Here is a 69,956-nt window from a genome sequence, read left to right as displayed (position 1 = left end):
GGTGAAAGGATGCAGCCAGTTCAGTGTTCATCGTGACAGGGATAATACACGCGAGGTGTTGGCTGGTGCTGGGCCTGCCCTCGGACAGCCTCTGTAAGCACTTACCTTTCGTACCGCACAGTGTACGTCACGTCGGGTGGAGAGCCCTCTCCCGGCGCCCAGGTTAAGATCATGTCAAAATCCTTTGACAGCAGCGTGACGTTTTGAGGAGGGGGGAGTTGACCAAGACCTGATCCAAAGGGAAAATTACGTGAAGGATTTAAAACATCCTTGGGGATGGGAAGTATCAGCTGGGTTTGACCAAGGGGGTTTCACAGTTTGGGGCAGAGCAGCTCAGTTCATTCATGACTGGAAGTTGTGGAAACAGGTATGTGTGTCATGCAGTCCTGTCTTCCTCATCTCTTCTCAAACATCTTCATCTCAACAGCTTTTAGAACCAGCATCCATGTTTGTGTGACCTATCCTGCTCTGTCATTTGGATTGGCTTCCCCAATGTCAACCTGCCTCCCAGCCCCAGGTAAGGCGGACACAGGGGCTCTGCTCCTTCAATCCCAGTTCCTTGAAGGCAGATCCTACCCTAAAAGCCCAGGATGCAGCATTGCACGCTTCTCACTTGGGCTTCCCTGGCACCTTTTGTTGCCAGTAGATCATGGAATCATAGAATGGTTTGGGTTGGAAAGAACCTTAAGTTCATCCAGTTCCAACCCCCTGCCATGAACAGGGACACCTCACACTAGACCATGTTGCTCAAGGCTCTGTCCAGCCTGGCTTCTCTGGGCAGCCTGTGCCAGTGCCTCAGCACCCTCACAGTAAAGATCAGTACATACATCCCTCACTTCAAAAGACACGTTCCATAGACAGATTTTAAATTGCTGTTTCTTTACAGTGGAATATTTCACTTTATGTGAATCATTCCCATTTGAACTGCTTAAAGTTTACCTGTAAGTGTCTTCCCTCCCATGAGCAGAGCCCCAGAGCACAGCGCAGTGACCATAACAGTGGCGGCTGTACTGTACCTCTCGCCTGGCACAGGAGGCACAGTGCCAGCAGCATTCCGACTCCCCAGGTGGACATGCCGAAGCAGAACTTTCCCACTTGTAACAGATTTCCTTTCTTGCTACGTTTTCATCATGTTGTTTTCTGGTCTCAAGTTGTCCGGGTTACAGAGGAGCAGTGGTGAAAGCAGTACACAGGCATGTGCATCCTCACTTCCTGATCCGACCCGGAGGCAGCACCCCACCGGAACCGGCAGAGGAGTGATGTGAGATGTGGGAGTGCTGTCGGTGAGAGGGAAAAGTAAAGATTGCAGCACTACGCCCTCCAGTGTTACCAAACAACCCTGGTCACAAGGCTTCGTGTAGAAGGAACACTTGAAACAGCACGAGCCTTATCTGGTGAGGCGCCTCATTAGAAAATAGACCTTTGGAATGTACCTGTGTGGCTGTGAAATATTAATACAAATCAAATAAGGTTTTACTGCATGAGGTATCTAATAATAGCCTAGCAGTAACAAAAGCAATCATCCATAAGTAGCGTGCGAGATTATGATATTCTTGTGTTTACGAGAGATCAAGGATTTTCTCTTCATTTATGTTACCACGTTAAGAATGTTTCTCAGGAGTTAGGGAATTACTTTGTAGATGGGGAAGTGAAGTGCATGGGGACAGGGATCTGCCCCTAAAGCGTGGGCAAAAGAAAGGACTTGGGTCCTTCTGCTAAACCCTGGGGCTCTGTGAGTGCTGGTGCTGCAATTCCTTTATCGCTTGGCCACTCATCAGTCATGAGCCCCAAAACCCCAGCCAAGAGCAGCACTGGTAGCCAGGACTGTACCAACACATGGATTGTTCTGGGTCCCTGTGTGGCCTCATTGGTGAGCACTTTGGCTGCTGGCCTTGGCATTGGCAGCTGTGAAACCTGGAGGTGGTTGTGTTTTCAGCACATGGTACCTTCAGCTCCGGAGCTCTCCTGGGGCAAAGCTGTTTCGAAGTTGGCACGGTGTGTTACAGCCTGGCTGTAATGTACCAGTACATGGTACCGCTTGTGCCTCTGCCCCAAGCACAGGGAGAGGACAAACAGCCCATCTGTTGTGCTCTTTGGTTGGCACATCAGCCCCTGCTGTGCCCCTCACAGTCACCTCCGGGCCTATGCCAAGAGGAAAAGCAATGGGAGAGTGACACAGAAGGTCACACCAGCACAGGGAAAAGGGGCGTCTTCCCAAGATAGAACACCCCTCCCTGCGCGGCAGACAGCCCTTTGCTGCACTGGTGAATGTCAGGTTCTGGGTACTGAGTGGCAGAAGAGGTGATGGAGCTGGGTTGTGCTGGCAAGAGCTGGTATCTTTATCACAGTGGTATCAGACGAACATGGTGTGACTCAATAGCAGAAGATATGGTGGCCAATTTCTTCAGTCACAGCTTTCTCCAAAAGTCTCCATTTCTTCTTACCATGGGCTTCCGTGCCCAGCACATTTCTTGCTCCGTGGCTGGTTTGCTGCCTCTGTTGCATTTCTGTCAAGTTTCTTTTTCTCATGCAAATAGAACTATAAATCTTTATAAAGAAAACCCAGTGCTAAGGGTCTGGAGGGCTGTAGGTCTGTTCCCTTTAGCATCCAAACTGCAGAGCTGATGCCAGCACAGGGCTCTTACCGCTTCCTGAACCAAGTAGGAAGCAAGCCAAGGGCAGACCTCATGGGGATCTTGCTGAAGCCCTCGGGCAGCTTCTCTTGAAGGCGCTGTGTGATGCTCAGTGAGCGTTTGCGAGGGGTCAATCTTATCGTCACTGTTGTTCCCTGTGGAACATCTGCCCTGAAACCCGGGCTGCACCGGCCGCTGTGCCAAAACTCCCTCTGCCTGGAGCCTGACCACGGACCTGCCCGGCACACACGAGCGGCGGGGGGGAGGCCACGAGGTGTCGCTGCCTGTCAGACAAAGCACAGGTTCCTCCGGCGATGGGCTCCTGGCGAGACCTGCCTCAGCCTTGGCAAGCCCCATCACAGCTCCTGCGCCCTCTGTGTCTCCTCCTGCCCTCCTGGGCAGTGCTTCTGCCTGCAGGAGCGCTTCCTACAGCATCCTGCCATGGCAGGCACAGGGTTCGTGTTGTACGCACCGTCTGCTCTCCTGCCCGAGCAGCCCGGGTGCGCAGCGGGTCGCTGTGTGTGATGGGCTGGGAGCAGGATGCTTGGTGCTGCAGAGGGCTGGGCTCGGTGTCACTGCCCATCGCTGCCGCTGTGCCTATGTGCTCCCCTTCTCTTACTCATATGCAGCATAAATGCTTTGGGATGGGTTTGTCACAGTGCCTCATCTGTGGGTCCATCTCCACAGGAGTGATGTACCCGGGGAACTCTCGACTTCCCACCTCTCCACACGCAAGGGGTGATTCAGCCTGTCCTGAGGCAGACTGACTGACACCTTCCTTTCTCGAGGAGGGGCACTGCAGGAAATACGGTCTTCCTCTTGGGAGGAAGGCACCGTTTGGGCTGGGGTGTGACTTTATGAAACCTTTGGAGGCAATAGGCAGCACCAGGTGTTGGCATCCCAGCTCCTTCCTTCTGCTCTCACCCACTCAAGCAGTTGTTCTGCAGATCTGTGTGTGATGCATCCGGTGAGCTTTGGAGAGTGACTGATCCCACCGAGAACAAACCCACACATAAAACAGCTGACCAGGGCATCCCTGAGGTGAATGGCACATTCCCCATGTGCTCTCACACTAATGTCAGCACCAGGTTGTGTGAGGGGCTGGCTGAGTGTTTCCAGTTTCTTAAAACATGAAGCAGCTTATTTTTGTTTCTCTCTGAAATGTTGAGAGCTTCTTTATTCCTGAATTGAGCAAGATGATGCGGTTGGACGAGGTTTCTATTGAAACACGGGAGAGTTTCAGCTCAGCATGTTCTGGGAAGAACATTTTCAGTTCCTGTAGGACAAAACTCATTCTCCTCCAGTGGCTCTCACAACCCTGTTCGGGTGGGACTGCTCAGCCTAAGGGAACGCTGCAGGCGGGCACAGGAGGTGGCACTTGTCACAGACATTCTGGACACTGAAAGTCTTTGGGAAGGAGAGTGACATCTCCCGGTAGTTATCACTGGATGATGGGAGAAACTTCTTAAAGGAGTGTGATCCCGATTGATAGTGCTCAGAAACCAGCCTGGCACCCAGGCCACTGAGTGTTTGGGCTTAGGGGAAGTTACTTTGGAACGCTTAGGAAAGAAAGTGTGGGGAAAGGATGGGATGAGCCGAGACCAAAATGCTATTGGGAATGAAGAGGTTGAAAGAGCTGCAGAGCTGGGCAATGCCAGATGGTAAAATAAAATGCAGCAGTGTCCCCTTGACCCAGACAGGCGTCTGGGCAGCCTGTCACCGGGAGGAGGAGAAGAGAATGGGCTTGATTTGTTTTTAAAACTGGGTCTGAAAAGACTTAAAATGAAAAGCAAAAACAAAACCATAAAATGTTCCCCATACAAGTGCTGTGAATCATTTCATGTCCTTTATTTTCTCTTCTGGGGCAGGGTTTTTAAAGGAACTTGGACTTTGCCTGTGCACATCCACTGTAGCTGACACAGTTCTGATACAGGGGTCATGATTTGGATATGATATGCACAGGCTGCTCCTGATGGTAAGGAGGACACGGCAATCACGTACAGACACTGCACCCTGGAGGTGAGCCTTCGTGTTAGGGATTGTACCTGTGTCATGGTTTCATTAGACCATCGTACTCTAGCAGGTTTTAGGGGTGGTCAGACAAGGCTTGAGGAGCTGCCCAAGGAGAGCACAGGGTTTCCCAGCCCTTTCAGAGCTGCACAAGCAGCATGTAGGGCCAGGGCAAAGCAAAGGACTCTTCTCCTCTGTGAGCCTCCTTAGTGTTAACATGGCATGCTGGTACCCAGAGGGGACAACCTTCCCCTTATCTCCTCCCCTGCAGCAGTGATTCAGCCCATCCTGCACCGTCCCTTTCTGCTTCAGTGCTCAGCAAGTGCAAATCTGCAGAGATTTGGGGTTTTCCTCAGCAAGAGAAGCCCCTGCTGAGCGAGACACAAACGCAGCACTCAGGGAATGAAATCCTTTCTGCCGGCAGGTTTCACTTCCCTCACAGCAAGTGCTTGAGGAGAAGAATCTTTTATGGGATGTTTATGGGATGCGGGGAGGGCCTTGCCCCTTCTGTAGGTCACTCCAGCTGCAGCGCGGAGCTGACGGCAGTTTTACCTTCCCTGTGACCTGCTGTTTGTGGGCAGCTCTGTGTGCTCACACAGACCTCAGCTAAAGTCCAAGCCACAACCAAGTGGACACGGCTGGGACCCCCTCCCTCGGGCTGCCCTGAGCCATGGGGCAGATGCGTGGGCTGGTTCTGATCAACTGGTGGGCTCATTCCCGTTGCCCGCCGCTTCTCTGGCTCTTCCTGACGCCTGTCCCTTCCCCTGCACGGTGCCTTTTATTCATGCTGAAAGCAGTGAGGGAGCTTGCCTGGACATGCCGTAACGGCGAAACTGCGGAGCACACGGAGTAAAACATGTGCTAGCCCACAAGGTGCAGATACAACAACACGGGAATGTCCTGGGGGCACCGTGCCTCCCGAAACCCCCGGCTCTCACTGATCAGCGTGGGAAAAGCAGTGGGGACCCTGCATGTTCCAACAGAGAGAGCCACTTGATTCTAGCAACCTGTCTGTAGGACTCCCCAAGCCAAACTGTGCTCTCGGGGGTCACCCCGCAGGCTTCAAAGTGTACCCCTCTTCAAGAGAACTTCCTTACTATGGGCCATGGTGTCACCCTGCCTTGGCTCCAGACTGCGGGATGCCGGTACACCGGCCCTGGCTGTGAAACTCTGCTGCATGGCAGGAGGATGCAGGCACCTCTACACACCACTTACAAGCAGGGAATAAATTCTCTCTTGTGTGGATTTCACCCAATGGTATTGAGTGTACATGCTGGGGAGGAGGAGAACAGCACAGGGAAGCTGTGTATGTTCTGTATCTGTGATTTGAACAGCGTCAGGAGGTGGGGTGTCTGCAGCAGTGGGTGTGCAGGCACAGCCAGAGGTGGATTTCCTTGGCCAAGCTGCACCAAGTGATTCCCCCACAGCCACCCATGGCAGCAGGTTCCTGGTGGGCTGGGTCGTCGCTGTTTGAATGTTTGTGATGTTTTGCATCGCAACATTTGGATGCCAAAGCTCTACAGTGCTGTAAAAGTTAATTAGCCAGATAACTAATTAAAGACTTCTCCCTTTTATTGTTGCCAACTTGCAATTCAGAAAGGGGCTTGTGTCAAAGTAAATCCAGCAACACACCCCAGTGAAAGAAGTGATAAACCATTCAGGATCCAGTTAACCATTCCGGGGACTGGTGTGGGAAAATCCCATCCCCATCACTGGGAAGGTCCCAGTGACACCAGCAGCACCAGCACACCTCACCCAGCTTTGGCTGCCTCTCCAGAGGGGCTTCTGCTGTGCAGGGGAGGGTCACAGCCTGGCACTGAGTGTGGGGGACAGGGTTTGTAGTTGCCAACGGGAACCTGGTGCTCGCTACGGTGTTGAAAGAGTCCCCATGAGGGTGATGTGGCCTTGGGGACCTGGTTTGATCTCCCTGGAAAAGGGGTTTACCAGCGTTTATGGGGCTTTGAGCAATGAGGGCATGCACAGGAGGCTGGAACACAACCTGGTGAAACAATCTCTCCTGCGCTCAGGGAAGGTCCCTGTCTGTCAGCGGGTCTCACTGGAAGGGAGGAAGATCTCACTGGACATGCAGACATTGGTGGTCTCCAAGGGGACCGCTTTTCTGTGGGTCACTGCGTAGGAGATTCCTAAACTGAAAGCCCTAATTCACCAGCAGAACACGTCCTCGTTCACCTGCACCAGCAGCGCCAGTGCTGTCAGTCCCATGCCCTCACTGCAGCAGCATCCTGGGGTCCTTCTGGCTCTAGGGGATGCGCAAGGAGAGGCTGGAGGGCAGGAGGGCAGAGCTGAGGTTCTGGCCCCCAGCCAGCAGACGTGCTGCACCGCGGAGGCAGCGGGCCCAGCGCTCCCAGCCGGGCTCGGGCCAGGGGCCCATGCTGCACGTGCGGGATGCGCTCCGGGTCCGGCTCTTGTGCAATCCCAGCGGAGGGCGGTTGAGTGCTTGGAATTCCACCGAGCTGCCCGGCCCTCCCTCCCCACCGAAAAAGAGGGGACTTGAGCAATTCCAGGCAATGTCCCAGGCTGTGGAGCTCACATCAGGGGGTGATGCTGGTCTCGCCCAGCAGCCTGCAGGTCTAAGGCTTGTGGGTTTGATGCCATGGGTGCTGAGCTCAGGCCTCTGGCACACATTTGCCCCAGATGAGGATCTGGCCGCAGTCCCGATACCGGGAGCGTGTGCTTCCCACCCCCGCTGCTATCAGGCCCAGCCCTCAGATGACAAGAATTTAATTTAAAGGCTCAATCTCTTGTCTGAACAGCTCCCTCCCTCCCCCTCTCTGATGAGAGGAAAAGCTTCGGAGAGGCATCCAGGCGAGTGGGAAAGCTTTGGAGAGAGCTGTCTCTTGCCCTTTAGCCATTCAGAGAGGAAGAGCTCATCTGAATGAAATGAGGATCAATCAGAGAGAGGCATGGGAAAAGCTGGGAAAAGGAGCCTCCAGTGATGTATATTCATGGGGGGGAAAACCTCCCCCAGACATGCAGGAGCTTTGATGAAAACCCTCCCAGCTGTGCTGTGCCTTTGAAGTGACACAGCAGAAGTGTATTCGTGATTGCCCAAGAGATAGAGGCAGATGAGTTCTCAATCAGCTGAATCCTTCTATTTCGGATAGACTTTAAAGCTTACTTTTTATAACTCTTTCCAAAATTAATGAGAATCATCTGCACGGCACCCCATCGCTCTGCCCTGCTCCCTCCCCACCCCAGATAACCTGCAAAGCCAGAATCACACTCCCAGACGAGCAGGGGATGAAGTGGCCTCGGTGTTTCTTGCTGCAGAGGGGAACTGGGAAGAGTCCTGAGCCGTCAGCAGGAAATAAAAGGCTGATGCTTAGGGCTTTTTTCACTAAAAAGGAGGTTTCTGAGGTGGCCCCACACGGCTTGTGACAAGGTGTTGTAGCATTTCAGCAGCAGCGTGCTTCCTACCCCAGCATTTGTCTCTATCTGCTCCCATGATCTAAGCCTTTAAAAGCCAAGTCTAAACCCTGAGCTTGGGTTCTTAAGCTGAACGGTGTCAGAGCTGTTTTCACCTTGGAGGGCCTTTGTAGGCAGAGGGTGGGAGGGGTGAACCCTGACATCGCAGTGTCCAGTGTGGCATCTGGATCACCATCATGGGCTGGGGCAGCTGCTGTTCATGGAGCTGGACTCGTGCCCTGAGCTGCCATGAGCACCCAAAGCCATGAGAGCTGCTGAAGGTTTTCTCACTGCTGAAAGGTTTCTCCATCCATAAGCACAGGGGAAAGGTCAGTTCTTGCCGAAAGGCGACTCAGAAATGCAAGTTCTGGCCTTTGCTTACCTGAGCTGGGCAACGGGCTGAGAAAAGGGCTGGAAGTTCCTCCTGGGAAGAACCTCGAGGGGTGCCTGGTCACCCAAACCCAGCTCACTTCTCCCTTGAGCTGCCCCTTCTCAGCGGGTGCCTCCCGTGTGCTCCATGGGCACAGGCAGTGCAATCAGCCCGGTCGTGTCTGGTGAACACACTTCAAGGTGTGTTGGCAGCTCCAGATGATCAAAGCCTCCCTTGTGCTGCCGTGGCACTGCCAGGGTGTTTTAAGTCTATCAGATAAGTCGAAAGCAAGTCAGTAGTCACTTTTGGTGGTGTAAGAAACCAAGTGGGGAATGGTCAGAGCAAGACATTGCTCAAGAGTTCAGTTAACTGAGAGCTTGAGCATTGCCAAGACTGAGAGGGGTCTTGCACAGATTTGTGGTTCTTTTGGTGCTAGGGTGCCCTGGTTTCACTTCCCTCAGTGATTTTACAAGTGGGCAGCCCAACGGGGAGTGTAAAGTGTCAGGGATTTGAAATGGGAGGTCTTAATCCCTGCAAATCAACCTGCAAACTCCTCTGATGACCTGGCACTGAGATAAGCCTCCACCCAAGAGGATGGGTCTTCCCAGGCTCTTGTTACGTCTCTTCAGTGCTAATGGCAGTTGGGCACACGCACCCAGCAATGAGGAAATGTCCCCACCAGGTGCCTTTGTGCTCCCAGGAATGTGTTTGCATTAAAAATATATGTTTCTTATACAGATTTTTCTGCGCAGGATGGTGCAGGCTGGGTCGGGTGTTTGACTGCCAGGTGAGGCAGGTGTGGGAACACCTTCACAGCCAGGCTGGAGGAGAACCGGTACAGCATTAACTTGGTCCCATGGAGCCCTGCTGTGGTTATGGCAGAGCAGAGGAGGTGCACTGCGAGTGAAACGGGGCTGCTCCTGAGCTGGAGCATCTGCAGGACTGTTCCTTGCCATTTTACTGACCTACCTGAAGTTATTGCCGTGCATAAACTCAAATTGATTTCCTTGAATTTCCACCATGTGGAGTTTCAGCATCGGTCTGAGGTGACTCCGTCAGACCTCCAGTGGTTTTCATAGCCTTCAGCTACTTGGGCAAGGGGTGAGGTAGCAAGGAGCGGAGGAGGCTGCTGGCAGGACCATTAGGAAATACCTCCAAACAGCAAATCTTCCTTCTCCATGAAAGCAAAGGGCCGGCTCCTGGGGCCTCCGTGGGCAGCGAGGGGAGCAGAGCAGTAGTTGTGGAGGAGTCTTGCTCAGCCTGTTTAAAGGTGTGCAGGAGCTGATGTTGCATCCTTCAGGAATGGAAGTCATTGTTCCTGGATCCTTAGGGTGAGCAGGGGTTTCCTGCACCCATCCTTTATGAACCGCCTGTGTCCCAGCTGGCTCAAGTGGTGTATCAGCACGTGGGGACCATCCCTGCCTCGTGCTCCTGGTTCTGAGCCGTAGCAGCTGGCATTAGGCGATGTGTATTCCCTGGCATCACCCAGCTGTGGGTGACAGCATGGAAAATGAGGAAAGGGAAAGGAGCCCCAGCCCCTTAAGCAGTTTCCTCCTCGACATTCCCACCCGAAATCCGGGGCTACCAGCCCCCAGCCTGCAGAGGCTGTTCCTGCAGCAGGGGACAGCTTCTCAGCATAGGTCCCATGGGATCTTGTAGCAGATGGGACAAGCCTTCTGCCCTTACTGCAGTTGCTCTCTCTTGGTGATGGACACTGCTCCGGAAGCCTTGTCCCACCCTCACAGGAAATCCCAGTTCAAGATCTGTCTCTTGGGAAGGGCAGAGGCTTTGCTCCGTGGGGTGCTCATGCATGTGAAGATCTTAGAAAGGTGTGAGATGCCTTCCTTCCCCTTACACGAGCCAACACAAATGTCACGTCTTGAGAAAACGCAGTGAAATCCAATGTGTCACCTCTCCTGCCAGGGGTTTTAAAGGGGCCTCAGGTTTTTAGTGCATAGATGAAGCTTTAACCTTCCTTAAAGGAGCTAAGGGGGAAAGCCAGGACCCGGTGCTTTCGTTCCTTTTTGTGGGGGGTTGTGCACACAGAGACGGCGTTGGATCTCTGCCCTGAGCACGGCTCAGCCCAGATGCAGAACTGTGGCAGTTTAAACCTGCTGATGTTTGTTCACGCTCTCCAGACCGAGTGACATGACAGGAGAGTGACTGCTAACATCCCGGTGGGTTGGCCAGGCAGATAAGAGGTATTTCAACCCCAGGAGAGTAACTTTGTCTTGGGCCAAGTGAAGCAAAAACTTTGGAAGACCCTTTTCTGTGTTAGGTGATGGCAAAGCCCAAGCAGCCTTGACGGGAAGCACAGGAGCAGCGATGGCCGGCGTGCCAAGGCCTCGCAGTTTGAGGAGCTGAGCACTACTGAAGGGGGTTTGCAGCAAGCACACGCTGGGCAGGGAGCTCTGCCCACTGCGCTTGCTCAGCAGGGATTGAAATCCTCTTCAGCCATGGTTCCTCTGGCTTTCTTTAGGCTCGGAGAGGAAACCTCCATCCCTATGGGGCAGAGAGTGGTGGTGAACCTCCACCTGGGCGGACGCAGCCACAGCCTTGAGCTCTAGCCTGGGCCGTGCCCTTGCCCAAAGATGGTTCTTGCATCACCAGAGATCCCATTCCTTATCTTCAGTCCACACCCTTCTCATCCCATTTAATTCTGTCCATATCCAGCTACAATTTGGCCAGCAGACACCCTTCCTCACCTCTGCTCCCCTGTTGAACACCAGGCTGAAGTGAGAGGGTCAGGGCCTTCCACTGTCCCTGTCTGTGGATGATTTGCCAACCCACACCTTTCTGCCATGAAATCCCTCCATGCAAAGCCCTTGGTAAGCATCCTTGAGAAGAGATGCGCAGCACCGCTCCGCTGCACCTTCCCAGCTGGAGCCCTGAGGAGACTCCGTGCTGGAACACAAGGAGCTCAGGGGGGTGGATACGGCTCACAGTGGGCTCCTGTTGTGAAAGAGGGGTTTAGCAGACAAACCTGTAGTTATGAAATGAAGCCTGCCTCAAATCTAACCGAGGAGGATGGTAGGGGCAGTTACTGTAATTACTGCTCATGATACGACATTTCCCCATCCATTAGTTCCATATAAGCCTCTTTTATTCCCTGTACAAACGATGAAGAACTAGCAGCCTCCACCATTGCCTCTGAGTTCATCATGTTCCTCGGGCCTGAGACCATCTCTCTGAGGAGCACCGGGCTCTGGGATCTCTAGGGCTTTGAGGGCCATGCAAGAAAAGCACATCAAAACTGCAGGTGGATTCATTAAGATCAGGAGGGATGAGTTATCTGCAGGGCAGAACCGTTCCCAGGGGACCTTTTCATTAGCTTTGCATTGCTGGTGTCATTTTCTAGGGTGTTGTTTCCCATTATTTCCCATATAAGCTGGTTCAGGCTTGGTTGTGGTGCCACTGATGTGTAAGGCACATGCTATGGGGCTCTGTGGGGCTCAGGGGATCTGCCCCTGGCACCTTCCTCCCACCTGCCTCTGTTGTGGCCATCGCTGAGCCCTGTGTGAGCCGTGTCCCAGCCTTGGAGAGGCAGCAGGCAGACGCCTGTGACAGCAGCACACGTGTTCCCCAGCATCAGCTTTCCTCCGGCCAAGGCTGGAGCTGTCACACAATGCACTTGTTCCCTGTAGCCGAGGTGCGTTGGTGGTTTACATCCCAGTTCAGACCACCAAAGCCCAGCCCTCCGTTCCTCTGATGCATTACCGCTGACAGCAGTAATTTCGAGTGACAGACACAGAAATGTCCTTAGGGAAAATACAATAGTGATGGAAGTTTCCTGTGGGAAAAAGCTTTTTGCTTCTTTCTTCTTTTCTTTTCTTTGTTTTTTTTTTAAGTGCTTTCACCTTTTCTGGGTTTTGTCTTTAGGGGCAGTTTCTTCACAGGCATTCAAAGCTCTTGATCCCCTTGGTATCACCACGGTTTGAGGTCAGTCCCAGCCTTACGAGGAATAATCAGTTTCTTTTAGGATCAAACCTGAAAATTTGGCTGAGCTTCCCAGTTGTGCTGGATCTAATCCACCAGCTGTGGTCTGTGGGTGCTGCAATCGTGGGTCAGACCACACCTCTGTGTGAAACACTGCCTTTTGCATAGCAACTGATACTGTGAGTTAAGCTGGGTTGCACAATCTAGACTCTAATCTTGACTGGAGAGATAGCATCAGTTCTGAGTCAGAGCCATGTTTTCCCCGTATCTCAGAGACAGGATATTTTTGCACAGCAAATGGCACGCATTTACATGTATGTAAATGTGTTTGCTGCTGCTCCCACCACCCGGGTGCGCGCGGGGTCGTTGAGTCTCCCACTGCCTGCCAACAGCCAGAGCACAGCCTGGATGGGACCCCCTCGGGACCTGGAGGTCTCAGTACAGTGGGAGGGTTACAGCAAACAGAGGGACAGAGGGGAGGAGGCTCACAGGGCAGGAGGAAGGTTACAACAGCGAGAGACAAGATGCACCTATTGTCCTAAAGCATTGACTGGGGTCACAGTCCCCAGCCAAGTGATTTCATTAAGAAAACATTGCAGGGTGATAACATTTCCCTGCTGCCATGGTGTGTGCATCGTGCGTGTGTCAGGGCACGGAAGTGACTAAGTGAATGACTGCCCACAGCTCAGGCTGCACTTACATGGACCTGTTCAAGTCATTGTGAACCTCATCTGGCCATACCTGGAGCCAACAAAACACGATGTTTCAGCCTGGAAGCCCATCAGCCTTAGGAACATCACATGGGCTTGTGCTCACTAGCAAAAACCTGGCACAAATACAAGGTGCTTTTCCTCTCAGGTTCTCTCATCGATTGGCATGAATTTGTTAAACCCAAGGACAATTTTCTTGGCCTAAACACAGCTTGGAATGTGTTGCTTTTAGTCCGATGTAGATGTGTAAGCACCCTAAAGCATCTCTGGGTTTTCAGCTTAGCAGCTGGTTTACAAAGATAACCCCTCTCACTGCACATCTTTGCACACTATGAAACCCTGGTTCCGCTGGGTTTGATGTCACATCATGTCCTTACCTCCAAATAAACAAGTGCAGCGAAGGACTGATGTTAATCACTGCATGAGAGGGAGGAAAAGAGAGTTTTCCTCAAAGTCCTGTGGAAAATCTTCAGCAGAGACCTCAAGTTCGGGGATAATGCTGCAATCACCTGGCTTGCTTCCCAGCTGTAAGGTGCTTTGGGCTCTGATCTGGTGGGGGAAATGGAAGGACTGAGCCCACTGATCAGGGCGTACAACAGTTACTTTAACTGTGACACTAAGTGCTGGGATTTTGATGAGGCCCAAGTGTATTCATTAGACATTGATGGTTATTACAATTAATAGCACACTGAAATTAATTACTGGGAAGAAATGTTATGTCCGTGTTGGTCCATCCGTGTGCATGACACGGAGACACCTTCCGTGGCACTTTCTTCTCTTGCTGTTTGTGCTGTTCTCCAGGAGGGACCAGGGCTTCCAGTTACTTATTAGAGTGACAGTTTAATGTATTATCTGATGCAATTCATTCCCCTCTGCAGCCCCATCTCCAAGCAACAAAGCAGGAGAAAATAACTGCTCAACCACCCCTTAATCCACCCAGAGTAAAGGCAGAGCCACTCCGAACTAGCCTGACAGGAATGATGACCCACAGAGCAAAGGGCTGGGGGCCCTGGGGGAAACCTGCCAGGCTCTGCTCCTGTGAACCACCGGTCCCTGTGCCTGGGTGCCTGTGGAGCTGCTGCAAGTGTCACGGGCCAAAGGGGCTCTTGTGCCCCTTTGCAAGGCTCCGAGTCCTCATGTCTGGGGTTTAAGCCACTTGTTTTAGGGGTGCTGGGAGTGACCTTGCCAAGCGGCTCCGAGCCAGCTTAGGTCTGAGAATAGGATTTCCTGGAAGCTCAGGTTTGCAGTGCTTAGGCCCTGCTCAGACCATGGCTCTGAGAAGCGGATTCCATGTGGTACCGTCAGTGAGCAACACGTGCGGATGCACACACATCTTCCTGAGACCTCCTAGAAATGAGATTGCATCGGGACATGACCGTTCACTTGAAGCAGGCAGGAAAACTGAGGCAGAGAGACTTACCCCATGGGTAAATGGTGATGGCTGAAGCGCTAGGCTGGAAGGAGGTTACTGCAGGGCTTCTTCCAGAACCATTTTGGGGCTCAGCCTTTTCCATAATAGTGTCCACTGATGAAATCTGCTGACTGTCATCCAGACTCTATCATCAAGAGCAGGGGAGGGTTGGGATGTTCTGCAGAGGGAGCACGGGGACCTTCAGACCAGAGCAGTACAAAACAATTGACATTCAAAGTGCCAAATGCAAATTCATGCGTTCAGGGATTAATAACTACTTAATCAGCTATAAACATGGAATGCTTAATTTGGACATGACAAAAGAAGAGAAGGACCTGGGTGTGCTGAGAGATCAGAGCAGACCTGTGAGCTATGGGGATGAGGCAGAATTAAAAGAAGCTACATGTGATGTTGGGATGTGTGGTGGGAGAGAGCAGTACCTGGGGGCTAGAGAGGGGCTGGAAACCACATCTGCAGGTGCAGGTGATGGCCACAGTGGTTGGTGGGAGTTTAAAATGAGTTGCACAGATATGTTTTGGTGGCCAGCACCGCAGCCTTGGGTAGCAGCGCTCCAGCTCAGAGCCCAAACACAGCGGCTGGGCTCGTCTGCTGTGTTCATCTCTGGTCCTTGGAGCACATCCCTGGTGATTCCTTAGGACCCCATGGCTGGATTCTCACACCCAAGGTACCTTATCTTTCCTGGCAGCATTGCTGCCTGACTCGGTGTTGGATGTCCTTACCAAATCAAGCCAGTGGCTTGTCCAGAGCAGTGTCTTCCTTTTCTTTACCATCACCAGGCTGATGCCTATGGGTGGCGAAACTCCTGTGGATTGCACCCAGCTGCTTGAGCAACGCTGTGAATGGGAGGACAAATTCCTCCCTTGGCCCTAGAGGCCACCAGCTCATGCCCTGGAGCAGGAGGGCTCATTACCCCTGGTTTTTTCCCTTGGGTTATATGACTGCCAGTGTTATTTACAGTCGTAAAAGTTTCCAACTCAACTTTGAAACCAGTTGACATTGTTTGTCTCAGCTGCCTTCCTGTGGCTGCACATTCCTCTGTTCTGCTCTGCACTGGACACAGCTCTTTCCTTCTAGGAGCCTGCATGTGCTGCCCTTTAGTGTCACTGGAACCCGCTTGTTCCACAGGGTCTGGCTGAGGGTGCTCAGCACCTCGCAGGGTCCCTGCAGCGCTGTGGGTGACATGGGCCTGGGCAGCTCCAGCTGGTGACAGCAGGGCAGGGATCACCCAGCTCCAGAGGCTGGCTTTGGGGCTGGTTTATTTGATGCCTTTCCAGTTTCCCCCTTTTTTCTCCCTGCCCCTCGGCTGGCAATAGCAATGGGGGGCTGGCTGGCTTTGTTTTACTGGCAGAAAGGAGAATTGTTCTGTTAGAATAGAAGCATCTACTCTTCAAACCCAGAGTCTGTCAGTGATGCAGATACAATGGCAGCCAAAGAGGAGGCATGGAAGCACGTGAAGAACAGCGAATTCAGCAGCCCAGGGCTCCCATCACCCTGCAACAGGCCCAGGTACCTGAACACTCCAGGGCAGGCAACTCACAGAGCCCAAGAGCTACTGTTTGAGGGCTGCAGGTGCTGTTCCCCTGCTCAGATCCACCAGAAACGGCAGCACAGGCACCCCTTGGGGTGTTACAAATAGGCCTCATGTCTGTGGAAAAAGAGCATTTCTGCTCCTCCTGCACCCGAGGCTTTGCTTCTTATTGTTCCCCTCTTTGCAAAGCACAGCCGACACATACTCACTGTCAAGGACATGCTATATATACTTCAGGAGCAGACTGTGATGACTGCTGGTGCTAAGGGGCTTTACGCCAGGCAGAGAATTGGCCTTTTTGTCTTCAGTGCCACAAGCACAAACAGAAATACCCAGCTATGATGTTTTTACTTTCATCAGGACTCTACAGATGTGAAGGGGCCCCTGTGAGATCGTTTGCAGAGATAACTTGGAACATGTAAATAAATGCATCCCTGTCTCCTGAGCTCCCCACTCAGCCGGTGCGTGCTGTAAACTCCAGCACCTCCAGCTCCCTCATTTCCATGCTCTATGGGGAAGGGCAGCAGGGTGGTACCAGGCTGCAGCTGCCTGCCCCACAAACTGTCTCTGAGATCAACAGATCCCGTCACCCCCCGAGGTGCTGGAGGCTTTAATCTAGAGCTCCATGGAGATGCTCCATGCAATTAGCACCTATGCTTACTCTTCCCTCTTGCTCGTTCTTACCCCAAAGCTCTCTAGATAAAAGGGAAGCCTTTTAAAGCTCAAAGCCTTTCTGTGGCAGTTTCCTGCTCTGGTTTACCCGGCCTCTCCTCTCCCTGCTCCTTTCTCCCTGGCTCTGAGAATCTCCCAGGTTTGTTTGTGGTTTTTCTTTTTGACAGGAATTCCCTTATTAGGATTGTCTGTAATCCCATCTCCTACACATCCCTCTTGCTGTCCTGGGCGCTTTGCTCTGTTCTTACACACCTTCCTGCATCCAGAGGTTAGTATCTTTCCCTCCCACTTGGTGGCTACTTCTCTGTTCGTTTGCAAAACTGGATGGAGGTCTTCAAAGAGAAGAGATTTTCATTGATTCCCAGTTGCCCTTGCTCCAAAGAGAGGCAGCAACTTAGCAGAAAGAAGATTTCAGGAGGGGTTTTGCCCAGTCCCAACCAGGGGCTGAACACAAGGTGACAGGAACCAGTAGTGCTTGCTATTACCTTGGCTCTGCTGCTCTCTTGTGCTGTGTTCTTGGGCAGCTTTGAGTCTGTTTTCCCACTCCTAAGAGTGGTGTAAGCCTTTATTAGATGATCCCTGTGGAGCACTTCCAGTATGCAGCTAACTGCTGTTGTCCAGAGGAAAAATACACTGGAGTAAGTCCTGGCTCTTCCCAAGCAGCTGAGCAAAGGGTATGAGATGTGCTGCAGAAGTACTAAAGGCATGGGGATCCTTCTTAACCGCAGGCTCCAAGGGGATTTCATGACTTCTTGTGGGTCTGCAGATGGTAAGTGGGAAAAGGAAACTTCTTGTCAGTTGGTTTAAACTGGTTATATACAGAGGAATGGAAAATGTATAAAGATTCACATCCAAAAGCTGTGGAAAACAACAAATGGCTAAAAATGGGTCAACACCGGGGTGGATGAAGTCAACAAAGACTAGCTCAAGCTTTCATGTGAGCTCCTTTGTGACTGTACACCTGTGGGTATTCCAGGGATGGGTCAGCTCCCAAGAATAATCCTGGAACTAGTGAATTTTAAGGAGCTCTGATTTTAATTCATCTAGTTTAGTTTCTGTGGTTTACATCAAAAGGCACCAAAATGCTGGGAAAACCTCCGGAGCAGCCACACCTCGGTTTTGAGAAGGGCAGTTCATTCACACCTACTCCACTGCTCTGCCTTTCAAGCCCTAGTAATTGTTTTAATAAGCAAAGCAGTTTTCTTTCTAGAGCATTCTGTTCCTTCAGCTGCTTCTCCCCATGTGCCATGAACTTGTCCTGGGTTTTGCTTTGTCTGACTCCCTTTATTGTGTTTGAGATGGGTAAGAAGAAGAGATTTCTTCGTCTCCAAGTAATTCCGTGCCTGGTGTGTTCTTGGCGGCATTCCCTGCTCTCAGCTCTCCAGGTCCTGTAGCCCTAAATGGGGCAGGCAGCTTGAAAACAGGGAATTGGCTGGCTCATACCTGGTCTGCACGCACAACCTGGCATTGTCATGTGCAAGTGCAGCTTCTGGTTAGGTGCATTTATTTCATTTCTCTTTAAAATATTCCGTCACAGAACCCCAGCCTGGTTTGTGTTGGAAGGGACCTTAAAGCTCCTCCAGCTCCAACCCCTGCCACGGGCAGGGACCCCTTCCACTGGAGCAGCTTGCTCCAAGCCCCTGTGTCCAACCTGGCCTTGAACACTGCCAGGGATGGGGCAGCCACAGCTTCTCTGGGCACCCTGTGCCAGCGCCTCAGCACCCTCATAGTAAAGAATTTCTTCCTAATGTCTTATCTAAGTGTCCCTTCTTTCAATTTAAAACCATTCCCCCTTGTCCTGTCACTCCATGCTCTTGTTTCCTCAGCCTCATTCACTTGCTGTGCATTAGAGCCAATCCAGTTAAATTGGTGCTGTGGCCTCAATGAAAACTAGTGTAAGGAAGAGGAGAATTGGGTTTATTGTCTGTATGATGGTTGTCAGCAGGGAAAAAGTTGCTGTACACAGTGCTGGGAGAATTGACTTTACTGCATATTTGGGATGTTTCCCATTCTAAGTATAGGAAATACTTGAACAAAGTCAACAGTGGTGCAGGCAGTGTGCAGTTCTCTCTGGGTGCCACCATTACAGCTGCCTTGTGCTGACGGAGTGAATTCCAGGCAGAGCTTGGAGAAGTGATGATTAATTTCCAGCAGTTCCAAAGAGGAAATTATACTCGTTAAATCAATCTGGGCGAATTTCAGCTCTTGCATAAAAGCCACCCTAATTGCATTGGTGAAGTCAGGATGAGCTGCAGCACCGTGTGCAGGAAGTTCACACATGCCTGGTGCTATCATTACCGATTGCAAAAGAGCCGGAGATGTTTACTCACCCGGCCAATAACATGTTTGTGTTCCCTCTATTTTTTTGGTTTTGACCTTATTTAATTGCAGTGGGAGGGGGGCAAATGCACAAATACACAACTACATGGCCTCTGATAAGGGGAGGATGCACTGAATGAACCCTTGGCTGGGTCTCGCTGCACCATGGCAGTGCCAGCAGAGCTTGAAGAAGAGGAGAAGGCTGCAAAGAGAGCAGTCTTCCAGTGCCTAAAGGGGCTGCAGGAAACCTGGAGAGGGGCTTGGGACAAGGGCCTGTAGGGACAGGCCAAGGGGAATGGCTTGAACCTGCCAGAGGGGAGACTGAGATGAGCTCTTAGGCAGAAGCTCTTCCCTGTGAGGGTGCTGAGGCGCTGGCACAGGGTGCCCAGAGAAGCTGTGGCTGCCCCATCCCTGGCAGTGTTCAAGGCCAGGTTGGACACAGGGGCTTGGAGCAAGCTGCTCCAGTGGAAGGGGTCCCTGCCCGTGGCAGGGGTTGGAGCTGGAGGAGCTTTAAGGTCCTTTCCAAGCCAAACCAGGCTGGGATTCCCTTCCACTGAACCCACCCTTTCCCAGGAAGCGAGCTTAGTGAGACATTTAATTCATTATGTTCAGGGTGATTTACTGACATCAACTTAACGTAAGTTAAATTCACCAGGAGCCTGTGGAGAAGGAAAGCAGCTCAGGAATGAGGCAGCCGAGAGTTCTGTGGGTCTGTGACTCAGGAGGCTGCAATCAGGCTGCGTAGGGAAGCGGAGGGATGGCCACTGTTCCATTGCGGAGGCTTGTTGGGGATAGTGGAGCTGCCTCAGGTTGGCTTTTGGTGCCTAATTCAGCCTGTCCTGCTTTGGGCACGGGCTGGGTGAAGATTTTTCCACCAGCCTTCTCTTATTTTGCCTCCCTGTCACAAAATAGCAAGTCCCAGGAAGGGGCTGGGGTCGTTGTGTCTGTGCATGGTTGTGTGTGGTCCCTGTCTCTTTATGGGACTTGGATAAACACCAATTGCTTTGTTATTTGCTGAATAGGAAAGTTAGCCCCAAATTAGCACTAATGTGAGGTCATTTAACCCTTTTGGGAGGTCTTTTGAAAAATCATAATAGAGCCATGCAGGAGTCAGGTCAAACCAGGCCCCGAGCTGAGGGTTTGTGCCAGATTGACAAAGGGCACCATTATCCCACTGGGACAGGGTCAAAGATGTAAATACCCCGAGACCAGCCAGAAACTTTCCTCCTGCTGGGCTGATTATTCCCCAAGCAGGTGCTGCTCCCAAACCCCCACGCAGTGCCTACAACCTCCCCGTATTATTCCTGCAGGGTTTCAGGCCAGGAGAATGGAAAGTGAATTGGAGCCGGGATGAGCGTCAGCATCTCTCAGTGCAGTGTATTCATTGACATAATGGTTGCTGGGTCCGGGCAGCTCTTCCTGCAATTTCATCGTCCAGCCCTTGAAACAGGAGCTCATCTTTAATTGCCACTGAAAATAACTGTGTGTGGCTTGTCTGGGACGTGCAGCAGCCTGCGAGAGGATGGAAGGAAGCTCTTAGAGGTGTGATGCAGACATGGGTGTCCTCCTGCTCAGGCAGCCATGGACTGGGCATGAGCAGACGTCTCCATCAGTGGGAGCAACAGTCTCTGCCGGTGGAGGGGTGTGTGTACAGGGGTGCTTGCTTTCAAGCTGTGATGGCCTGTGGGGCTGAGCAAACCATCAGGGAGTCATAAACCTCCTGTAATTGGGGACCCTTATTTGCAAGATTTATTAGAGCTGTCGGTGAAGCCAACAGTTGGTGGGGCTGTGGGAGAAGAGCCCGGTGTCTGCGGAGGCCATGGGTGCTCCTGGTGTGTGCAGGGTGAGGCACTGGAGGAGTGTGGGCTGGGGGGAGCAGGTGGACACAGACAGCCCTGGTAGAGGGCATGGGGGTGATGGGTACGGGGTGATGGAGCGAAGCTGTTAGCAGAGTGAGCACAGTGAAAGTTCCCGTATCATTTATGTCCACTTGAAGGCCGCAAGGCAGCAGAGGAGCTGTGGTCACTCTTTCCTGGTGGAAACCTGCCCTTAGTTCCCTGGGTGCCGGTGAGTGCTGGCTCTCCAATTCCAGCCTTCCCAGGAGGATTCCCCAGGTTGTTGTTGAGAAATACCTTCCTGCCAGGTAGTGGGCAGGACCGGAAGCTCCGGATACCTTCCATCTGGGAAGGCAATCAGACAAAATGCCAAGCCCAGGGGGCAAAATTTCAGTCTTGGTGCCAGTCTTGCTTATTACCTATCTGGGTTCTGCAGCCTGGTAAACTTTCATCATGTAATTTATTTGCTTCTCAACATCCCTGCAGTTATTAAAAGCAAGGTGCTCACCCAGGCTTTCTCTAATGGGAACATCTGCCTTTCGGGGCAGCTTTGGATTGTTCATTTTACAGCTTGACCTCAGGCAGCGAATGGCCAGAATTCGATCCGGGTGCTGTTAGCCACGGGAGCTGCCTGGGGTCTTCAGGACACGGGAGATCACAGGGAGGAAGGATCTGATATGGCAGGGATGGGCTCTGCAGAAATGTCAGCCAAGTGTCACGCTCAGGTCAAGGGGGAGAGTTTCCCAACGCCTTTGCCTGCATGCTGCCAGGCAATGCCAGCCTGCACAGGGCAGCTCTCCCTTGTGTGCAAGAAAAGAACACTCCACAATCAGGAATCTCCCTTGGGAAGGCTCAGGTCTGCACTCAGGGCTCAGTGCTGGCTCTGGGCAGCTGGCTGGGCTCCCCAGAGATCATCCCATACAGTGGGATTAAGTAGCTGGGTGCAAGAACTCCTTCGGAGTGTCGTGGATGGTCTTCCTGCTCCTTCCAAGGCGTAGTTGGGAGCGATGAAGAAGTAATCTGATGCAATGAGTCCCATCAGCTGGAATGCAAAGGCAGTGCAGATCCAAGACAAGGAGTGAGCCTACCCCTGCCTATCTTCTGAGCACCTTGAAGGGCAGGAGCACCATTGGAGGGGCAGTTAGGCCAGACAGGAGCCTTTATTCAAGAATGGATAAAACAGGTTTAAGTTCCTAAACCAAGGCTTCCTCCAGCCATCTGGCGTCCTTCATCTGAACGGAGTCTTCAGCTCTGCCTCTCCACTGAGCTCGGAATCTGGCTGCTTCTGGACTCAGATCAGATCTTTCTAGTTCATCCTAAAACGATTTCATTCTACGCTGTGTTCACAGCTTCACTGGCAGTCAGTAATGCTGGAGCTACTGCAGAGCCCGCAGGAAAAGGCCTCGCTGTCAAGGCTATAAATCCTTCAGGTTCAGATGAAATTGTAGCTTCCTTTTTGTGCCTCTTTAGGACTCATCCGTACTTGGGTTTTGGCCACAAGTCCCAGTTCCGGCTCCAGCAGAGACCCGATGTACGCTGGCGCAGTGCAGCCTGTTTGATCTTGGTTCAAAGCTGGGCAGAAATGCATGGCTATAAGTCACATCCCCAGCAGTGGTTTGCGTGGGAGCCCACACTCAGGTAGGCAAATACTTCTAAGACTTGCATAAAATTACCTGTGCCACGGTCACGGCTGCAAATCCCATGGGAGCCCCAGGGTGGAACCTGGCCTCCTGCTCCCCAGTCCTGCACAATGGCAGCAGAACCTCCCTGAATCACAGAATCCCAGAACAGTTTGGGCTGGAAGGGACCTTAAAGCTCCTCCAGTTCCAACCCCTGCCATGGACAGGGACACCTTCCACTAGAGCAGGTTGCCTCAAGCCCCGTCCAACCTGGCCTGTGATGAGTTACTTTGATGAGCTGGCTCGTAAGAAGTCAGGCTGCAATATCCTGACATTCCTTGATGAAGAATTACACTCCTGCAGACTGAATGTGAGTGCTGGTGCTGTGCTGTGCTGTGCAGAGCCAGCAGATAATCGGGATCTACCCTTCTCAAGGGGCCTGCTGAGCCCTCCAAGCCCAGGACTTGTGGGGAAAACAGGAAAGCAGAAGCTGAGAAGGATGGCTGGTTCTCAGAGCTTGTAGTAGAAGATTGCTTTAACAAAGCAACAGCAAAAGTTTGTTTTGTAACAGGCATGTGCTTCTTCCAGGAGGCATTTTCCAGCGGGGAGGAAAATCCCCAAGCCCTGCAGGGCCCGCAGCCCTTAGGTGCTAAGTGCAACCCAAGACGTTCTCGGTGCTTCTCTCTATGTGTTGCAAAACTACCTCAGATTTTCCCTCTCCATGGGATAACTGGTACCGTGCAGTGAACTCTCTGTTAATCCCCCACCAACAAGCAGCCCCCAAGAAGGGAGTCCCAGCCCTACAGTGGCTGAGAAAAGTGAATTTATCTGCTGGATCTGCAGTGCAGGAAGGCTCCAGGGTTTATACACGTGACCCAGATGCTGGGCTATCTAGAAGCGATCACATCAGTTCTTACAAGGATCGATTTGATTCGTTATCTGGGCAGGTGATGCACTCATATGGTTTGAATTAGGTTTCATTTAAGATGGCAAGATTTTTCACTGTAGATGCTGGGTTGTGGCCTGGCCAGGGAAGGCGAGCAGTGTGAGTGAGTCACAATGAAGTGGGCCTTTATTTGGTGTCTAATCTGATAGACAAGTGCCAGCTAGGGAGCAAGGAGAGCTTGCCCACTACCGGAGGGTGGAGCAGATGGGGATCTTTTTCTCTCCTAGACTTCAGAGCCATGGGGAGGATGTTTGGGAGAGACTCTGATGGTGGAGTTTCAGGGCTCCTCCAAGCCACCATGTGCCTGCTGGTAGCCCTGGCACAGGGAGCTCGGAGTAGAGCCCTGGGCCTGTTGGCAGGAGACATTCAAAGGGGAATCCCTTTGCCTGAACAGAGCTGAGAGCTGGAGCTCAGAGCAGCGGCTCCTCAGCAGTTCCTACCCGCAGGATGGGACACGGAGGCCTTGGGCAGGAGATTCCAGTCTGCTGGTGGAGATGAGAGTCAGTTCCCACAGTGGATGCCCCAAGCCCCTGCCCAGCCTTGCTGCTTCCCCCTCCCTCTGCCTTTGCCTTTTCATTTGGCTGTGCCGGGAGCAGAAGGTGTCTCCAGACCAGGGCTGGGATCTAAGCACGGAATCCCAACTCCGGGGACAATTTTAGAGTCAAATCAAGATTGCGGAGCCAACTTCTCCCTCTGCTCTATAAATAAGCAGGTCCAAAGCTGCCTTCTCAAGCTATTGTGGGAAAGTCGGCTCCTGCCAAAGTGCTGAGCCCGCTCTCGCCTCCCCAACACCCCTGTGGCAGGATCCCATCGTGGCTCAGGTGGGCAGTGACAGGAGTAGAGCAGAAGGGAGAAATAATTAACATCTGCAGGGTGCTTCGATGATTCCAGTGGTGACCAACCTCAGCACCAAGCTGTTGTGGGGCCCGGTCCTGCCGAAACAGGGCTGGCTTAGCATCCACAAGCCAGGTCCCTGGTAGGTGGGACTGGCTCTAAAATTGCCTCACTTTGCGGGGGGGGGTGAGGGAGGTATTTTCATCTGTGTCTCCATTCCCCAGCCTTTGGGAACTGGGTTCTGAGGCATTTTGCAACAATCATGAAGAACAGAGGTTCTTATGTAAAGAAAACTTTCACATGATGGTGTGATTGCAGGAAGTCAGGCTTGAAAAAGGCACCAAAATAAGCTAATAACAGCAAGTATCAGCAGATTTGTGATGAAACCGTGCAGGCTGGCAAACCAGAGACGTTATGAGTTCCAGATGTTGCACACAGATAAAACCTCTGGCCTGATCTTTTCTAATTAGCCACAGAAACTAAGCTGTCACGTAAAGATGGCTTCCAGGGCTCTCTGAGCAGGTTCATTACAATCCACCAGGACAGACTGGTTCTTATTCCTATTTCCTTTTGTATTTGCTACTTGGGAATTTACTGAATTAAGTCCCGTTTCTGTGCCGTACTTAGATTCAAATCAGAACTGGCATCTCTGCAACTGGGAGCAGACGCCAGGATCTGAACGCACCTCGTGCTTCAGCTGCAGCCTGAATCCGAGCCCAGTCTCTGCTGCTGGGATCCAGCCCGCTGGCTGATGTGGGTAATTTATTCTGAGCAGCTCGGGATGCCTCTGCCAGTGACATTTCCATATCTCTGCTCCAGAAGGGCTGAGTGGAGTCAAGTGAGGTACCTGAGACCAAACTCATTGCTGTTGCAGCGTCACGGGCTGACATCAGATAACTTGCTGGGGGAGGCAGCTTTGATCAGGCTGCAGCACTGCGGGAAGTGGTTGGGAGCAATCCCCGATGCTTTGCATCTGGGCCATTTTACAAACTGTTTGCATGGTTAAAACCAAGTTTCTCCTGGTGAGGAACCGCAGCACTGCGGTAACTGCGGGTAACCCAGAGCCTGTCCTTGTGCTGCTGCTGGTGTCACCAACAGCACCTCCTGCCCCGGTGTGGTGACCGCTGCAGGGATTCAGCTCCGTGGGTTTTGCAGGAAGAAGACTTGTTTTTGTGTTTCGAGTTGCAGGTGGGAGACAGGCGATGGGAGGGAAGTCCGTGAGCTGGGAATGGCTGAGGGGCTGCAGCAGGTGCTGCTCACTGCGGGGTGCTGGGGTTAGAAGACAAAGTTCACTTGGAGCAATCTGAAATCCCTTTTACAGAGGACCCAGGTTTCCCCGGTGAAGCTTTCCCTGACTCCTTCCTGCGCATATTTGTGGCTGAATATCACAGGAAGCCTGGGCCTGGGCAGCAAATTTGGCTGTAAAGAACATCCTCGTGACCTCTGCAGGCTAAACCGGCAGGTCCGTTCCCGCTGCGGGTTTCCTGTGGCTGGGTTTGGATTGACAGCTGTCAGCTGAAGGTGTGTGCTGGAGGTCAGCCCCAGAGTGCGAGCACGGGACAAGCTCAGGTCGGGCAGGCAGAGAGAAAGTGAAGCTGCTTCTGCCCAGAGAGGAGCTGGTGGAGGTGGTGGGTCATGTTTGTTTGTTTGAAACGGGGTGGCTGCCCCGAAGACTGGTGATGGGTCAGTTCCCAAACTCCTCATGCTGTGAAAACTGGTAGAACGAGATAAAGGCAACGGGAATTTTCCTATAGCCCCCTGGGCTACAACAGGTAAGAACAAACTGGCCTGGCCCTATTAAAAGCATCCAAGCATTGGACTGAGCTGGTTTTAGTGGCACCAGAAGCTGGCAGAGCCCGGCAGCTCCCCAGACTCCTGCAGACAGGAGACTTCACCAAAGCAGCAGCCATCAGCTGGGGCAGCGAGGGCTTTATCTCCCTCCCTCGCTTCAAGGCCAGATTCTTTTCCTTTTCCTTGTTATTGCTGTGACAATGGTACAGAGCCAGCTGTAGCCTCTCTTGTGCTGTGTGCTGTACAAACAGTGCGAAAGGGCAGTCCTGCCGCACTAAGACTTGCAGCCCAAGTTAGTTCCAAATGAGCTTTTTCGTTCTGCCTTCCCAAGGAGAAGGCTCTGGAGGCAGAGGGAGTTGCACTGGGAAAGCGTCGGGTCTGGGTATCAAAGGTTTCCATGAACATCTATGGCACAAGCTCTGATTTTGGCTGGAAGAGCCCCTGAAGCAGCCGCATCTCCCTTTGGAGCACAGCTCACTCCAACCTGCTGCAGGCTGCTTCCTCTTACTGCCTATTAATTGTTGGAAGTGTTTTAATAACCTTTGGCCAAAGAGAGCTGAAATTCCTGGCACATCACAGGACGGCTGGAAAGGATGTTTGACAGCTGTCAGTGGGAAAAGCTGCGTATCCTAAAGGGATTAAAGTCCTTGCTTTGAAGTTTCTTACAGGTTATAGAGAAAAGAAGCCAGACTGGGAGCAGGGAGTGTGAAATGACTTATCCCAGGTCACGCTGCACATGAGTGGTGGAGGGAGCAGCAGGACCATGAGGGTGGCACGGTGACAGCCCTGCACTGCACCTCGGCAGCTCTTCCCAACACAGACCCATCTGATCCCAACACGGTGTCCAAGGCTTGGGGACCTGGTGAGGGACGTTCTCCTCAACCATGGAGCTGCTGATCTCTCGCTAGCGAAATGCAGCCGCTCACAGTCAGTGCCTGGATGTTTGAAGAGGGTTTAACAATCCAAACACAAGAGCAGCCCTGTTGCCTTAGAGAGGGTGTAGCTGTGAGCAAAATTTGGCCTTCCCTTTTAGACTCTGCAGTTTGTCTTGACTGCTGCATGCTTTATTTTTAGAGCATCATAAAGGGCTTTTGTTCCAAGGTATATTTAACAGGGGAGTGGAGGGGAAGTGGGAGGGGTTTGTGCCCAGGGAATGTATCTCTTGGTCTCTTTCTTCTAACCCACCCCCTCACCAGATACTCTTGGAGGGTGGAGTATAAATGAAAAAGGAAAAAAAGAAGAGAAAATAATAATTAAAACCACTGAAATCCCAGTCAAAGGGGTTGTCTGGGCGTCCCGGCCTGGAGGCCTCCCCGGCGCCATGGAGCATCCAGGAGCACAAAAGAGACACAAGTGCCCAAGAGAATGGGAGAGGCCAAGGCAAGGAGCTGCTGGAGGCCCCGTGATGCCTGGCAGTGCCACTGTCCCTGTCCCTGCTTCCCACATCCCCCTGGACCAGGGGGGGTGTGTGCTGGGGGTTGGCCAGACCCTCTCTTGATGGGGATAAACTGGCTCAGGGAAGGCTGTGAGGGACTGGCCATAGGGAGTCGGTAACATCCTTATCTGGCTTTGAGACATGTCCAAGGGACCAAACTCCAGCTGGTGGTGCCATGAAGCAGACAGACGTGTGTACAGGCCCCACAGCACCGACAGCACAAGCTTCTCACCGGGAAAGTTTCCCATTCCGCCATGGCACTAAGATCCTCAAAAGAAGGAAACGAGGTCCTGGGTCAGTGGCAGCAAATCTGAGCATAACTTAAACCCAGAGTCAGGGCTGTCCTTGTGGAGTGCCAGTGAAGTTGTTCAGAGGATAACCTGTGTTTCTGTCCTTTCTGCCAGTGCTTCCCAGCTTCCCGAGGGACCTCGTGGCTTTCCAGGAGGACTCCAGGCACACTGAGGCAGGACCAGGCATGCAGACAGTGGCACCAAGAGCGTGGTGAGCACAGACCAGCCCTGGCTGTCCCCACTTCCACCCAGGCTGGAGCATGTGCAGGTTAACAGGGGTGGGCTTAAACCCCAAAGGTGGAAACAAAGCTGTGCCAGCAGCATGCTGGTGACAGAGCTTAGCTCCAGGCGGATGAAGGGTCTCCTGTCCTCTATCAGGGAGCAGCAGATAGCACCATTGCTGCTGCCCTGCAAAAGGCCAAGTCTGCATACCCGCATGTTTCCATCTCGAGGTGGATTTGGCCTGGCCATGGTGGCACTGAGTTTGTTCCAGTTCGTTGCTGCAATCTGGTGAGTCTCACTGAAAGGTTTGAAGAATCTTGGAAATACCCTCAAGGAACGTTGCTGCTCTTTGCACTACCCAGGGTCAGTGAAATACCCTTTGCCTGGATGTGGGTACAGGACAAGTACCAGGTCTGTGACTCAGGTCATCATGAACTGGGCATGGTTTCCTTAATTTAGAGATAGAATCAGGATATTGATCAGCTAATGTCAGCACTGCGTAAGGTCTGTGCTTCCCTTGGCTGCATGGGACATACGTGTTCCTTCTTCTTTTCCTCTTTTTTTTTGTACTCCTACCCTGCCTGGTGTCCTCTGTGACATCAGTTCTGATCATCAGCCCTCATTCGGCTGGCTTTTGGGTATTGCTGTACTCTGGTGCACAAGGTCTGGCAGCTGGTGCTCAACAGTGATCTCCAATGGAGTTTGCATTGCTCCAAACCTTTGGTTTTCATTCCCAGAAATCAGACTTTGTCCAGTCCCTAGGTTCCTAATATGCAGGAGTTGGCACAGCAGAGCTGAGGGCGATGGCTGCAGCTTGAGTCAGGCCAGCACGTCCTCACCAGCCAGTGCAGAGGCACCATGGTCATTCGTGGTCCTGCACCCTGAGCTGGCCACGCTCTGAGCCAGAAGCCATAGAGATGTGTCTGAAGGGTGTTGTACCCATATTAACACGCTCTGTCTTCACAGCTGCCTGTGTAGACATGCCTCACGCCTGCCTGAGTGGGCACTTCTCACCAGGTCAGCAGAGCTGAGCTCTGCAGTGTGGAGGAAGAGCTCACCAGCTTCCTCCATTCACCTGCTGGTGCAGGGCACCGAGCGGGATTGATTCAGTGAGTGAGACAGTGATGGGGGGTGAGAATGAGTGGTGGAAGCCTTTCTGCTTCCCTTTGGTTTAAGGCTTGTACCAACTTGTCTCATAAAATCCTCTCCTGCCTTCCAAATCCAGTCAACATGAGTCACCCGCTGAGCCCATCCTTTGCCTCCTCGTTGCAACACGGATGACAGAAACCATCCAACAAGAGCGCTTGAATCCATGATGAGTTTTGTTCTATTGCATAAATCTTTTCCCCATTTACAGGTGAGTTGCTACAGAGCTATTGCCTGGGTGGTATTCCTGCAGCCAGCTCCCAAGTGGCATGTGTCCGAGCCTCCTGCTGCACCCTGTGCGTGCTGCAGCGACGCTCCTGCCTGCGCTGCAGACAGAGGACAGGGCTGTGAGCGGTACGGGAAGGGGTTATCCCACAGGTCTCTGCCTTACAGTGAAATGCAAAGATTCCCTGAGCTGGGGTATTTGCTGCATGTCTCAGCGGCTGAAGTTGGGGGGTTAATATTGCTTTCTAAAAGCCGGGGGGGGACCCAAACCCACACCTGCGGAGCCTTTCTGCAGTGAGCAGCTAAGAGAGGGTGAGGAAAGGGAAGAGAGGGTTAGCCTGTCAGTACAAATACCGTTTCGGAATGAGAGGAAGCAAAGAGGCTTTTCTTCTTCCCTAATTTTTTCCTTTATAAGTATGTATGCATTTTTGTCTGTATATTTATACATAAAGAAGCAGCAGAGGACAAATCAACCCCCAGATCCGTACAAATGACAGCTCTTTGGCATTGCAGTAGATGGAACACGTCCACCAAACTGAAACTAATTATCCCAGAGATGAATACCTGATTCCACTCCTTTATCCTATCTTTCCCCCCCGGGGCCTTTCCCTCCTCCCCACCCACCTCCCTCTGGTCGAGCGCAGGGTGACGGCGCAGGGTGACGCTGCACCTGCCTGGGTGTACCTGTCCCAGGCACCTGTACCAACAGCCAATCCTGGCTGCACCAAACCTGCGCACCGCGCCGCATAACCGGCCCCGCGGAGCGGCGATGCCTGTGCTCGGCAGGTGCTAGCGGGGAGCAGTCCTCACAACTCACTGCCTGCGGAGCCTGGGACGCGGGGAGGATGTCCAATGAACTGGAGTAAGTAGAGTTCCTTCTCTGTTTACCCACTCCCCTCGCAAGGCTGGCTGCTTGCCTGAGCTGCTCCGAGCGCTGCGGCTCCGGGTGCATCAGAGCCCGGCTGTTTGCAGGTGAAAGCACTTGTTCCCTCTGCTCCCCATGCCCCTGCTCTCAGGAGGAGCCACTTCTCCGTGCCTAAAGAGGTTGGATTTTGTTTTTTTTTTTTACATTTTTTGATCATGATTTTCAAAATCATGATCCTGATTTTTTCTTTTCTCCCAGACTAAGACTTGACACCCGGAGTTTCTGCCTGGAGGCGCGTCCGTGCTGCCTCTAGCCAGCAACATCCAACACAAGCTACAGAGCTGCAGGAATTCATGGGGGGGGGGGGGATTTTGGTTGTGTTATTTTTTTATTTTTCCCCCTTTTCTTCTTTTTTCTTTTTTTTTTTTTTTCATTTTTTTTTCTTCCCCTTGGAAAATGCCTTCCAAATTATTTACCATTTTCTGGGTTTTTTCGGGGGTGAGGGTTGTTGTCTGGTGTTCTTTGTTCTTGTTGTTTGGTTTTAGTGTTACAGGTGTTTTGGTTTAAGTAAATGGGTCCCATTCTGATCCTATCAAATAATTATAATCGATTATTTTTTTTTTTTAACAAGAAAAAGCACCCAGCACCTGTTGATCCCCTAGAGCTCTTGCTTCTGATCTTGGGACCTCCACAATAGTTTGGACTTTGGCCACTGCTGGGATGCATCCCCATAGCACATCATGCCTCACCCCTCTGGGGTAAACACTGACAAATGTCATATTGCTGTGACATGATGGGGGGGACCTGGGGAATATTGACCAGTGGTCGGCAATGCTGCTGTCAGTCCCGTCTTATAAAGCTCAGTAGGTGTGTAAATAACCCTGGTGGAGTACTTGTGTGTAATAGAATTTACCATCCCTGTTCGTGTTCCAACATCTGTGTGCGGATGCGGTGCTTCGGAAGGTGCATTTTGAAAGCAAACACGTGCCAGAGGTGCTGTGACAGCTGCTCTCTTAATAATTAACAACCCCGAGGAGGTGCAGCACCACTTACTGCTGTGTGTAAATGCTGGGATCGATCTGCCGGGATCCACTCAGAATCACTGAGGGAGACTTTTGCTTTCTGGACTCTTCGGTTAATTTATAGCTGATGCTTTTTAAATGTGTAAATCGGGCCGTGTGCTTTGCTTCAGACGTTTCAGTGTGCGTGTCCACAGTGCTGCAGCGTTAGATTGATGTATTGCTAATTATGGGCTGGGGCATTGTGTTACCTGATGAATTACATGGTTGCTTGACTCCTCTCTTGCTAACGGGCTGTTAACCCCTGTGCCTTTTGCATGGGAAAGGGGGAGTTGATGGGAGCAGCATCCATCTCTTTTGTGATTCAGGGCTCAGCCCCTGCCCTGTCCTGGGGACACATCTCAGGGGTGTCACATCTGGTTGGGGGTCTGTGTTTGGTCACCCCGGAGGCAAAGGGCTCTTGGCAGCCTTTTCCTGTGGATGGAACCTGAGGACAGGCTTGCAGAGCTCTGGAAACGTTGCCATAGCTGGAAACGTCACTGCAGCTCCCCATCCCTCTCTGGAGAGCGCAGGGAGGTGGGTGCAGGATCTCAGGGCTGCTGGGGCCTTGGCTGGGGCCACCCTTGGGGTCCTTGAGTGCACCGTGAGCTCGATCACCCCAGGGATCAGTGGGGAGCAGTGATAGGAGGCAAGGAAGCCGGGAGCTTGGTAGTAGCAGAGTTATAGCTGAAACATCCAGACTTTGGGTACTGTGAGGGGGAAAAGGTGTCACAGGGGAGGAGACACCTTGTGAGGAGCTGCTGAAGCCCCACGTTGAGCAGTGGGGCTGCTGCAGTGGCTGTTAATCACCCAGGCCAGAGTCATCAGGGTGTAGCTTTGTAGGCATCAGAGGAAGGAAAAGGCTCTTAGGGGATCTGATAAGGGCAGTGGTGCTCTCTGTGCGTCTGGCACATCTGTTGTGCTTTACACAACCCCCAGGACAAGCTGAGTGCTGGGAGGATGGATCTGTGCAGTGACCACGGGCCTGGTTCTAAGGGAGCTGTGATATCCCCATGGACCGATGCTGCCACCCAGAACGTGGGGGAGAGCAATCCCATCTCTCCCTTTGCCACTTTAATTTCACAAAAAGGACTGGGAAGAGCCTAATGTGGCATGAGAGAAGGAGGTGTTTTGCCTATTATAAAATATTCTAACTGATAATTTCCATAGTCTTCTAAATTGAACTTCTGTCTAACTCTGCAGTGCGTGGGCTTGAAAGAGTTAACCAGGAGTTACTCCCAGTTGTGGTTTTGTGGTCGAAACCATGATCGCCAGAAGCAAATTTTTGTCATGCATAAGGTGTGTTATTAAAACTTGAGTTATGCTCCTGGTGAATGAAAAGTTAAAGCCCTTTTATCAAACGCTGGCAGTGAAGCACACGGGGGATCACCACGCTGCAGCAAGTGGCTTTCAGCAGAGACGGGGCTTAAGTTAAGTAAAGAGAAAGAGAGATTTTGTAAATTAAAGAAACAACAATCCCCTAACTGCTGTGCAATTCACAACAAAGGGGTAAGAGCCCTCTGAATAAACTCCAGACTCAAAGCAGAGGTAAATCAACATTTACACAGTATCACTGCTTTGATGCTTGGATCGCATTTTCAGGTGATGGGTACATGGGGATGGTTCTAGGGACGTTTGTGGATAGGCAGTTACGCTGAGGAGGATCTGCTCCTGCTTTGTTCTGCCAGTGTTTAAGTTGCTGATCTCTTCAAGTCTTCATCCGCAAACGCACTTGTGCTTGTGCTGCACCTGCAGCGCCTCGGTTCAGCTGCTTGGCAGTGAGACAGCTCCTCGGATCCCGGAGCAGGGAGAGCTTGAGGATGGAAAAGAACACGTTCATCAGCGGCACTGGCTGTGTGGCACACGGTTGCATTCGGGCTGGGGCTCTGTTGCTCACACCTGAGTTCCAAAGGCTTCAATGGGGTGGCTTGGTTTTTGTTGCTCCCTTAGGTTGTTCTGGCTGGTAGCTGTGGCTGTGGTGTGGGCGAGGGTAGCTCTGACCCACAACCAGTCCTTGGCAACCAGCATTTAGAGGAAAAGAGCTGGTGTCGCTTCCCAAGGGACTTGGATCCGGGGTGGCAGCTGCCTCCTGTGTCATGTTTTGGTTTCTGGTCATCCTTCTGTCTCTGCTGTCTGAGCTGTAACGTGTGCTCTCCAGACACCCCTGGCTGGATGGGGTTGGACCTGGAATGGGCTGAATTGTGTTTGTTTGGCAAAAACAGTGCTTAAAACGCATTATGCCAGATTTTATTGAACAGCACACAAAAGGCTAGCCTGCCTTGGGGAACGCGTGTTCACAGGATACCCAGAACACATCAGAGTCTGCAGAGAATCGCAGGATGGTCTGGGTTGGAAGGGACATTAAAGATCATCAAGTTCCAACCTCTGCTATAGGCAGGGACATTGCTGGGACATACAGAGTCATTTTATATCAATTTTATATATAAATCAAGTGTGCTATAGGAGGTGTGGGCAGCTGAGGTCTGACCTGCACAGTGCCACCGGATGGGAAGCAAAGGAAAGCCAGCGGTGAGAGCCCCTCACCAGGCCTGCAGTGCTGCTGGAGGAGGTGCCTGGGAGGGCAGGGAGCGAGCTGCATGGCGTGAGGCTCCGGTTGGGTGTCCTGCCCCGGCACACGCTTCCCGTGTCCTCTTGGGCAACTCATGGGAGGATTCACCTCGCCCGTTGCAGCCGGGTCAAACCCGGGTGCCAGCGCTGGGCAGGGACTGAACTTGCAGGCGATGGGAAGGGATCAGCACACCCCAGCCTCAGGTGGGAAGCTCCAGACCATCTCCTGGCTCTCAGAGCAGGGAGGAAGCCTGAGACTGAGCTCCCGTGAGGTTAATCCTAATCTCTGCTCTTGCTGCTTCCTTAAACGCGTGCTGAGATTCCCACAGGAGTATGTCACATCCTTTATTTGTTATTGCAGGATCCTCCGATAGGATGTGGTGAGGGAACTACAGGAACCTGGCTATAACTGGGCTCTGTCCTCAGTCAGGCCTCTGGGCCCTGCTACAGCACAAATATCCCATAAGAATTGATTACTAGATTAAAGCCAGATTACCTGAATCAAAACCAAAACAGAACATCTTTGTTGCAGCAGATCACATATCCCTTTATTGTTGGGTGGTTGGGTTTTTAAAGTCTTGTAAGTCTAAGTCTAGTAAAACTGTGATTTTTTTTTAATTATAATTATTATATTTTATTTAAAAGCCACAGTGAATGCATGAGAATTAAAAAGTCAAACGGCAAAGTAGGGCTTTGGATGTGGAAGGAGGGGGGAAATCCACAGGCACTGAAACAGGAAAAGCTGACGGAAATCACCGAAACTCTTGGAGCTCTGAAGCTCTTCTCACCGCGTGTCAGCTTCCTTAGGGTGTCTGAAGGACTGGGAGCTCCAGTGCAGAGCGCTGGTGGGGATGCAGGTTTGTGTCCATGCACACACACGTATCACAGGCGTCCTTGGCTGTCTACAATGAAATGAGTGGAGCTCATGCTGGTGCTGCAGAAGTGCCGCTCGGCTGCGGGCAGTGCCCAGGGCCTGGGTTTCGTGTCCTGCCGTTGGATTCAGGTCACCCTGCAGCTCAGGACACTCGGAGCTGCGGCGCCTGACGTGGCGCACTGCTGCTGCTGCAAGGCAGCAGTGATCCCTGAGCAGCTCCGTGCTGTCATTTGTTTTGTTAGGCAGGGAGGGCACTGGCGCAGGGATCCTGTGTGAAACGGGGCCGTGTGGGTGGCTGCCTCAGGACGATGTTATCGGGAGTGACGCGGTGCCGACCGGTGTTCCCCGAGCATCACTCAGCACCGAGGTGGCTCACGGAGCCCCTCAGGGGACAGGGGCAGGAGCCAGCCAGTGCTGGCGTGGGGCCTTGCAGCAGAGGTTCGGGTCTGGGTCTATTCTCTCGTCTTCACTGAGCAGCCTTGGAGAAGCCATTTTAATGCCAACCCCATGCCTTGGTTTCTTTCCATGATAATGAATAGCTTCAGAAGCTGGTGTGAAATGGGAGAATGCTGAGTTCGGCCCTTGGTGTGCGTGTGTCTCATGTGTGTTCCATACAAGCCACAAGCTTCCAGGAGAAGAGGCTTGAGCACTGTCTTTGTGGGTGAAACGGGGCTGAGGGGTGATGAGGAAAGGCCCTGCTGTGGTGCTGAGTTTTAACCAACGGCGCTACCCCGAGGTGATGGTGCTGCGGAAATGCTCCTCAAGAGAGGCCACGCTGTGATCCAGCTGCCAGAGCAAACACTGCAGCCCTGCAGGCAGGGCACGTTCATGAGATTAGTGGGCTCCCAGGCCCGGGATCGCTGTGTTGGGCTTGGCATCCAGGCCGTGTTCCCCATCATTAGCCTGTGTGTTTGTAATGCTTCTTTGTGGGTTTTTGCCTGGTTCTATCTCTCTGAGTTGTGCCAGCCTGTGGCAGTGCACTGACCGATGGCTGTCCTGCCCCATTGGCCTCAGATGGGCTTATTTATTAAACTGGCAAAGACAGGGTAAAATCAGGATTTCACTGGGAAGTTGGGGTTAGTAGAGGCCACTCTGTGGGACGCTGCCGCGCCTCCGCAAGAGCCCTGGTTGATGGGCTAAAGCCTCCACCCCAAAAGCAGTCACGATGGATGCTGCTCTTCAGCGGCATCGCTCTCTGGGTTTAGTGCTGAGCCTTCCTCATGTCACTGGAGAGCTGTTGGGGAAGGCCGGGGAGGTGAGCGCAGTGCACAAAGCCAGGGCTGATGCAGCCCCATGTGAGCTCCTGGGGTGGCTCCAGGATCCTGGGCCGGGGTCTCTGTTCTGTGGCTTCAAATTCCTGCTGCTGTTGCCATGAATTCCCTGCTCCCTTGACAATGTGCTGTTTGTCTGAAGCCACCAGCATCGGGCACAGCTGATGTGTTGGTTGAAGCCTTCATCAGTTGTAGGGTAGAGAACAAAGAGCAACACAAAGCTTTGAGGCCAGCCAAACCACCCACTGAAACCCAGCAAAGGCCCAGGGAACACCACGGGTCTCCTGCCTGGCCGGTCTCCCCATCAAGACCCTTTGGGCCTTTTCTCCTGTTTCAGCATAGCCCTGAGTGTTTGCTCATAACCAGGAGGCCCGTGTTGTGGCAGATGAATTGGGGAAACAGAGATGGGGTGGGATGGATGGGGAAGGGGCTGGTATCACCCAGTGTCAGATTCTGAACTGTTTGGAAACAAACAGGCTGCTCCCTTCCCCAAACCATGCGATGCTGTGAGGCCCCGAGGCTGCAGGGGTGAGTCCCTGCTCATGTCCGTGTTCACTCACCCATCCTTGCTCTGCACCGGGGTGACAGCCTGCAAAAGGGATGTGTGCTTTGCCAAACAGAGCACACAGTTTGCAGTGGGCCACCATGGCATAGCCCCGTGGAAGGGGCACCACAGGGAGCAAGGGATAGTTTGGATCTGGACTTGGATGTCTTGCTGGAGTAGCCTGAAATGTTGTTGTCCTAATCTTCGAGTCCCTCCTTTCTGCTGGAGTTTGCTGCTTCCTAACAGGAGTACCACAGGGCAACATGTGCCCACACCTCACCTCTTTCAAGTTCAGGGCATGGTGTGTGACTTCAGGACAGTGCCCTTCCGCAGTGTGCCAGGTTGAGGGCAGGGCAGGTTTTCCATTGTGCCATCTCTGCTGCAGGGACAGTTCCTAGCAGAGGCGTGGGGCAGCAGTGAGGTGGTGATGTCTGCAAGCAGCACAGCAGAGCTACCCAGCGAAGCCAGAAACCAGGCGTGAAGATGAAACGCAGACTCCTAGGACACTTCTCGAACTTGTGTCTTCAGGAGCTGGACACAGCTACAAGTGGTTGAGATCCCAAGGACCCCCAACCTCCCTCTGCCTCTGGAGTGCAGGCAGGTGATAAAAGGCTGGAGCCTTGTGGCTACAGTGGTGATGCCACAACAAGGTGATGAAGGAAGGAGGCAACAGGGAGTGCTTCGGCTGAAGGCTTGGGTGAGGAAGACTGAAGCTCCAAAGCATTTTTCCTTGTAATATATGTGCTTTGTTAAGCTCCTGAATGCTTTGTTGCCACATCTTTCCACGATGTGTTTGTCTATGTTGATTACGAGTGATAGGAGCCGAGTCTCACCCTGAGAGTGAGCTCTGTTGCTACCTATTCTTCCTAGAGCAGATGGGATTGAGGATGGATGAGGATTCCTGCCCGGACAGGACTGAACAGCCCATCGCCAAGTCGACAGCAGTGAAATGTGAGTCACGCCGAGTGCTCACCTCGGAGACAGCAGCAGCACTGAAGGGGAGGGAGGGCTGTGTGAGAAACACCACAGACAGCGAAACTCCAACAGCACCTGATGCAGCTCCTGCACGGGGTGAAACCGGTGGTAGAGCATCACCCCGATGCGAGGCAGCAAACCCAGTGTCTCTGTTACACCAGCGCGTGGTGGAGCTTGCGGTGCCAGAACTGTAATGTGGGAGCAGCTCTGTCCATACCGGCCTGAGCTCTGGCACCCATCGGGAATCTGGTGCCTCTGGCCATTATTTGAGCTGCTCTCTGCTTCTCTCCTGTGCAGCTCAGGGACGCTGTGTGGAAGCAACGTATCCTTCAATAAAAAGGTGACAGGACAGCAGCGGCCACACTTGATGGCCTCATCTGTGCTGCTCTGGGAGGGACTGTGATTCATTAGAGGGCTGCCATTCTGCCCAGCCAAGGAGAGCTTTTGAATCTGACCCAGGAGCATCCCTAAGCTATCCATGTGCATTCCCTGCTGGAGACGTGGCAGCGAGCGATCGGTGCCTGTGCAGGAGCTAAGCCTTCTTGGGCTGCCAGGGAGGATGGACCAGCATCCTTCACCCCACCCCAGGTCCACCTCCACATCCACCCAGCTTCCAGTCCAGGAGCTGCTCTGAGCACCTGGCTCTTCACCCTGGCAGCTCACACCAAAAGGGGCTGGTGGTGTCTGTTGTGGTGAGCAATAACGGGGAGTTTCAGAGATGCCAGATTCCTCTCAAGAGGAATTATTGTTCTCCCAATGAGTCAGTTAAAAGTCTAGCCCAGGACTCACTACAAACACACGGAGAGTAGCTTAATGGAAACAACATATTCCGTATAAAAGTGCCATTAAAATGTAGCATTTATCATTCATCACCTGAAGTCCTGCAGATTTTCTTTGCTTTTGCATAAAAACAATTCAGCCATTGAAAACGTTCTGCTCTTGGCAACTTTGGGGATTTAAAGAATCTTACTAGAATTGTTTTAAAGTACTTCTGCTCATAACACACAGTCTGCTCTTCTGAGACGTTTCTGTTCCGATGAAAAGGTTATTTGTGTCCACAGAGTTGTTCTTTATGATGAATAGTGGGAGCTGTTGTGGTGACACCCAATACACATGGCTGGAGGATGGGACAGGAGCACGGCCCCTGATTCATCCTCCCCTCTGAGCAGTGAACCTGCGGCACGAAGCACCCAGGGAATGTGCTTCTGTGCTTCTGAGCTGGCTGCCAGTAGGATTTGCTGGAGGAAAAGGAAAGATGACCAATGTTTGGGTAATTAAGTGTCTTATTTTATTAACGTAAGATGGAGCGAGCTGGAGAAAGTGCCAGCAGAGGGGACAGGCAGGGCATTATTTTGGTATGTTGCTTCTCAGCTCACGTAGTCCCATGGGCCTCACCTTTGTCAGGAATTTTTGAGTGGCAGGGAGGGTGTTGTGATCTGTCCCTCTGCTTGCCTCTGACTAAAATCCTGTACAGATGATGGAAAACGAAATTCAACCGGAACTAAATACAAAAGCTACAGCAAGAAAAATGATGGGGTTTGGTTTCTGGGTAGGTCAAGTTCTCCACAGACTGAGTGATCATTTATACCTGTGGCCTGCACTGGTCTTTAGCTCAAATTCAAGGAAAAATCTTGCAGCTTCCTGTTCAGGTTGCATTCCTGTTGCTGACCAGCATGGTCAGTACCTTGCACCTTGATGGTGCATGACCCAGCAGGCTGGCAGCGTGCTCCTGCTGAGGAAAGAGCCCTTGCAGATGCTGTTGTGGTGTTTTGTGTTCCTGGGGCCAGAGGAGGGAAGCAGAGGAGCATCTGCCCTTCTGCGTGGCCCCACCAGGAGACTCTAGTCTTATTTTGTACATAGCTACAGGCAAAGGACTGGTAATCCCAAAGACTCTGGGAGTTAAGAACCAGGAAAGAATACCTTCTCCATTCCAGCAGTGCCTTTAGGAAGTCCTTCATGTGTGCAGCTGGAAATTGCTGTGGAAAATCAGTGTCCTTCATTCCTCTGTCTGGCTCAGTTTTAGATCTGTGCGTCTGATGAAGAATGACACCATGAACTTCCAGAAATTCCCCTACACCAATGAAGATGAAGCCTGGAAAACTTACCTGGAGAACCCCTTGACTGCAGCCACCAAAGCTATGATGAGGGTGAACGGGGATGACGACAGCGTGGCTGCTCTAAGCTTCCTCTATGACTACTACATGGTACGTTCCCATGGGGCTGGGTGTCCTGCGGGGGATAGTTTGTCCCCGAGGGGAAGTGTGCAGGTAAATATGTGCTCAGCCACCTTAGGGGGGGCCCATCTAGTGAGCCTTCTGTGTTGGTTTTGCAGTGATCCTCCTAACACCCCCAGGCAGAGAGGACCACTGTTATCCCCAGCGCACAGATGGTAAACTGAGGCACGAAACACCATTATACTGCAGAGGGAACCCAGGGCAGGGTGGAAAGCTGAGCTCAGGTGTCATGAGTCAGGCAGGGTTTATTTACCCAGCAGCTTTCATACAAGAAACAGCAGTACTCTGGGAGCCATGGAGCTGGACTAGCTCTGTGCCTTGCAGACCCTCACATCTGTGTTTTTCCAGTGCTGCTGTAAGATGGAGCTTCAAGAAATGTGGACATGATTTAGCCCTATTTGAAACCAATAGGACTGAAGTTCCCATTCACTGGGGTGCTTTTGGAAGTCCCTCCCAGAACAGGATGATGTGTCTTGCCTAAGGTTACCTTGGGAGTCCATGGCAGCAGCCCAGCAGGAGAGCCCAGGTCTCCTGTGTCCTCCCCCAGTATTCATTGTTCACCCAGTGTTTTACCTCTGAGATGTCACTTGCTACACAGACAAGGCTGATTTTGCCATAAATAAAATCTAACAGTAAAAAAACTCCTTGTTCTGCCTTGTTCTAGGTCCCAAAGGAGAAGAGGATTCTTCCATCTGGTATGATGGGACGCAACGAGCTAGGAAAGAGGTGAGCTTCACTTTCTGCTCTCTATAGCTGTCTAATTCTCCTGCAGCTGCTTGCATGCATGATAGGTCTCTTAGCTTGCATAAAATAGACATCAAAGCACGGTGTTATTACCAACAACAGTGGAGGTTATTAACCCTGAGACATACATTAAAATTCTTTAGGCCAGATCCCAAGCAGGTATAAATTGAGCTACACCCATTTGCACAACTGAGGATCTGTGTAGCTGTGTTAGAGGAGATGATTTGCAGCAGCTGAAGAATTTGTCTTTATTTCCTACTTTGTGATGGTTGGAAAGGGGATGATGATTAAACACTGGCAGCAAGAAGGGAATGACCAAGTCGTCTTCCATTCCCTGGGCTGACAAGGGTTTCTGTACCGCTTGCTTCCAATCTCCCAGGATTCTCTTTCAGTGACTCCCATTTGTCCTTTGAGGTTTCCAGATAATTAACTCCTATATTAATGGCTCATTTGCTGCTGTGAGTTCAGTTCCCCTTCCTGATGCTGCATACTTTGGCAAACTTTTCTGGTTGTCTGTTTTTAACTACCTGGCAAGAATAAGCCTCTTGAGTGATACTTCATTCCTTCTTCAGAAGTAAGCTGAGTTAAGCTGTTTTCTCTCTGAAAGGCCACTGCAGTCTGGGCAGTGCTGTGGGTTCTGTTAACTGTGGAAATCGCAGCATACACCTGAAGGTGAAGCTGTGGAAGCAGTAGGTGGGAGCTGCTCCTTCAGCTTTCCTTCCCTTGGGGGTGGCTCACGCTGCCAGGAGCTGTGCGGGTGGCTAATGTGGGGGGTGGTTTGTTGTCTGAGCGTGGTGACAGGGGCAGTAAACCACCCTTTCCCAGCTCAGCTGGGGCTGCAGAGTCAGCAGGGTCACAGAGTCACTGCTGCAGAAGGGACTGGTTCCTGGGATGCTGCACAAAGGGATGGTTTCCATGTGCGAGACGAGTGTGGTTTTGTACGTGCCTTTATTGACTTTATCACTCGACTTGGTCTTTTGTGCTCTGAAGTCTGGGCTAGACACCTCACGTCAGTACTGCAGCTCCTTCAGGTTTTCACTGATCTCATGTTCTCTGGAAGTTTTGCTTCCTAAACTTCTGGAGTTTGTGAATTGAGACCTATAAAGATAAAAATGGAAAGACCACACAGCAGTTATCTTTCTTATCATCCCTGCTGCTCTGAATGTTTAATAGCCTAAATAAAGAACTAATGGATGTAGGCCCTGGATCTGGAGCGTCAAACCACATCTAAACTGTGTTCTCTGATTCCCTGTGATCATCCCATATCTGCTGAGCACCTCTGGCTCTTGCTGATTGCACTGAGAGGTGTGCGGGTGGGTGGAGATCACCCATGGGCCTGTCAGATCTCCCATCTCAAGCAGATGTACACAACTGACTCAGGGTCAGCTGGCAGCCAAACTATGCAGTTTGCTTCCCAGCAGCACATCAAGGCGCTTGCATCTTGCTGTGACAACTTGCTGGGGTTGTCCACACTCTGCCCTGGTCTGAGACAGGACGCTTTCTCCACCAGGCACTGCCACGGAATGGAGTATGACCCAGAGATCGCATCCTTTGATGGCTCAGCCCATCTCATGAAGCTCTTGTCTGAAAACGTTTCCATGACCCAAGAATATTGTGAGCCACAGAAGAAGAATGGCCTAAGTCTTGAAGGCGTCCCTGCTCCTCACAAGCCAGCCATGATTCCGCCAGGCACTAGCAAGCTGGATGCCACCCCAGACAACTACTTGGTTCCTCCAGGGGATGTATATGACAACAGCTCACTGAACTCCCTGTTCGAGACCATCCCCATAGCCCCACCACAGCAGAGGTGGCAGCCAGACAGCACTTTCAAAGAGGATCCCCAGGAGGTCAGAGCTCGTAGTGGGGTGCATGCTGGCAGCACAGCCCGGGTGGGTGCTGCAGGACACTGCCTCTAGTTCGGGGCTTGCTCGTGCTGGAGTCAGTGGGAGCTTTGCCTTTGCATTAGGAGCTTGATGCTGTTCCCATTGAATTGCTGGGGGGTTTTACATTGGTTTTGGAAGTAGGGTAATGAAATGAGGGTCCATTTTTTTTTATCTGTGGTCTCTGTTGTAATGTCCAGGAGGAGGTGGATGGACAAAGCAATGAAAGATTCTACTTTTGACTGGTTTGTTTCCTCTTGTCTACAGTCGCTACTCTTCAGTGACATCCTCAAACCCCAGCCAGAGCCCCCCTGCCCAGAGGGTTACACTGCGGATGGTGTTAAAAGGTATCTGCCAATCCCTGGTCTGTGAGCTTGCAGTGCACTTGGCTGTGTCCCTTTCCTGGGGAAAGACTCCATCCCTTTCCTTGCCTTAGTGCCAGTCTTGACAGTGACCCTTGTGAATGTACAAATCTCATGCTTTTGCAGAGACAAGTTGTGTCCCCGGGTGTCTTAGGAGCAAGCTGCTGTTCCATGACTTCTTAGACACAAAGCAGTGATGGATTTTAGTGTTTGTCATATGAAACAGGGATTAGGGTTCGTAATGTTTTGCTGGAAGGGAGTCAAACTCAATTTCAAATTCAAGTTACTAGATGCAGTTGTGCCAGTTCATGTTTTTAGCTTGGGAGGTACATGGTTCAGCTGTCCTCTGTTGGGCAAACTGGTGTAAATCCAGTGCTGGCTGTGGCTACATCGCATCAGCACCCCGACCTGCATTAGGGGAGATGTGGCACTGAGCTCTTCCATGTCTGGGTTGGCTGTGCATTGCAGCCCCTTCCAGGGAGCTCTGCTTGGTTCCCGTGCTACAGCTACATCCAGGGGACTGCACCACCTTTCCACAACTTACTTGGAATGGGGTAAATGACGGAGGAAATGCGGATGACGGTTGATGAGGGTGATAAGCAGCTTCCTCCTAAACTAAGGCTTAAGTTCTCACTTTGGGTTCAGCACTGGTAATCAACCTTGATTTTGGAAGATGCCTCTGCCCCTCATTCCTGAAACATGAGAGGCGTTTCTTCCTCCTTTCCACCCCTCTCTCAGCAGAGCTTTCCTGCTCCAGATCCCGCACCAACCCCTCTGAGCAGGTAACATTGTTCCACCTCCCACTTTTTATTTGCCTCCTGAGTCAGCTGACAGTGTGACTCAGCTGTCAGACGTGGGGGTTTTCACACAGACAGCAGCTCCAGAGGCTCTGTTTGCTGTTTACTTGTGCACTGAGGTTCTCGGGCTCTCCTGGCTCTAGATAAGAGGCGCTGCCAAGCCATCTTCAGAGATGGCATCACAGGGGAGGTGGAGCAGGGAAGAGATGGGTTCGTGACTAAATAGGGTAGGATGATCTTCACCTCTGGAGGACATAAAGGGTCCTTGTGAAGGCGTGTGTGCAGGTGATGGCTTGCACAGATTCCTCACAGAGGAAAATAGCTTGAGCTACATCCTCCTGATCTGAATGCTCGTAGGTGCTGCTGAATGCCCAAGAGCAGAGCTTCTTGAAAATCAGGCTCTTCCTTTAAATTTGCTTGTCAACAGTGTCACCTCCCCCTGTGTGCTACTACAGATCATTTCTGTAGACATTAAAGATGCTGCCCACCAGACTGGGAGTTCAACAAGCTGGGCCTTGAAGTCCGTTTTTAAGGACCTGGATAAACAATTGTCCTGCAGGCCCTCCCATTGCTACAGGACCCATGAGGACACAGTCTTCCTGGGTCAGCCATTTAGGGGTCAGTCATCCATTTAGGGGTGGGAGTTTGGAGATGGGAATCTGAGTTTAGGATGTTGTCAAAGTCTCATCACAGGTACCTATTTTTGGTTGGTTTGGTTTAGGCTTTTGATTGTGCAAGGGTTCGGTAGCCATCCACAGAAAAGTACTGGTTACAGTAATGTACAGGGCTATTTTTAAGCCAAAACCAAAGAGTAAAATGAGGATACTGAAGAACTGCTGCTCCCTGGGGTGTTGGAGAGGATCAGTATGTGCTGTGCTGGGAGGTGCTCATGGTGTAGGGGTGTGTGAGATGGGGAACAGGGCAGAGACTCCTGTGTGTACAGTGTCTGTAACCTGTAACCTGCAGGGGTGGAGGCTTGCATGGCTCTTGTTTTGCTTTTGGAGTGTAACAGCAGCGTGTGCTTATTCATCATTCTCTTTTTGTTCCATACAAGTGACTTTGAATACACTCTGGGGTCACCCAAAGCCATTCACATCAAATCCGGGGACTCTCCCATGGCCTACCTCAACAAAGGACAGTTCTACCCCATCACGCTCCGGACAGCTGGAGACAGCAAATGTTTACACTTGTCCTCAAATAAAGTGAAGGTAAGAGACAAGCTGACAATTTTGCTGACACATGCTGTAATCAGACATCCAGCAATTGTACTGCCCTGGGAAAAGAGCTGAACAAGAAGAGTAATGGCTTTGTGGCTCATGTTGGCTTAAAGCAATGAATGGGATGGATTCGCTCATAGCAAGCTAATCCTCTGATGCACAGCAACAGCCTTCATGTTCCCTGGCAGTTGAAACCTTTCACAGTAAGGTCAGGGATGCACAAAAGGCCTCCCTAGCTGATGGCTGGCTGGGGGCCCTGTTGGGAGGGTGTCTGAACTAAGAGAGGTTCCCCATCTTGCTGCAGTCATGTGTGGCCAGGCCTTAGAGCCACCCCTGAGCCTAAGATGAGTTGAGTTCCCAGCAGAGAAACCTGGTCCAGCCCTGGGCGATTCCTAGGGATGTCCTCACTGTGTTACAGAGTGTGGTGATGATTGTTTTTGACAACGAGAAGATCCCGACAGAGCAGCTCAAGTTCTGGAAGCACTGGCATTCCCGACAGCCCACGGCCAAGCAGAGAGTCATTGACGTCGGTATGAATGGGGCTGTCTCGGTGGGGTTGATAACTTTGAGCATATTTTACTACCTTTCCAATACACAATAACACAGCTGAAGCTCCAGAAGCTGGCATGGGGGAAGTCAGAGGAGCAGGCTGATCTGCTGGTCTCAAGTCCTTTCTGGCTGAGGAGCTCTTGCAGGTTTAAGATGGTGTTTGCCAAGCCTAGGGAAATGCATCAGGCACCCAAAATACAGCAGAGAAGAGCCTCAGTCAGAGCGACAGACACTGCTGAGCAGTTCTGACTCCTACGGACGTGACCTGTGGCCTCTTGGAGTCCAGGAATCTGAGCTCGAAAAGGTTTTTTGTACTGCTTGTCCTTCTCCACTGCCACCACCCAGGCTTTACAGCCTGTCATGCCTGTCAGACAGAGGTTTTGTCCATCCAGCTGAGCACCTCGCTGAGCACCTCCTGCCTCAGAGGAGACACACAATTGTTTGAGTTTAGAAGCAATCTGCATTGACTTTGCATAACATCCCTGCTCAAACAGCAGTCACCAGCCAATACCCGTGAGTCATTTCTGGCCTACCCCTCATGTATGCACGCTGAGGTGTACCCAGGGGTATCAAGGATGGCTTCATTATATTACAAGGCTTCTTTTAGCCTTGGAGTGAGTGAGAGGTAGGCTTTGGGGGAGTGGAAGGCCTAGGGAATGGAACCAGTTTTGCAGCCAGAGTATAAACTGCTTCTCCATTGCATTTCAGCTGACTGTAAAGAAAACTTCAACACCGTGCAGAACATCGAGGAGTTGGCCTACAATGCACTGTCCTTCGTGTGGAACATCCACGAGGAAGCAAAGGTACAAACTGCTTGTGGAAGGGATAGGGGAAGCCTTGGTCCTCAGCAAAGCTGTAGCCTCCTCCCTGAGCCCCAGCACGCTCCCCCTGCTTCTCAGCTGACAGACGGAGTTTCAAATCCAAACAATGCCATTCCAGTGGCCCCAGGTAGTGTTTGTCTACCAGGCCAGTGGGGAAGGACACTGTGCTTCTCTGTGTGTTTAAGCATTGCCATTAGCTAATAAACATGCTGGGTACACCTGAGACTGGCTCAGAGATGTTGTTTTAGTGCTGATGGATAAGTCTGAAGAAAGCCTTTTGCAGCAGGCAGCCTAGATCAGGGCTCTGCTCACGTGTAGGTGAAGCCTATTTGAATAAACCACAGCTTAGGGAACAAAGACCCTCCTTTCAAGGCAGCATTTTGATGCAGAAATGACTGACCACCCTTCTGTGGCTTGTGTGGAAGGGAGCCAGGCAGGTCACAAGATCCCTTTTGACCTTAAAGTCTGTAAATATAAACATCTTTCCAGCTCCTTTCTCTTCTGCATCTCTTCAGAGTCTCTCATTAATACCTTGTACCTCGTGTGGATTGAAAGGAGCGTATCAAAAAAGATGAACTATCTAAGATAAAAAGAAAAGCCTAAATGCCCCATCTCTCTGAAGCTGGCAGCTTGGGAAAACTGCTTTGCTTTGGGATCTCAATAAGCCCTGCTTTTAGCCCAAAGGCGACCTCGGTCTTTTACAACCCAAGAGGTTAACAAATGTCTTCAAGGCAAAGTTGTCAGAAATGGAAATATGTCAGGTATGTGGCAAGCCCGCGGGGGCACCTCAGCAAAACTGGATTTAACTCTTAGCAGAAACTCTGTACATGAACTGGCCTGGGGCAGGGAAAGGTGAGACTTGAGAGAGCTGCGAGGCTGGGAGCAGACAGAAGGGGCCGGTGTTTGGGTCGTCTGGAGCACCTCTTGCTTCTCTTTCCAATTAAACTTCACACCACAGTTAAGTGATTTTCTTTTCTATATAGAGGTACTGACTCGACCTGACATTAGGTTTCAGGGCTGAAATCCTCCGGCAGGGCCCTGCTGAGGGAGCTGTGGGAGCTTCTCCAGCTGCAAGTCTGTCCCCAGAGTCAAGGGGAGATTTCAGGGTCACACAAAAGGGTTGGTAATTTGGCGACACAATGAAGATTGTATCTGCGCTCAGCTTGCCTTCAGAAGTTCGCACTGGGGGTAACTCCAGCCTAGTGATAAAGGAGACCAGTGTGAGAAGAGTATTTATTTAGGTAGCAGCAATGATGTGTAATTGCTGAAGCTGTAGTCTGGCCCTCCTCCCTCCCTCCTTCTGTCCCTCTCTCCCTCCAGGCCATTCTTGTCTGAGGGTCCCTTGTTCAGATCAGAAATACCTGCAAGGACATCCCCAGGCAGACTTTGCATCTGGTTTGACACCTGCCTGAGCTGTGGGAGTGTGCGTAAAGAGATGCAGTGGGTGTGGGAGGCTGTGGCTAGGAAGGGCTGGTGGTTGTGCTCAGGGGAGAGCTCCTGCCTGATGCTGGGAGGGTTGGAAGGAGGTCTTGGTCTGCTTTTGTTCCTACCCACTGCTCTCATTGCTGTAGGAGAATGATGCTTTCAGCACCAAAAAGCTGTATCAATCCGTGTTCCTGTTTGCAGGTATTTATTGGGGTGAATTGCCTGAGCACTGACTTCTCCTCCCAAAAGGGAGTGAAAGGCGTCCCTCTCAACCTCCAAATAGACACTTACGACTATGGCAATGGAACCAGCCAGCTGGTGCACCGCGCCGTCTGCCAGATCAAGATATTCTGTGATAAGGTACAGCTCCGCTTTCCCACCAGGTCGTCCAAGAGGAATTTTAAATGGTGGCTGCAAGATGAAAAAACCCAGAAAAGTTGTGAGAGCCTCGAACAACCCAGAGCTCAGCGCTGGGGAGCAGAGGTGGAGCCTCCCCTCCACCGGCTGAGACAGGGCAGGGAGGACGTGTCTGCACTGCTGAGGCCCTCACGGAACAGCCAGCAGAAAGTTTCCCCATGTCAGACCTATGCGGGATCATGCCTCATAATGCACTCTATTTTTGACAGGTTTTTAAATAGCACAAGAGATGAGAGTCCCCTTAGAGTTTCTTCCCCAGCCTCAGATAGCTTCCCATGGAAAAATTGCTCACAGCTGGTTTTGTCTGACATGAGCAGTGTTGAGTAAAGTGCTGACCTCCCAGAGGTGGTCACTAAACCCTCTCTTGCCAATGTAAGAACTGTCAACGTCCTAATTTTTGCCTTATTTTCCCCACAGGGAGCAGAGAGGAAAATGCGGGATGATGAAAGGAAACAGTTCAGAAGGAAAGGAAAATGCCTGGACTCCAATAACAACGGTCAGTGCTAGTGCTTGTTACCCGAGCCAAAGTGTGTTGAAATCCATGGAGTCTGTTAACTTCCAGGAGATCTGGCCCTGGGTATCTCCAAGCCTGATGAAATCAGCACCACTCAGAACCAGCTTGTCAGTCCAGTCCTTCCCTGGTCTCCTACAGGGACTCTCAAAGCCCTTTATTAATACTAACAAACCTTCCTGAATTGTCCTGGGGCCTTGGCAGGGAGCAGAACATTCCCATGGGGAGCAGCCCTGGCCAAGCCCTGGAGACCCAGTTCTGCAGAGTCCCATCTTTCTTCTAACATATCTCTTGGGAGACCTGGGGCAGGAGCTTCCCCTCCTCTGCACGTGGCTGCCTCTGAAGGTGCCATCTGAACTGAGATGTACTGGGCTTCCCATCGCAGGTCTGAAAGGCTGTTTGCTCTCCGGCTTCAGAGGGAATGAGATCACGTTCCTGAGGCCAGAGACTGACCTTGAAACCCAACCAGTCCTGTTCATCCCCAACGTCCATTTCTCAAACCCGCAGAGGTGCGGCACGGTGAGTCCCTTCCAAAAACAACCCCACTGTTGCCCTCATCTGTCACCCCCATCACTCCCAACTGATCAGGCCCCAGACATGACTCGTGGTATGTAAAAAACCAAAACCAAACCACAGTTCTTCTGTGGAAATGTGGTGAACTTGAAGATGCAGCTGTCAGGAGTGGCCTGCATAGTCATGTGCCAGCGATGGGCAAGATAACCTTTCCAGGTTCCTTCCAGTCAGATATTCCTGTGGTTTACAGGGATCGTGTGCAGCTCCCACAGAGGACTGGAGGGGTAGCAAAACTGAAACTACAGAAAAATGCGACCGTATCAGTCCCTGCATGCATGGGACATCTCTCCCTTGTCCTCTGCCCTTCTCTAGCCCCTTGAGCCTAAGGAAACCTAGACCCAGTGTCCTTCAGAGCTCATCAGGATTCCCTTAGGAAACAAGTGACTTGGTTTGTCAAATAGGGGGAAAAGCCACCTGTGACAACACTGTAGAGTCCTCCTGCAGCATCGGCATCAAACCCAGGCACTAAGAGAATCTGGTTGGGTTTCATTTAGTCTAAGAAACACATGCAGATGTTTGGGCGTAGGAAGATGATGGACTGGGAGGAGGGAAATTGTGTTTGAGATGTGCATGTGCTGCCTTCCCCAGCTTCACTGGCACCCAGTGATACTGTGTAAACTGAGCAATGTTCCTTTCCTTTCAAGGTGCTCCCTCCTGCTGTTCCCAACTCCACAAACAGGTAAGGATGCAGCAGTTTGTGCTTCCCTCCATCAGCTGGTGTTTCTCTGGGTGTGTCGTGGTGGTTTGGTACCCACAGGCAGTATCTATCTACAGGTGCAAAAATAACACAGCACAGTGTCTCTGCAGTGCCATTAAGCGTTAAAATATGTGTTAAGCACTGGCCTAGAATGGACTCAAGGGATGCAGAAGCACAGATAGGTTCCTTTCCCTACCAATGAGCCACTCCAGCATGAATCTGGTCCACAACTGTCCTGCTGTTCTCGTTGAGACAATGTGAAAGAGAGGAAAAAATATCACAGAACTATTGCTGAAGGGTTCAAGTAACCAGAAGCAGATACTGCTCTAAAATAAACTGGAATGGAGTAGAAATCACACTTGTAATGTGTCTGGAGTGGGGAGAACCAGTGTTTGCCCAAGGCTTGGTCCACTGCCTGGTGATATCAATGGAGCAACAATGCCAAGAAGGTGCAAACGGCTTTTGTCTGTGCTGTGATTCCAGAACCACTGCCTGCACACACTGATCGCCTCGCGTGTGCTGTGCAGGAAGGTGCAGCTCTGCTGGAGACTGCTGCTGTAATTACAAACCCAGTATTTAATTGCTGGAGGTTTGCTGGCTGTTCAATCAGAAGTTTGTTGCTTTGCTCCCTGCTCCTGTTCTGTCCTTCTGAGAGCGTTGTGTTCCTTTCACTCAGGCTGCCCCTGAAGCGGAGCGGTGCCTCGTTCACAGAAGAGCTTGACCCAGTTCCTCCAAAGCAAACCAAGGAAGAAGATCCTCAGAGAGGTAACCACTGGGATGGGAACTTCTTGGATGTAGAGTCCCATTTGATTCAAGTAACCTCGGATCTTGAATTGCACGAGGCCCCATCATGCTCTGAATGTGCTCTGAGGGTCCTGGGTCAGTGCTGTGCTTTATCTCTTTCAGTCTTGTTGTACGTGCGGAGGGAATCAGAGGAGGTGTTTGATGCTCTCATGTTGAAGACACCGGATCTCCAGGGGCTCAGAACAGCTGTAAGTGTTATCAAAAACTGTGGCACATGAATGCCACATGAATAACACTGCGGGTTAAAGGGCAGTGGCACTTGGTGGGCAGGAAGATGTAGGATGTAAGGCTGCTCCTATCTGATGTCTGCTTTCTGTTGAGAATGGAAATGGAAACTGTGAGTAGCAGGTGAATTTTCCCCCCAGGCCCTGGCATGGGGCTGTGTGTTGTTAGTGCTGCAGCAGGGAAGAGCACATCTTATGGCAAGAAGTTTCCTTCAGATCGTAATATAAGTCTCCTCCTGTGACAACACATTCATGTTTTCCATTATCAAACACCCTTTCCATCCTCAGGGCTGTAGATGTGCAGTCCAAAGCCAGTTCTGGCCTCCTGCTGGAATTCCCTGTGTTGTGTTTGAGGAGAACACAGACATATTTCTGTGATGATTATCAGCAGTATCTCCCATAACCCACCTCTCTTTGGAGAAGGAAACAAACAGTGAACCTCCCAGATCTGGGGGGGCTTTATGGCTGCACTTCAAGCTCTGTTGGTTTTACACACTTTTAAACATAGTTTGAAAAGGGGCAGCACAGAGGAGCCTTTGCCATCTTCTCCCTCCCCCATCCCTCACCACGGAGTCAAAACCTCTGCAGAGGCTTGTGAGAAAGCTACAAAGCTCCTGCACCCAAAGCCCATAAGGGAGGTGCCCAGGAGAGCTCTGTGGGGCAGCTGAACCTCAGCAGAACCTGCAGGCTGGTGCCTCCGCAGCAGACACAGTCACACACATCCCGTGGTCTCCTTGGGTTGCAGCATCGAGCCCCAGACAAGCTGGGGAGGGAGAGAAGGGTGAAGGTCATTGCCCAAGGTGCCTGGCCTGGTGGTAGCTGTCAGGAGACCCAAGGCCAGGCTGCAGCCACCCCTCTGCTCGCTGCAGGACCCAGCCTCAGATTGTCCTGTTCAGATCATTGCTTTGGTCTTTCTTGAGCGGGAGGGGGGATCTTTTGCTGCTGAACACCCTGGGCTCAGTGTTATCTTTGGTTTTTATCATGGGGATTTCATTTTACAAGTACAAAGAATTGCTGTGTTTTCCTTCCCAGATTTCAGAAAAATATGGGCTTCCTGAAGAAAGCATTTATAAAGTCTACAAAAAATGCAAAAGAGGGTAAGTTAACCTCTCATCCGCTTTTACCTGTGCCTCTAAACCCACTTTCTGGTACCCTGCCATAGGCTGATGCAGCGTTTTAACAAGATAATAAAAAGTGAAGCCATGTGAGTCTGTGCTATTTGGAGCATATAAAACTTGGATCTTTCTGGGCTTTAAAGATTTGGGATAATGCTTGTTTGTATTATATTTATTTGGAGTGTAAACTCTCCCAAGGAAAGGAAGTTGGATGGAGGAGGAGTGTTTGGGTAGTTTAATGGGTGATCCTTTGTGTCTCAGTCTGAAAGCCCGAGGTTATGGAGAACTTATCTGACTGCCATCAGAGGTACAAATGTTTGCTTCTCCAGACCAAGAGCCTAAATGTCCCTGGCTCAGGAAGAGACTGAGTGGGCTGCATAGCACCATGGGCAGCCTGTGTCTGTTCCCAGCTTTGCCATCCCACCCCAGACCAGGGAGGTCAACAGGAAACCTCACACTGGCTTTGGAGGTGAGGGGATCCATTGGGTCCGATCGACCCTTCTGGGCACTGGTGGCTCTTGTGCAGCCCCAGTACAGAAGTGCAGGTTCCCCTGGTCAGGTGCTGCTGGGAGACCTGCAGAGCTCTACAGGGGTTCAGGTGAGGTTTGCAGTAAACGTGAGATGACTTCCCATGATTTCAGAGTGGTGTTTGTCAGTGACTGATCTGTGGGGATCTCCCACATGGATGAGAGAACAGTGCTGGTTTGCATGAGCTGAGGCCCAGCTGCTGCACATCCCATGGAGGGCAGGGGTCTCCATGTGCAGCCAAGAGCTGCTTTCAGAGATGTTTTCTAGACCCCACTTGCAGCATTGTGTGCAGTTCTGGGGTCTTCAACATAAACAGGACATGGAACTGTTGGAACAAGTCCAGAGGAGGCCACGAGGATGATCAGGGGCTGGAGCACCTCCCGTATGGAGACAGGCTGAGAAAGTTGAGGCTGTTCAGCCTGGAGAAGAGAAGCTGCGTGGAGACCTCAGAGCAGCTTCCAGTATCGAAGGGGGCTATAGGGATGCTGGGACTGTAGTGACAGAACAAGGAGTAATGGTTAAAACTGAAACAGGGGAAGTTTAGACTGAATACAAAGAGGAGGAAGTTCTTTACTGAGAGGGTGGTGAGGCACTGGAATGGGTTGCCCAAGGAAGTTGTGAATGCTCCATCCCTGGCAGTGTTCAAGGCCAGGTTGGATGAGGCCTTGGGTGGCCTGGTTTAGTGTGAGGCGTCCCTGCCCATGGCAGGGGGGTTGGAACTGGATGATCTTAAGGTCCTTTCCAACCCTGACTATTCTATGATTCTATGACTAAGAACTCCCCTTGCATTGTCCCCATCCCTGGCAGCGAGTTCTCCCTTCAGCTGATGGAAGGGGAACGACTCCCAAGGTTATTCCCATAAAGCTAAGCCCAGAGCCCTTCTTGCAGAGCGAGCGAGATGTAATCAGCTTTGCAAGCGGCGGTGACTGCCTGGGAGATGAACTCATTGTTGTTGCTGGCCCTGGCCCAGAGTTTGAGCATGGGGAGGGACAGGCAGGAGCGAGGCTGCTGACAGCGCTCTGCAGGGGAGCAGAGCAGGAACTGAGCCCCTGGGAGCTGAGGGCTACTCCAAAGCGCTGCTTCCGCATTTGCTTTCTGGTGGCAGTGGGATGAGAACGTCCTAAAGCTCTTTGGATGGGATCTTCCCACTCCTTTGGTGTCACCATAACTTGATCCCCGTGGGACTTGGCCTGTTTGCTGCAGGGGAAGTGGAGCTGAAGTCAGGCTTGGAGGCAGCTGCATGGTGGGAGGGGAGAGAAGGTGGTTTCTGCTCCATGCTGTGATGTGGTGTCACTGAACTGGGAAGCAACAACCCCCTCACCTCTAAATCCACAGCTGAGCAACCCCTTTAGGAGGGTTTTTAGATATGGTCTTAATGTTAAAGTGATGGGTGAGCCGTAGTGAGGCATCTGAATTGGTCAGGAGGCTCCTTCCCCTGTTGCTGCAGTCAGGCCCTCGGTGCAGCCAGATGCTGCTCACCCACTGGCCCCAGAAATGCAACTTTACCCCCCAAAGAACAAGAGCAGCACTGGCGGCCTTGGGGAAGGGTTTGTCCCACACCGCTACAGCCAGAACCTGAGCACAGAGAGCAGCAGCGAAGCACAGGGTGGCCAGGTTATTATTGCAGCTGCGGGATGGAGCCAGGCCTCAGGTGTGTCAGCTGTGGTGGCGGCTCCTGATGTGGCCACTACAGGTCATCAGACAGCAGCACCTCTTGGGCAGCTCCAGCTTGGGCTGGGTTCACTGAACCAGCATCCGTGGGGCAGGAGAGATCCAAGCGCTGATGAGTTTGCAGGTGGACCAGGAAATGGCAGCACATCAAGGGAGAGGCCACCGGCACCTCGCTGTGCTTTGGGTTTGTTCGCTACTTGATCTGATAGGTAGTGAATGGTGTTTAATAATGACTGGGAGGGAAATCCGGCAGATCCCCGTCCCTTCAAATCAAAGAAAAGGCAACACTTGGAAATCAGGCTAAAAAATAATCCATTGGCCCCTGGTTTACTGAGAGCTGGATTTGAGTGGTGGCCCCGGTTACTGCTGCAGTGTGGGGACCCAGGAGCTTCTCCAGTTGGGTGCTGGCAGGGTCAGGCACTGTCTCCTGCTCCCCCAGCTTTAATTTTCCTTTCAATGATTTCATCCCATTGCTTCCACCCTAAACAATCCTCTCCTGGTAACTGCAGCTGAGGCTCAGGTCTGCATCTGTGGTAAACCCATGGAGCTCAGTGGTACTGCTGGGCTTACAGCGGGGGGGACCGATGCTCAGCCCTGCGCCGCCCCGGCGCGATGAGCTCACCCGGCTGAACCTCGTCTCCAGGTGACTCAGGAGCAGTAATAAGCGATTGGTATCTTGGGGAGTTCTGGTCTAGAAAAACAAAGCAGGGCCCAAGCTCCCCATCAGCGCCCTCGAACCTTTTGTGGTTGGGAAATCAGATGGAAGCTCCGCAGCAAGAGCTGCCTCTGGCTGCCTGCACCCCGTCACTGGGGCAGCACTGGTGGCTGTGACACCCCCGGGGTCGGGCATCGCTGGCTCCCTGGGGGTGCGTGTTGGGGGCCGACTGCTGGGATCCACGGCTTGGCCCCGGCACCGCTCCGGTGCCAGGAGGGTGATGGTTCACCAGGAAGGCCTCTGATGGTGTCACAGCCCCTGCACTGGGTGGGCTGCGCTCCCCCAGCCGCACTGTGGCAGGCAGCGGTTGTGCCCCATGCAATGGCAGCACAGCCACCGATACCCTGGGGACGCAGCACCCATGAGAGCCACGGGGCACCAGGACACAGCTCCTGCCCTCACAGGAGCAGCTCCACCGACCCCGGGGCATTCCCGGAGGGATGGGGCCATGTTTGTGCCTGTCCAGCTCTCGGCTGCACTGGGTGCTCCGCCTGCTCCTTCTCTTGTGTTTAACCTCGGCTCCAGCAGTGCACAATTGACGCTCTTGCCCCGTTAATGACCCCGGTGGGAAGCTGGGGGGGACGCGCTTCCTGCGCACAGATTTGTTCTCCTTGTTCCCTCCAAACTGCTACCAAATTCCCGTCTGGTTTGTGGGAACACGGGGGGGGAGTGGAGCTGCCCCGTCACTCACTGCGGTACGGAGGGGTCTTCCCTGGCACAGAACCGCAGCCCCGGGTTGACATCAGCCCTTGGAATGTTTCCTTCTCTCTCAGTCTCCATGGACCTGACCCAGGTCGGAGCTCCCCGTTTGCTCCCTGCCATAATCCACAGTAATTTGCCCGTGGAGCAGACGCTGGGCCCAGGCGTGTCCGGGTGGAATTGTGAAAAGCTCCACCGGAGGCTCCTGTCGTGTTGGGGCTCCAGTGAAGTACCAATGGCTGAGCCCCTCCGATGGGGTGGACGCGGCAGCGCCTTGTCCCTGCCAGGGCTGTGGCTCCCCGCAGCCTGCACAAGGAGCGGCCGTGGAACGCGATGGGCATCAGAGGCAGGGCAGGAAAGGGAATTTGCAATGGGAATTCTCTGTGGAGGTGTTTGGGAGCGGGTCTGCTGTGCCCCAAGGCTCTGCACTGTCAGCATTTGCCATCCATGGCTGGGGACCCCAAGTGTCCACCCCTCCTGACCAAGGCGCTCTGCAAACCTTTCCTTGTGCTGTGTCTGACCCAGCCCTTCTCCCTTTCCCGCAGGATCCTGGTGAACATGGACAATAACATCATCCAGCACTACAGCAACCACATGGCCTTTCTCCTGGACATGGTGGAAGCAGAGAACAAGTTCCAGGTCATCCTCAAGGAGCTCTGAAGAGCCGCAGGCAGCACTTCCTGGGACTTCTCTCAAAACCGGCAAGTTGGACCCAACAGAGCCTGCCCAGGGCCTCCACCTGGGGCTTCTACTTGAACCGCAGCCTCCGGGAGGGCAGCGGCTGCTCGGGAGCTGTCCCCCTGTGAGCACGGAACCTCGCTCTGCCGAGTTCTTCATTATTGTGATTGGGTTTTACTCTATTTCATTGGATTCCCTCCTGGCGATGGGCCCGGCCCCTTCCACAGCGGGGCTGGCACCGAGGTGGCTGCCAGAGCCCGGGACTGCTCTGCTCGCTGCCAGCCTTGCCCTGTGCCGGATCCACCCCGAGGCACTGGCTTTATCCCAAAGCACCGGCACCTCCGGGTGCTCCCCGTGGGGCCCAGCCTGGCTCCGGGCTCCTCTGGCCACGCGCAGAGGCTTTGCAGACGCGCTGTTGAAGGGACGCTGCCTGCGCCCATGCCCCGGCCGGGCTCCCGATGTAGATACCACCACAGCCCCCGTTCGTACATTTCTGACCTCCGGCTCCTTTTGTATTTGAGAGATGTGTAAATGCCTTGTTTTGTACTGGACGGAACGGTGACACAGAGCATTTCAAACACGGGCTGCTTCACATTGCTCCGTGACCTCCTTTTGTAACTGTGTTGTTGCTTTTGTTGTTTTGGATATTCCGTAGTAATAAAGGTTCGTAGGCAGAAGGCTGAACGGTCTCCACCGGCTCTGGGGCTGGAGCCGGCTGCGGAAGCTCCTCACGCCTGCCCCTGCTCAGCCACCAGCCCCTTGCCCCTGCTGCCAGCGCCGCAGCTGCTTCCCCTTAGGAACAAAGGTACCGAGGGCAGCCCCGTGTTACCCAGTTGATCCTCTGACCAGTGACAACCGGGGCTTTTCTTCCTCCCTGCCCTTCGTCTGTGCCAGATGTGCCTGAGTCCCACGAGGGGCAGTGAGAGCAGCTCTGCTCCTGCTGGGAGGGGGGTCTGGAAACGATGAAGTGCTTCAGGCTGGTGAATTTGGGATTACTCAACCATTATCGCAATGAGGAGAGCCTCTCCGATGAAGCTTGGGTTAAGCTTGAAGGCTTATCAACCTTTGTTGATCTCCCAGCACTCTGCACCCCTTGTCATAAACTCCTTCTTCAGCAGGGTTTCCCTGACTGTTAGTTCTGCAAAGCCAGGCCGACAGCCCTGCTACAGCTGAATGTCAGCTCCAGGTAAAGACGGGCACACCAGGAATCCCCAGCGCTTGGTGCTGATGTCTGTGAAACCTGCAGCTCCCCCCATCAGGCAGAGCAGGAGCTCTGCACCACTTGGTGCAGGGCAGCAGCGCCTGCAGAGGGTGAACCCATCCTGCCCGAGCACGGGGACCAGCTCTCAAGTGAGAAGGGAGGTTTCCTGCTGCCTCTGGAGAGGGAGGACATGGGGCTGGGGGTTCAAGGGGAGCACCGAGTCCTCCGCAGCACTGGAGAGGCTGGAACACGAGGAACCAGCACACACAGAGCTGCGAGTGCCCCGGTGGCTTGCTCCAGGTTTCTGTGCAGTGGTGGTGCCCTCCCTGGGGAGCTGCTCCTGGGGAGGCCCTGGCAGCGAGGCCATGCTGTGGGGTGCTTTGTGTGTGCAATGATGCGGGCTCCTCGTGAGCCCTTGACCTGTGATTAGTTGCTCTGAAAGTCTGATCTTGGGGCTAATTTCCTACCCATGTAAACACAGCGCTGATTCTCCTCCCATTTACACTACTCTTAGTAGCATTACTCCTAATTAACAGAGCAAAACCCTCGTGTTGTAACTTGAGGTTCCCAGCAGAACAAGGATGGATTTTGCTGGGTTTACGGGGTCTGTTTCACGCTGGGGGTGAACGTGCCCAGCCCTGGCCGGAGCCGTGTGTGTCTGCACCACTGCCCCCTGCTCATGGGATGGCAGCAGGGAACCGGCGCTGCTCCTGTGCAGGTTCTGGGTAATCCCAACGTTGTCAGTTTGAAGCAGGGTCACGCTGTGTGCAGGGAACACCTCCTCCAGCCCCGCCGAGGGTGGGGGCTCTGCTGAGGGCTCAGTATCGCTCGTCCCTTCCAGCAAAGGCGGTTGCGTAAGGCAGAGCTCCAGCTATGTGACAGCATTCTTGAGTCTTTGCCCGGAGCCCATCAGGTCCTTTTGAAGATAGGAGGATGGAGGTGATTCACCTCCGAGCGAGCAAAGGTCGTGTGAAAGTATGAACCTGCTTGTGCTGTGCAAAGGGCTCGCGCTGACAAACGGGAGCAGCTTCCTCTGGAGCCGGGGCTGCTCTGGACAAGTCAGCAGCGGGTTTGTGCTGGCTCCAGCCAGAGATGCTCCAGGTCACTGCGTTGTGGGGTGGTGTCCGTGGACTCGGGTGTTGTGGAGGCTACGCACGGGTTGGCGCAGGCCCGATGCCGGAGGGGGAACCGTGTGCCCACCCTCTTGAGCAGGATGTGCCCACGCTGCCCATGCCCCGTGTCCCTACCCTGGTACGAGAGGACTCCCCATGGGGTGACAGCTCCGGCGGGCACAGCCAGTCCCCAGCACCGGTTTCCTCTTTGGTTTATCTGGTGAAAACACCAAGAGGAGTTTCTTGCAGTGCCCAATGGTTGTATTCAGTATTCAGCACCTACAAATCCAGGTTTCAAGTCCCCTTTAGCTAGTGAGCGTGTTCCAATGTACAGCACCAAGCACTGCTGATGAGCTGCTGGGCTCAGTGGGCGAGAACAGGGCTGCTCACTGTGAGTTAGTGTGTGCTGTGCAGAGCCCTCTTTGAGGAACCTTGCTCTGGGGTCCGGGTTCTGCTGCTCCATGCTGGGCGCTGCTTCCCACGTGGCTGTCGGGGCAGGAACACTTCCCAGGGGCTCTGGGCGAATAAAGCAGCGCCTGCAATGAGAGAGGTGCATGAAAAAGAGAAACAGCTTGAGAGCTGTTGTGCAAGAGCCCTGCTCTCCCCAGTGCTGGGTGGAGGGATCTGCTCTGCACTTCTGCAAACAACACCCAGTTTCTGTGTCTTTATTCATGCTTATTCATTCCTTGCATCATCAAGCAAGCAGCTGAGGATCTCGGTGTGTGGTGTGGTTCTTCATTGCTATAAAGGGAAAAACAGCATCCTGTGTTTTGTTAGGACACCCACACGTTGTTTTGGGAGATGCCCTGGTGCTGATTGGTATTGGAAGGGATAAAGACAGAGCAAAATGAACCTCGGTCTGCATCTGTGTCACAGGGTGGGTGAGTCGGAGCAGGTCCCCCCTGCGCTGCTCCTCACCTGAGCGCTAAGATGAGGACTAAGCCTCCAGGTGTGTGAATGTCCTGGTGCCTTCAGCTGGGAAGTGTCCTTGGCCACAGAACTGGAATTTGGTGCTGACACCTGGCATGTGCAGACTTTGGGTTTGCTTCCACGTGGGTTGCCTTGATGGAATGTTTCACTGTGACTCCTGAGGCTCTGGCCCTGAAGCAGCCCAGGCTCCACCAACTGCTGAATAAACCAGAGATGAAACAATAAAGCTGCTGCTTTGTATCAGCCACGGATTTAATGGGGAAGTAGTTTCCCTCCCTCCAGTTCTGCTCCTTGTGGTGTTGTACAGAGTACTTCTGTTCATATTGTGCTTTCCTGGGGGCAGAGGCTCAAGTCCCCTCTAACCTCACCACTGGGAGCTTGATCCAGTGGAGTTTTCCTCTTTCCGTTCAGGCTGGAGTGGAAAGGAGCTGTGGGGTTGTTTTAGCAGCAGAGGAAGGCTCTGCATGGCTGTGTCTGTGTCTGCGCTCAGGGTGCCCCCTTTTCATGCACTGACAGGGAACTGCATGGGCTTCTAATCAAATTGGCATAAAAGACTGCTGGAAAGGAAAGAGGGCATTTCCCAGCGCCTGCAGGAGGTATTCCTGCCCCTTTCCCTTCCTCTTGACCATCCCTAACAACCGTGGGCCAGATCTTCAGCGCAAACAAACTGCCCTCGCTCTGTTCCTTTAACGGAAGTGCTGGCTGAGGATCTTGTCCTTGCTTAGTCAGCACAGCAGCTCTGGGCAGTTGGCTGCTCATGCCCTGTGTTGCAAGTCTGGGATAGGGTCTGGATGTGGCTCCAGAAGAGCCCATTAGCCCATTTGTGCTGCCCCAAGGGCCCTGGGGAGACTGATGGCACCTGTGTGCGCTCCCGCGGTGTGGGGCTGGCACAAAGCCTGCAGCTGGGCGAGTTCAGGCTCTAGAAGGGATGGCAGCGTCGCTGCTGTCTGCTCTGCAGCCCGTCAGTAACCTCCCGTGAGGATGGAGAGCCTCAGACAAGAAACGGGGCAAGAAATGCAACTCTGAGTAACTGAAAAACTGATTTACTTGTGCCTGGCAGCAAATGGGCACCGAGGGACAGGATCCACTGCAGCCATGCCCGGCTCTGCCTCAGCCTGTGCCCGGGCAGGAACGGCTCAACACGAGGAGCGTGCAGCAGGGCCTGACCCTGCGGCCACCTCTCAGCACTGCTGGTGTCAGGGTGAGGGCTCAGCACCAGGGTTTACTGAGCTTGATGTCAAGGACAGGCCAGCCAGAGGGGTATGAACCCAAAGACACCACACTGAGGTGCTCTGTGACACTGCTCTGCTGGAGGAAGGCAATGCATTGCCCTGGCCCCTATCCCTGCGAGGGCTTCTCTTCCAATCAAACAGAAACCATTGCAGGTGGAACGTCTGTTGTACCAACAGCCAGAATCTGTGATAGTTTTACACATGCACCAGAACTCACAGAACCTGTTTGGCAAAGGCGCTGACAGCCAGTGATGCTTTAATGGCCTTTACATTGCAAACATGAATCTTTCAATCTTGCCTTTAAAAGAAATATTGTAAAATAGGGACCAGCAAGTTGGACAAAGAGCTGGCAGCCAGGACTCTGCGCTGCTCCTGCCACATTGCTGCTGGGTGCCCCTTTGGATGATACCAAACCATCTAAAGGTGTCAGGAGATGCTATGCTCTGATCTTGTATGGATTTAGACACCTGGTGCTCATAAACCTTCGTCCTCCACTCACAGAAGGTCCTGTGTGCCATGTGTCTGAGTTACATGTGGTGTGTGGTCGGGTGTCCCCATGCCTGGGCAGGGCTGCTCTGCTGATATCTGTGCTTCAGTTTTTCCTGTTGAGGAGGCAGCAGGGCTGTTCAGTCACATCTGGGTTTTGCCATCTCTAGTGAGGACAAGCACTTCAGAACAATTCTTATCTTTACCTTGCCCAGGAGCCGTGCTCTGTCCATCGCCCTGTGTCAGACAAACACTCGAGTCCTGCTTTGGAGACCCGTTGTAAGCCCCAAGGTTGCACTGCCCAGGAGAAGGAGGATCTTTACAAGGTGGGGTGGCTGGAGCAGAGAGACTCAAACAGAGCTTCTGCCTGTCAGGAGAACTGATTTGAGGAGCTTGTCCCACACTGATGGGGTTTGATGTCTGGAAATCAAAGCTGTGGCTTCTGCTGAGTCCCTGGGGAGGTGGAATCTCAATCCTCCTAAGCCGGAATCTTTGGGAAATGATCTGGGGGAAAAAGGGTCCAGTTGCGATGCCACAGACACCCCCCTTGCTTATTGCCGAATCAAGACTTGCCAGTGGCCCAGCCTCTGCAGACACCCGGCTGCTCCTGAGCAAGATAGCGCTGAGACCGAGACAGCGATGCCAAGTGACTCCAACCCCGAGTTCCTCCCATTCTCTCCCACTGAGTGGAGCAGGAGAGCGAGCAGGCTCCAGCCCCAGCAGCTGGGTGTGGAGTGGTTTTGTGTTCTCTGATAACACAGACTGGCGATCTTCTCTCCTCACATTTAATTTGCCCTTTCCTCTAGCCCTCTGTCCTTGCCCAATGCCACTTGGCATCGCTTCCCTCCCAGCCTACAGCTTCCCGCTGTTTTTACAAAACCCTGTTATAAGATACAGCTGCTGAGAGATGTAGTAAAGATACAGCTCTTGGGTAAGGAGAGCCGTGGGCTTTCTCATGTTCTCATTCTTTTCCATGGTCAGGAATTTATTGTTGATCTTAATCTCAGGCCAGGCAACGTCACTGCACGGTGACAGTAAATTTACTTGCACAATTTGCTGATAGGCAGATTTGTTTGTCTTCTCATGAGGATGTTGAGGGGGGGAGGGCTTGGGAGAAGGGAGTTTCCTTTCATGCCTTTTAATCTCTTTGAAACAAGCAGTAGGGTGGAAGACGGGGGCATGGCAGTTCGGGCTTGAAGGAAGTACTTGAGCCTTTTACAAGCCTCTTTCCAGCTCTAATTCCCAGCCTTAGCAGGGGCTGAGGCAATGCCTGTGTTTTACCCACCAGGTTCCTTGAGATGCTGTGCAGCCAGCGCTGCCCTCACCCAGTGGTTCCCAGGCTGGACTCTTTATGCCCAATGTGTTCCTGTGGGTGAGCTTAGGCACTGGCAATGAAAAAGAAACATGGCCAAATGCTTCAAGCTCCTGCTTAGGATATGATATATCTTTTTCCAGGTCATGTGTGCTTTGGCTTCTTGATCTGTGTAGTGGGGATAAGAAATTGCCCCTACATCATAAGGGTGGTGCAGTGTTTAATTACTGTTTGTAAATGTCTGAGAGATCATCTGATAAAGGTACCTCTGATACAGTGCTCCAGGGTGTTCTCAACCCACACTCCCCTCCAAGGCAGTGCCCTGTAACGCTTCCACCTCTGAGCCTGTCCCTGTCAACCTGCGGCAATAACCAGCCCCATTGGGCCAGGGGATGCAGTGGGACCCTGCGGGAGCGCTCTGGTCTCTGACACATTGTCCTGCATCCCATGAAAGTGGCATCTCGGCCAGGCTGGACTGACCTGGGAGGAGTTTTCTTTGCTCCCTTGGTAGGTTCATGTGGCTGATGGGCTGCAGGCTCTGCAGTAAATCCATACATCTTTGTCAGGCTTTGTCAGGTCTTTGGCTTGAAGCAAGATGTTACACCTTTGGGAGACACCTGGATGAGGGAATGGTTGTAGTGACTTACGAGACAAACAGGAAAAGGATGTAAATAACAAACAGGGCTGCAACAGCGGCACTGAGGAAGCAGAGTGCATCAGCCAGCGAATGTAATAGAAGGAAAAAGAACCGGTATAACAGGACTGTGTGGGGAAATCACTTCTGGATTTAAAAAGTGCTGTCCTGGGCAGAGCTTATTTCGAGGGACACCAATAAGGCATCACTAAACTTAGTCCTGATCATAGGAACACACGGAGATATTGGCAATTTTAAAGAACATACAGGAGGAGAACTCACACGTGGTCTATCTTGTAAGATGAACTACATGGCTACATGCCCTCCCACTCCAGGTCTGAAACCTCGCCATGCAATGGGCCAGGACCACGCTACTGCAGCTACAGGACTGTAGATCTTGGTACATTATGCACTAATGCGGCTTCTCCTGAAGCCTCTGGCATCTACAGTTTATTGTGGGGTGTTCTGGTGATTCCTTATGGCTACCTTAAACTGTCAGGACTGTTTCTGGATGGTTTCTCAGCACAGGTTCAAAGGGACCTACCCAGAGCTCTTGGAACGGGGACTCACCAGTGTCCTGACACCAGCTTAAATCAAATGTGCCTTATGAAGCTCTGAGTGACCTGAACTTGTGTGAGTTGGTGCTCTGCACCCCAGAGTATCAGAACCAAAATCACTAGCAGCATCTTTCTTCCCAGCTCAGGGCTCAATGGGGAAGGCCATTTTCCAGATTTTGCCCCATGTAATCCTCTTGTGGGTTTGGACATAAGCACTGTCTGGCCAGAAATGGTGTTGCTTTGCTTGCAGAAATCCAGAGGTCTGTTTCAGAAAAAGAAAAAGAGCTTGTGAATGCCTTTGAATTGACTTTACCTGGGGGTAATTACCAACAAAGGAAAACCCACATTTAAAATCCAGTTGTCTCCATCGTGAGTGATTGTAATGATACAGCTGGAGGCATTATTAGGGCCAAACTCTTGGGAGTGCTTCCCAAGTGTAGGTAAGTCTCTTTGTGACTGCCCAGCATGCAAAGGTTGCATTTACACAGACGCCGAGGACTTGAATTCTTGCAGAGAATGCGGCTTTGTGTGTTCAGCTGCTGTCTCAGGCTCCTCTCATGTCAGCTCTAAGTGACCTGTTTTGCTCAAGACACCAACTGAGCACAGAAGCCGAGGCGGTGATGCCAAGACACGGGGGGCACCTGTGAAAGCGCTGCAGGGGCAGGGAGATGTGTGTGGCTGCAGGGTGGGCTTTGAGCTAAGGCTGACCCGAAGAATCTGTATTTGGGTTTGCTCAAGCCTGCAGGTAACTGCTGGAGGCTCTGTGCCCTCCTGCAGCTTGCACCAAGCTCAGGGTTCAGCTCTGTCCTTACGCTGCTCGCGGTCCCTGAGCTCCTCATACCCTGGACAGAGAAGCCAGAGGTCCCTGGGGGAGCAGATCACGCTCTCCTGAAGCTGCATCCTGCACTCTCAGCCCTGGTGTTGGCTGCAGCTCTTCTACAATCTGTGCGCACAAACACGCTTCATCCACGGCTCCTGAGGAGCATCACGCTCCTGAGGGAATTGCTGTCCTTAGAGGCAAAAATCTCCGGTGCCAAAGGTTATGTGAGCACCCCAAAATCACAGCACGGATCACGGGAAGAGGGAAAGGCTTGTCAGATTCCCAGGATGAAGCCTCACCTCCCAGCATGTGCTCTGAGATATAACACTTTTTATTGCTGTCGGAAAAGGACTTTTTCTAATCAAGCTGTAGCTAGAGAAAACCTCTATTGGTCAAGGCTAATTCAGTGATGTAAGCGGAGGAGTCCAGTTCAAGCACAAGAGTGGGAAGGTAGCAAGAAGACACCGGCATGAAAGATTCAACACAAAAAGACTGATCTTTTCCTATTTCTTTCTTAGGTTTCCTACGTAAGCAGGTGTAGTGCCTGCAGAAGTCATGATGTTTAACTAGCTTTATTTTAATATCGGGTTTGGTCCCAGGGCTGAAGATGGCTTTGACAGCGCAGGGAGCTCTATTGCTGGGTTTCACTCATTTTTTCCTCCAATATGTGTCCATTTTCAGCTGTCACTGCCTCAAAAGCAGGTCCTCCAGTTACTGGACTGGAGTTCCTTTTTGCCTGAGAACAGTGACCATGTAAAGACTGCAGAATCTGTCCACCTTTTCCTTCTCAGATGTCTCTTTGTCTATAGTCATAAATTATCAGACACTGACATCTTTTAAATAGATAGTTTCCTGTTCTGCTTCTTGTAGGTTAGATATTATCTCCTACAGTAAATCATGAGTCAGTGATTAATTCAAGAAGGCCGTTCCCAGAAGCAAATTCTTACAATGTTAAAATTAATATGATGCGAAGCCATTATAACATGATATAGAAAATAATTATGGCCTGCAAACCAGTTTAATCAACTGGGAACGTGCTGGCGCAGGCACGCGGTCAGGGTGAGTCATCCTCAGAAAGTTCAGCCTTAGCATATGGGTTGTGTGAGCGAACAGGATTACCCCATGTCAGCTGAGGCTGGTAACTCTGTCCGTGTGCTCTTTGCACACCCAGCTTGTGAGGTAAGACATGTTTGTTTAAAACACCTTCGCTGATGTTTAAACTAGATCAAATTACTATAAAAGCCTGAATTGCTTCAAGAACATGCATGTGGCCAGTTAAGATGTCTCAGCTGATGAGTGGCAGTTTATTAAGTTTATTAAATTGTGTTGTCTTCATTGTGTCTTAAACAGTGCTGCAAAGTCATCAAATAAAGAGTCAACGTGCTGTGCCTCACCACACGGTGGATGTGTCCATCCTGCACTCAAGGCAGTTTAGAAGGGGACAGCTCCCTAGGAGATGGCTGCAATGCAGACATGCTGTGCAGAAAAAGACAAACGCTCTCTCTAAAGAAGAACAAAACAATCCAAAGGTAATCACAGCTACAGCAAGACACCATTGAAGAGACAGAGAAATCCATTAGCAGTGCATATATTATTATAAACTATCTGATAATTGTTACTAACACTTTGGGGTTTAACATCCTCCATATCTCAAAACATTGTGAATTCCTGTGGACTACAGCTTACAACACCCAGAGGAGCTTGGTCATGGTGGCATGGGTGGGGAGCAGCAGGCACAGAACAGTTAAGTGACTTACACAAGGGTGAATCAGCAGTTGGTTCAGGAACTGAAGCGGAAGGTGAGGGCCTCAGCTGATACAAACTGGCAGAGCTCCACGGTGAGTGGAAGGGCACAGTCCATTACATCACTTGTACGTACCCAGACCTGATTCCCAGCTCTGAGGTTGAACCTCAAAAGCCAGGACCTGTTCAAGATGTAACATTCACCTGCCTTGAGCTTCTTGGCAGAAGTTTCCTGTAACCAAACAACACAGGCTGGGTTTCTGGGATGAAAACTCCTGGGATGCTCTGGGGTCTTTCAGTATCAAAGCAGGGACAGGGGTTGCTGCTGTCCCAGGGTCAGGGAGGTGCTCTTCCTCCCTTGGTACTGAGGAGTTCGTGCCTGGTGTGTGCTCAAGATCTGCTTGAAAAGGTTAATGCAGAATTAAAAAGGGGCACCTCTGGGTATGAGCAAAGGGGATTTCAGCCCCAGTAGAAATTTAAAACATAAAGCATATGAGAAAGCAGCTTAGGACAGCTGTTGGACTTCCACCTTACCTGTAGCTGACAATGAGGAATCTTGCTCCTTCTTGGCTGGATTTTAGAAACAGTGCAACACTAAACACGGATTGCAGACACAGTCAACCGTCAGTTAAAGACCGGGTCCACTGAAGTCAACACAAAGGCACAAGGTGAGTTTAGCAGCTTTGGAAATCAGTGTGAAATAAAATGCTTCCTCTTACCAGAGAACGGAAGTATCCAGTTCCTTCCCTGGACAATGAGGTGCTGTTGATCTCTGCAGACTCATGAGTGGCACCATTGAATCCTGGTTTTCATTCTAGCGAGAGAACTATCCCACTTGCTGCCAGAGCTGTACCAATCACCTCTCACTGCGGTAACTCATTGCGTTTAAGCTGTGTATCTGTTGCTCCAAACAGCTTTCATGGTAAACTGCCACCCCAGGTTACAAATGGGCATGAACATTATTTGTAGTTTGTACCATTCCTTCCTTCTTTCAAGTTGAAATTTATTGGGTTTTAAGGTTTTGCTGGTATCCTCCTGTTCTATATGATACAGAAAAAGCTCACTATTTCATTTTTCTTAGTTATCTCACATGCATTTCAAGCCATCTTATTTTTCTTCCTGCTAAATTAAACATCTTTAGTGTTTTCAGTCCACTGGGACTCTAATGGTCATCTCTTATTTCTAATGATCTGTGCTGTAGCCCTTTGTTAGAATTAGGGTGGCCAGAACTAAAGGTGACATTCCAGCTGAAGAGGCACCAACAGCAGAAAGGATGGGATTCTTGTATTTCCTGTATCGTTTTCTAAGTCATTGCTTGCACCCCCAAATTTTATACTTTGATTGTGATTGTGCATTGAAGTAGATGCCTTCATTGTTTCAAATTCTAATCTTTTCATGCAGGTCTCCTGAGGCATGGAAAACTGCATGGAAAATCATGGAAAACGGAATATTTCTGAGGATGAGGAAGATAAAATTTCTCTGCTGTCTTCATGGCAATTTTGTTATACTGAGAGCCACGGCAAATCCAAAATCTCACCCTTAACGTGTGAGTTGGACCCAGTTAATTCAGCCTGTGGGCAGAATGCAGCTCTGCAGTCACCACACCTTCCCCAACTGTGCTCCCAGAAATAGGCTTTTCAAAAGAGAGGCCTAGGCAGGGTTCTATTTATAGAGCCAAAGAAATCAAACCCTGCCTGTGTCATGCATGATGCCTCCAGCTTCTCAGATGTGGTCCCATGAAGTGCTGAGTGCCCTCGGTAGCATGCCCTACTTCTGCCAATCCCAGGAAAAAAAGCAGTGGGACTTGGAAGGTCTGGGACACCATACAAGATGAAAGGAACAGCTTTGTGCTAACACAAATGGGAAATTATTCCAGTATGTAGGATGGAAAGAGCTGAAGTTCCTGATCTTTAAGAGCATTCTATCATTATGTGTACTTTGTTAATTGTCTTGTCTGCCAGTTACAAATGGAAAATACTCTGGAAGTGCCTGGAAGCAACTTAGTTCCTGTTCTGATGACTTCAGAGTTGGGTTCTGAGAGTGATCAGATGTCCCCCCAGAAATAGCATGTGCATACTAGTGAGGGAAAGAGAACAGGATAGATGGGATTGAACAAGGCAATGCACGGTCAAGAGGAGAAAAGAAAGTAGTTTGGGCATTAAACCACTCATGCAAAGGACGAGGCTGAATGGATTTGTAGAAGTTTCTGCAGGATCAAGGAGCAGGAAAGATGCAAGGTTAAAAGTGGGGAAATAGAAGCTTATGTAGGATGAGTTGATTAAAAACCACCATCCAGCAGGACCAGCAGCAGCAACCCCAGTGACCTGCTGCCCCTTAAGAAAGGACCAGAAATGGCTGGGAGACAAATGAAGGCTCTTGCTCTGCTTGGTCTTGCAAAAGAGCAGGCTAAGGAGAAGACTGGATGGGATGGGCAGACAGTGCTGTCTGCTGGAGAACCTGCTGTTAATTTACAGTGAGATCATGGGCAAATCACTCCACCAGTCTGGTTTTCTACTGTAGCTGAGCTGTTTCTTGCTACGTGCATGGACAAGCGTAATAGTGCTACTACAGTGCTAAAAGTAATAAAACTCAAAGTGTGCCACTTCCATTAAAACTGGGAATCGGATCCCAGGTCTCCAGTTTTTGTTATCTGTACACTTAATACTTGCGGATTTGGCCTTTGCCATAAAAATGCCACCTGAGTTATAAAGTGAATGGTCACAAATAATCTTTTCCACATGTTTTTCTTTGTAGGAAAATGCTTCAGGACAAATCAAAATTTGAGGTATGTGATGCAACTCTGGGAATATCAGCAGAGCTGCTCTGACTTACGCTGTGTTTCAGTTGAGCCCCTGTGTGATATTCCCAGGATGCCAAACTTGGAGGAGGAGATGTCTCAAGGTGGGATATGAGGGCTTGTCCACATGCAGCAGGCAGGGACCCTGAGCTAGCTGGTTTTTATCAAGCCCCAGAGCTCAGAACAGCCACTGCACTGCCTTGGCTTGCATCTCCACGTGGCCCTGCCATGTGGAGGCCCTGCCATGTGGAAGCCCTGCCACGTGCTTGAGGTTCTCCACCCTGCTCTCCATAGACAAGAGGGTTGTGCTGAGGAAAGCAAGATTGCTCCAATTTGCTAGAACTGGCTATTAAAATTGCAGCAGGTGTCCAAAGCAGCTGATAAAAAACTGCATCTGCAAGCTGCATTCCCTGGTGTTGCCCGGGCTTGGCTGCTCCTGCTGACCAGCCTGCTGCGGCTTGGATGGAGTCCCGTGCTCAGCCCTGCCCCATCCAGGGAAGTTACTACTCCAGCAGCACGTTCCTGATTAGTGCCTTCCAGGATAAGCACGTGTCAGGGAAGCAGCTACAGAGCCCTTCTCCCATCCAGTGCATCCAGCTCTGGGTTTGGCATGCCCATCATCACCTCGGTGTTGTTGAAAGTAATTGGAGATTAGACATCTACACGCCCTTGGAAATTTACCTGCTGCTCCAGTGAGCGCACACCTCTGTGCCCTGTGGACTGTGGTAGTGTGAGGGGGCTCTGTGCTGCAAGGTGAGTCCATCAGAACGACCTGGCAAACTCCAGCCCTCTGCTACACATAGGGATGTGTGAGGACATGGGGAAACTGGCAGTTATAGAAGTGGGTCAACTCACCTGTGAGGTATTCTAGGTCAGGTAGTAAGAAGCAAATAAGCTCTTTACATGGCCTAAATTACAAGTGGGTAAACTTCATCTA

The 69,956-nt window shown here is 51.8% G+C and overlaps 2 protein-coding genes across 3 annotated transcripts in view; one reads left to right on the top strand and one right to left on the bottom strand.

Annotated features, from left to right (window-relative positions):
• Positions 1-6,866, bottom strand: part of IFNLR1 (interferon lambda receptor 1) — a gene marked incomplete at both ends in the record, with an annotated part of 10,170 nt that extends 3,304 nt beyond the window's left edge. The window contains 4 exons of the mRNA XM_080632338.1: positions 106-229; positions 1,947-2,046; positions 2,646-2,868; positions 6,811-6,866. Coding sequence (XP_080488464.1) covers positions 106-229; positions 1,947-2,046; positions 2,646-2,868; positions 6,811-6,866 — 503 coding nt within the window. The remainder of the gene's footprint in view (positions 1-105; positions 230-1,946; positions 2,047-2,645; positions 2,869-6,810) is intronic.
• Positions 6,867-30,224: 23,358 nt separating this feature from the next.
• GRHL3 (grainyhead like transcription factor 3) lies at positions 30,225-56,177 on the top strand (the record flags this gene model as incomplete). Of its 2 annotated transcripts, none has more annotated exons than XM_080632463.1 (15): positions 30,225-30,241; positions 39,552-39,738; positions 40,433-40,494; positions 42,023-42,359; positions 42,660-42,739; positions 44,606-44,759; positions 45,187-45,298; positions 46,026-46,120; positions 47,765-47,923; positions 48,398-48,476; positions 48,877-49,051; positions 50,438-50,526; positions 50,668-50,753; positions 51,822-51,886; positions 56,063-56,177. In XM_080632463.1, 15 exons carry the CDS (start codon positions 30,225-30,227, stop codon positions 56,175-56,177), a joined length of 1,812 nt encoding a protein of 603 aa, XP_080488589.1. The 2 variants fall into 2 exon arrangements, with proteins under 2 accessions (XP_080488589.1, XP_080488590.1); XM_080632464.1 differs by lacking the exon at positions 30,225-30,241 and adding an exon at positions 49,709-49,743 and having other exon boundaries at positions 39,556-39,738; positions 48,877-49,010.
• Positions 56,178-69,956: the final 13,779 nt, after the last annotated feature.

The sequence above is a fragment of the Psittacula echo genome (assembly GCF_963264785.1).
Source record: "Psittacula echo genome assembly, chromosome: 21".
Taxonomy (NCBI): domain Eukaryota; kingdom Metazoa; phylum Chordata; class Aves; order Psittaciformes; family Psittacidae; genus Psittacula; species Psittacula echo.
This window is presented reverse-complemented; position numbering and strand designations above follow the sequence as displayed.